The sequence below is a fragment of the Leptopilina boulardi genome, unplaced genomic scaffold (genome assembly GCF_019393585.1).
Source record: "Leptopilina boulardi isolate dan_hultmark-lab unplaced genomic scaffold, ZJU_Lbou_2.1 LbouV2_188, whole genome shotgun sequence".
NCBI classification, from domain to species: domain Eukaryota; kingdom Metazoa; phylum Arthropoda; class Insecta; order Hymenoptera; family Figitidae; genus Leptopilina; species Leptopilina boulardi.
Genome location: NW_026137738.1, coordinates 250,146 through 322,234, shown reverse-complemented (window position 1 = coordinate 322,234; position 72,089 = coordinate 250,146). Strand labels below are relative to the sequence as shown.

General features: G+C 27.4%; 4 protein-coding genes across 4 annotated transcripts; 2 read left to right on the top strand and 2 right to left on the bottom strand.

The window, feature by feature from the left end:
- Positions 1-22,733: 22,733 nt before the first annotated feature.
- On the bottom strand, positions 22,734-24,083 carry LOC127277870 (GATA zinc finger domain-containing protein 14-like). The gene has a single exon (XM_051299266.1). The coding sequence runs from the start codon at positions 24,081-24,083 to the stop codon at positions 22,734-22,736; it is 1,350 nt and encodes a 449-aa protein (XP_051155223.1).
- A 902-nt stretch (positions 24,084-24,985) lies between these two features.
- On the top strand, positions 24,986-33,446 carry LOC127277869 (uncharacterized). Its single transcript, XM_051299265.1, has 5 exons — positions 24,986-25,122; positions 30,744-30,905; positions 31,018-31,192; positions 31,580-31,766; positions 33,010-33,446. Exons 1-5 carry the CDS (start codon positions 24,986-24,988, stop codon positions 33,444-33,446), a joined length of 1,098 nt encoding a protein of 365 aa, XP_051155222.1.
- An 11,122-nt stretch (positions 33,447-44,568) lies between these two features.
- LOC127277871 (uncharacterized) lies at positions 44,569-52,799 on the bottom strand. Its single transcript, XM_051299267.1, has 8 exons — positions 52,580-52,799; positions 51,551-51,663; positions 49,274-49,399; positions 48,760-48,885; positions 47,930-48,055; positions 47,396-47,596; positions 46,569-46,779; positions 44,569-45,073 (listed from the first exon to the last, which is right to left on the bottom strand). Exons 1-8 carry the CDS (start codon positions 52,755-52,757, stop codon positions 44,898-44,900), a joined length of 1,257 nt encoding a protein of 418 aa, XP_051155224.1. The 5' UTR covers positions 52,758-52,799; the 3' UTR covers positions 44,569-44,897.
- Positions 52,800-54,016: 1,217 nt separating this feature from the next.
- On the top strand, positions 54,017-67,452 carry LOC127277859 (uncharacterized). The gene is made up of 6 exons (XM_051299253.1): positions 54,017-54,530; positions 57,658-57,697; positions 60,933-60,996; positions 62,100-62,333; positions 62,416-62,548; positions 64,543-67,452. The coding sequence occupies exons 2-6, from the start codon at positions 57,672-57,674 to the stop codon at positions 66,726-66,728; spliced, it is 2,643 nt and encodes an 880-aa protein (XP_051155210.1). The 5' UTR covers positions 54,017-54,530; positions 57,658-57,671; the 3' UTR covers positions 66,729-67,452.
- Positions 67,453-72,089: the final 4,637 nt, after the last annotated feature.

Sequence of the window (72,089 nt, the reverse complement as noted above, 5' to 3'; positions counted from 1 at the left end):
GTTTTTACTACTCGAAGGGATTCTAATTCGATTTTTCCAAACTTCCCAACTTGGTGCCCTTAATTATTTCTTTGTTTCGTGATTGATTTCGTTTCTTAGAACGACCACCACGAGGTCTAACCTTTTTTGACATGTCTAGAAAAATACATGACTTGAATAGTGAAAAGAAGAAATCAAACCTTTCAACCCGGACAAATTCTCCTTATTCAATACAAAATAATTTTCCGGAGCCAATGTTATGAATTCGGATTATGTCATCATCGACGACCAAGGTCGGAGAGCCAAAATCAAATTAGGATTATGTCATCATCAACGACCTGAGTCGGAGAGCCAAAATCCGTAATTTTATTTATTCAAACAATGTCATCACGTACTAATCATTTAATATTGAAATTTTTAGAACGTTTGCCGCGTATCCCTGGTTTATTAGGCATAACAGAAAGAATTCATGATCTTGAGAAAACCAGTAGTATTTCTAATTGATTTGATTTTATTTCTGATCAATTGACTGAAATCAACTCTCTATTGTGATCAAGTCGTCATCAACAACCGTGGTTGGAGAGCCAAGATCACGATCGGAAATAAGTCGTCATCAACGATAAATATCGGAGAGCCGAATTTCCGATTTACTAGAAAAGATATTCCGTTTTATGATCGTCAATAAATCTATGAAATAATAAACTTTATAGAAATCGGTTCCTTTATTGATCTAGTCATCATCAACAACCGTAGTTGGAGAGCCAAAATCAAACTGAGAATAAGTCGTCATCAACAACTGAAGTTGGAGAGCCAAATTCCAGTTTTAAAGTCAGGATTTTCTATAAATTTATTTTAATTTTCTCAAAACATAAAATGATGTAGAATAAGAAAAGAAGTTTTATGATTTAAAAAAATTGGTGCCACTGGTAACAACGTTACCAGGTAACGTAGCAGGGCGGCAACGCGTAAGAAAATCCCACCGCTGCCACCATCAGCTTGTTACAAACCAAAAATTTATTTATTTAAATTTTATTATTTAAATCGAGCTTTGAGATGGCCCTAAATTTTAGTTTGGGGAGGCACCAAGCTGCCAAGGTCTGAAGGACCTTGTTTAATTTTGTGGGGACGTTATCTTACTTTTAAAAGTTGCGCTCTGCTTCGTTGTTTTTCCATAACTAATTGATTTTCAACCAATCATTCAAAGAAAAACAACGAAGCAGAGCGCAACTTTTAAAAGTAAGATAACGTCCCCACAAAATTAAACAAGGTCCTTCAGACCTTGGCAGCTTGGTGCCTCCCCAAACTAAAATTTAGGGCCATCTCAAAAGCTCGATTTAAATAATAAAATTTAAATAAATAAATTTTTGGTTTGTAACAAAAATGATAAAAAGATAAATGGAGCAATTAAAGAGAAGGGAAGAAAAAGGAAGGCAAGGCGCGAAGTTACATATGAGCAGAAAATAATAAGACAGGAGATTGAGAGATTGAGAAAACGTAATCGTAATAAAACAGAAATAAAAAAGAAAGAGCGCAAAAAAAAAGAAATTATCTATAAAAACTGAAGATGGAAAGAAAATACGCAAGGATAAAAGTTTGGCATGTAGGAAAAGAAAAATATCAATGGAAACTCAAGATGAAAAGAAAGTGCGTCAAGAAAATAATTTGTCATGTAAGAAGAAAAAATTTTCTATGGCAACGGAAAATGAAAAGAATTTGTGAAAAAAAGAATTTGACATGTAAAAACAATAATCGGAATAAAAAAAGTGCAGGAGTTGCAATAATGTCTTTTGAAGATTGCGATGAAAGTAAAGTTCCACAGAATAATTTAGGTTTAATAAATGTAGAATGTAAGTATTGTAATTTGTTACATTTTTTGTGTGAAAGACCATCACATAGATCATATAGATACATCACCGAGGAATGTCCCCGTGAAGAGGACATTATGATATCGCCTGAATGTCACAAAAATGTATAGATATAAATATATAGAATTTTTTTTTACATTTCTAATATTAAATTTTTTTGAAAAAAATGAATAAAAAATATGGTTAATGCACACTAGCAACGTAGTCGGCCGCTTGCGAACGACAAAGTTGCTAGTAAACTATAATAATCTTGGTATTCATTCATTCATTCACTTATTCCGTCCGGACCCTTGATGGGTTTTCGGTGACAGAGAGAAGAACAAGTTATGGAGAGAGAAAGATATATCTTTATTTTGAAAATGAGGGTTCGCTTGACCTGCAATCTGTTAAAGAGGATTAATTAATAACTCTGAGGACCCAGATAATTATTTCTTTCTCCCTTTATCACGTGAAAAAGCTATAACGAAAGTCTAAAACTGAATAGGTAACGCATACCTTTCTTTCTTACACCAAGGAATATAAAATAAGTACTTCTTTGTTTAACATTGCGTTTCTCTATCTAGACGATTGAAAATGGCATAAGAACATCATCGTCTAAAATCTTAATCTTCTTCCTTTTTGTTTTAAAAATAAAAAAAAATATTCATATATCTGTATATATGTATATAGGGGAGAGTGACAAACAGTGGGACACTTTTTTTCAAAGACATATTATACACTGGAACTCCCGAAGGTGAGTTCTCTGAAGGTGAGAACGCGACGGGGGGTTAAGTGAATAGGCGGGATGGACAGCAGCACTCTGAAAACAGGAGCGTTTGACTTTAGTGTTCCATAGGTCCCCGTTTCAGTAGTCACAATAATGAGTGGTAAGAAGAAGAATAATTTCTTGAACACAGAAGTCAAAGCTCAGATTTAAAAAATTTTTTATAATCAAAACACAAAATTTATCATTTTTTGTGTATATAAGTACCACGAATTCCAATGACACATTATATTCATCTATACTATACTACGTACGGCTTGCTTGTTTGAAAATCCCCATGGTGAAGTTGTAGAGAATCATTTTCTGAAGAAAATAAGCCATATTACATTGAAATCCAATCATTTTTAAAAAATTCTGTAGAAGCGATGTGAGTGAATATTTTTATCCTATGCAAATTGTATAAACAAATAAATTTTTGAAGTTTTAAATTTTTTTCTTGAAAATTGATATTTCCTCTTTCAGAAAGTACAATTAATAATATTATTTTAATTATTTAAATGTTAATTAATTATTTTTTTCAGGAGGTCTGCATTTCCGTGGATGAACGTCTTTAAATTCGAAGGTCTTCATGGTATTGGTAAGTTAAAAAAAAAAGAAGTCAAAACCATTTTAACAGTAACATACGAAGGTGTAGAGGTAGTTGGCCATTTTAAAAGTCACATATGTAATGGTACGGTCACAGCTTGCCTGCCTGCCTGCCGAGCTGTGACCGTACCTTTAAGTTATCTTTGCATATGTGAGTGTTCAAATAGTTGACCATTTTAACATTTGTAACCATTTTAACATATATAACCATTTTAACAGTCGAAATATATATATATATTTTTTAAACATTTTACAGTTCTTAAAAAAAACCCCACTAAGTACATCAACAGAGGTTTAAGCGTTCTAAATGCGTTAAAATACAACTATAATTTGTATCAAGTTTCCGATACTGCTTTGGAATTGGGCTTTTACGAATTTGGGCAAAATGTCGGTGCACTAAATCCTTACCAAGTGAAAGTGTTAGAATTGACATTAAACGTAATGAGGCCAGAAATCAGAAAGCCTGTTGGTCGGCCAAACAATTTTGAGTGGGGAACGTTGGAATCGCTGAATTTAATAAGGAAGGAAACGAATGCCGATTTGGAGCCATTTGTAAGTCCGATCCCCCCCCGAAGTATTTTATGCTAAAAAAGAAACACAACGATATGAGTACATGTACTGTCATCGGCATTTAAATCTTGCCAAAGACTTTAAATACTTCTTTAAGGAATGTTTTCATTCTTATGAATTAGATTTATTAGGCAAATGTAGAAGCAATTTTTTTCATTCTCGGATCAAAACCAATATTTAAAAATTCACAGGCACTCTAATGCAAATCTTTAAAGGTTAGTTAATGTTTATGGTACGGATTTAATGTACCGAGATTTTCCGGAGACCAAAACACCCGGTACATCTAAGTACAAAGATTGGATCGATGTTTTGTTATGTAATTATTATTAATAATTATTTAAATTTGAACCAGTTAAACAGTAGACTATTTTTAAAGTAGACCAGTTTGACAATAGATCAATTGTAAAGTAGACAATTTTTAAAGTAGACCAGTTTAACAGTAGTTCTTTTTTATATCCAATTACCGGACAGCAGTAGTAAAGGATGTAACTGTACCATGTCGCAATTAGGATGTAATATTTCAATACTGCTTGGCAGCCAAAACGCTCACATCACAAGATTTCGCTGATGAAATCTTGGAAAAGTTTTTCAAAACTCGTTGACAATTTATACAAACCACTATTGTACCGAGCCCTGGATTTAATTGAAAATTATTTACATTGTCATCGTGATTCTGAGATTGAAGAAAAATGTCGAGAAGAAGGTTACGACGGCAAAGATTTCCCAAATTTTCTCTGTTTGGTTGACAAACTAACTTCGAGATTCGCAGAGAAACGTGGTGTTTCTTTGCCGCCATTCTCAATTTTAAACAGTACAGATGTGTACTGCTGATGCACGAAACAACTGAAGCTCGACTGGCACGCCAGTCTGGCATTTTAGTTGCTCCGCAGCAGTCAAGGAGTAAAGATGTCGGGCCTGAATACAAAGCATTACTTTGAAAGGAATTTTCCTGAATTGTGCAGATTGCACCTGTACCTCAGTAGGACGGCGTACGGATTTGATTTTAATGACATCGAAGACGTTAAAATATTGAGGATGTCGCGCTTTAAATTTCGAGGAAATGTAAATTTAGTTTGCTACGAAAATTTACAAAAGTTTTTGCTGGAAAATAGGGGGATGGACATCATCGAGCGGCCGATTTGGAGTTATTCTCCCTTATTATGTGCGAGATACGTGCTGCAAGTGTAAGTAATTTTTAACTATTGTTAATTGTTTTCAAAAAATGATATCAAATGCTTGCTCATTATATTATTATCAGTTTCATAAATAAATCTTTTAATTTACACTGATAACCAATACAGATGTTGCAAATGCTATTGCATTATACTTCACACTTAACTGTAACAATCGGTTGTTGATCAACACCTACAAAAAATTCTGTTGGTTTAAAAGGGAACAATCTAATTAAATATTCTTTTTGATGAATATTCAAACACCCTGCATTAAGGCTATCAAAAATATAAAGTCTTACTCCATCGTAATAAACACAAATCCAATGACCAGATTTGTTATTACCGCTAAAAACTATTTGAATATGTTTATCTCTTTCTCTAATGGGAACAATTAAATCAAGCATTTGTAAATACAAAGTACATTCCATAATGAAAAAAGAATTTGAATCATTTTTTAATAATTTATTCTAGAAATTTATACATATGCTTAACATTTCATTTACATTTTCAATAATTTTAAAATCTTCATTACTTAAAATAAAATACTCTTCTATGTTCGTCAAGGTATCCTTCTTCAACTTTTAAACTGTTGATAAAGCTAATTTTCAAAACAAATCGTTTATTTTAGTTTCTTGCTTTAAAAAATTTACTTACATGTGTTTCATCTATAAAATATTTCATTAACTATAATTCAGCTACCCAGTAAAAAAAAGAATTAGGAGTAAGCGAAAAGAATTGGTGGTAACTTAAGCTGAATGCGGTTTGGCGAAAAAACCGAATTGGAACGTTGCGGTGAATTATTTTTTCTTACCGTGAATTCTTTTCTCTTAAACATTTGAATTGACGTTTGTTTATTCGAGTTTGCATTATAAATGAATAAGAATAAATGTTCCGAAGTCTAAAAAAGCCGATTTGGAATAAGAAATATATAATTTTTTAAAAAGAAATAAAAGTGAAATGTGATAGATTTACCGACAATTTTACCATGTGAGTACTACTCATATGGTAAATTTATCATATGAACACTACTCACTTGATAAAATCGTCGGTGAATCTGTCACACTTCGCTTTCATTTATTTTTTTTAAATTATATATTTCTTATTCCAAATCGGCTTTTTTAGACTTCGAAGCATTTATTTTATTCATTTGTAATGCAAACTCGAATAAACAAACGTCAACTGAAATGTTTAAGAAAAAAGAATTCACGGTAAGAAAAAAATAATTCACCGTAACGTTCCAATTCGGTTTTTTCGCCAAACCGAATTCAGCTTAAGTTACCACCAATTCTTATCTTTTACTCCCAATTCTTTTTTTTACTGGGTAACTAATGCAACAATGATAGTCTTACATGATCGTGAATTAGCGTTGTTTAATCTTTTTCCATATTATATTATTTTCGATAATGATTATTATTTAACTTATTTTCCTCTGCACTTTTTATTAATATTCAAATCAATATTCAACTCACAAACTATTATTTAACCCATAAAACAACTTCAAACCTTAAAACAATATTCAAACCTCTTTCTATCTATTTAAATACTTTTCCAAAAGCCAGCATCCTCTATTATCAAACAGTCAATATATTTTTTTCAATATCGAAATATATTCAATACCAATGTTATACAATATCATATTTTATTATCCTCAAAATCCAAATATCTTTAATGCCAATCTTATCCAATACCAAAAATTTTTTCCAAAAACCAACTTCCACTGTGGTCAAATAATCAATATTTTTTTCCAATATCAAAATATATTCAATATTAATGTTCTGCAATATCATTTTTTATCCTTAAAATCAAAATATCTTTAATGCCAAAATTATCCAATACCAAAAATTTTTTCCAAAAGCCAGCTTCCACTATTATCAAGCAATCAATATTTTTGTTGCATTATCAAAATATATTCAATACTAATGTTATCTAATATCTTTCTTTATCCTCAAAATCGTAATATCTTTAATGCCAATGTTATCAAATACCAAAAAAACTAAATGGATTGAAGTATTTTTTATATGAAACATTTAAGATATCCAAAAGAAACAAATATCTTCTATACCAATATTATGCAATATCCATATTTTATGCTTAAAAAAATTATTCAATAATCAATGTTTTATATTCAAAATACATATATAATTATTAATACTATACAAAAATAGGAATATATTTTTTGGGCCCAATACAAAAATGAAAAAGACAAATATAATATAAGAAGATTCAACACATGCAGTAAGTTATTGATCGACAAATTGCAGAAAAATATTATAAACTATATAATAATCAAGTTAAGTTAACTGAGACTATTAGAAGCTTTTTTAGCGACACTACTACAATGTTGTTGCAACGGTAGACTTACATCAGCATCTTAAATCAGCAGTAGCCGTTTCACTCCATTGAGGAGAAGTGTTATACCCCCACTCTAACAATCCGGGCCTATGTTAAGTTCTCGCGTGAGGCAGATATTACGGTAGGCCTGAGTGGCGTCCTCGCGGATAGATGTTGGTAAGTTAAGTATGGATACACTACTTCCACTCACGGGGATTAAACGGTTATCATCTATATCGCATATACAATAATAAAAAAAATTTCCCTCAACCCAAGGCTGTTAGGACGAATCGAGCGATCACGGATTGGGTCCTGAAAAGGGAAGTGGTATACCCTCACTCTATCGGCCTGTCCCGGGCTCAGACCTCGAGTAAGTCAATTACAGCGGGGGCCTGTGGCGTTCTCGGGCTTAATGACAATATTATTTTATGACGCTTAATGAGTTTTTCAAAAAAATTATAAAATTTTTAAATATAAACATTGTTTAATTTATTTTGACATATTCGTTTTCCTTAGAAGTTCACGATTACGAGCATATATTATTCCAATAATAATAAACGTTAATATTGAAAAAATTTATAATTTTATTTCAATTAAATAAACCTACATCATGTGTTTTAAACCGATTTAACACAAAGGTGCGGGCACCAAAAATTTTCTTCTTGCTTTTTATTCTCTAGTACATATAACCACATGGTGATTGTTCGGGCCGGGTTGGTACAGAGGGGGACACAACTTCGCCTTACAGGACAGTATTTAAAAGGTCATCGAGCATCTTATGAACACTCAACCGAAAGCTGTTTTGACAAAACAAATTTCAGGTAGAAACCTTCGAGAACCCTAATTATCAAAGTAAAGATATATATGTATATATAATCTAATAATAATGAGAAAATTCAAGTACTAAGAAAATGTGAATGAATGAAGGAATGAATACAAAGATTATTATTCTATAATAAAATTTTACTAATTGTTAAGTATACCTCGAAGTATACTATAGTTTAGCAAAATAAATGCTGTAATTTATACGAGAAGATTGTGAAATACGTTTTTCTCAATTACATTTTAACTCAAATTTTAGATCAACGTATATAATTCGTAAATTTATATATGAGGCATTTCATATGAGAATACTGGATCATGTCTCGGATTTTTCTCAAAATTCAGTAAATTGTAGTGATAGTGGTGCTAAATAAGTGTACAAATTTTGAATTTGAAATTTTTTTTATTTTTCGAGATATTTACAATAACAAATATGGGCAATATTTTTTTGCTTTACTTATAACTTTTTTCCTATTAAAAATAAAGAAAAATATTGTAAATGTTTTTTACGCAAAAAATTTTAAACTTTTAGAAAAAAATTATTTTTTTAAAAAAATATTAATTTTTAAACAATTTGTTTAAAAAATAAATTTTGTTTATAACTTTTAAACATGTTCTCCCTCATTTAGAAGCGCGAAAAAAATCATGAATATTGTTTAAGTCATAATAAATCGATAGTCTCGTTCATATAAAAATAGTTCATATAGGTCTCATTGGATGCGGATTTTTATAAGCATTCTAATGGTGTTTTTAAAATTACTCTAATTTTATTTGTTCGTAAAATATTTCATTTTTTATTAAATTTAGTTAGTTAATTAATTAATATCTCGAAAACAAAAAATAATGCCATCTCAAATGGTATGGTATGGTATACCCCGTATTCTCATATGAAATGCCTCATATGTTCGTTGTATAATTATTTAAACGCAAAAATAATGTTAAAATTGATTTAAAACTATATGCCTGTAACCTTGTGGTTTTTAAATTAGATTAAAGTTAAAATTGATTATTAGCATTAAAAAAAATTTTTTTATAGAGGCAACAACTTTTTATAAACAGAATTGTCATTTGTCAATCTCAAATTTCCAAATGTAGTATCCTTGCTGATTTTTTTTTGTCTACCTAATAATGGTTTGAAAAAAAATCTTGATTTCTAAAATGCGATTATCTAGAAAAATGTCTTAACCCTTCATCATTACAGTTACATATAACATTTTCATGCATATATTCTGTTTTACTCTTTGCGGTGTAGTACTTGGATATATTTAATCCTTTAAGCGCAGATTCTGACTAGTCACTTTTGTTTAGTCCTATTCGCAGTCGATCTTCTATTAATTTTATTTAATCTTTTCTGCGTTTTACCCCATGGCACCTCACTAAATAAAATTTCCATCCATTTAGAGTTATTTTTTGTCTTATCAGTGTCTTTTAATTTTTTCTTTGCATTTCCCTTTGTTTTCTTCTCGATTACTTTCAATTTGTTTCCTGTTGTATTGTAACCAATGATTTTTAATGATGCTGAATGTTAAAAAAATCAATTAATTAAATCAAAGTTACAAAGGGAAGACTCGAATAAATTGTTTGTTGCGCGACATTCCTTCCTTGGGACAAAATTAAAAATAAATAAATAATTAAGGGACAAAAGAATTAAATTGATTAAATAAATTTTTCTTTAATCGTTGAATTAGTCTGGAAAAATACACAAGGCCACCAGGCAAATTATTTTTGGAGACTGTTAAATTCGACAATTAAATCAAAATTATTCTTGATTGTCAAATTAGTATGAAGAGTACACACGGCCACCAGGCTTTTACTCAAAGACTGTCAAATTCAATAATCAAGGGAAACTCAAAGCAAAGAAATGATTCAAAATTCAGATTAAATTAAAATAGTCTTCCTTTTACTCGGCCTGCCGCAGTCCCAATTCTTGGTTTAAGTCAAGACTCGATATAATGCAAAAAAATAGGAAATAATTACTTATTCTTCTTAAAAGAATGAGGATTCTTTAATTAGAGGAATGGAAAATGGAAAATTGAAATGGATACAATAATAATTAAAATAATTAAATGAATCAGATTTCAATCAATTTTAAATAAATTAAATTTAGAAAATTAAATTCATTCTTGAATAATAGTCAATAAAAAAAGTCAAATAAATTCAGAAGAAATCATTCCTTTAAATTAGATTAAATTGAAATTAGAAACTAAATTAAATTCATATTTAAAGAAAACTAAATTTAGATCTAAAGAAAATTAAAATCATTATTGAGAAATTTAAACAAATAAATAATTTTGAGATATCATTCATAAATGTGAAAATAAAATTTTACCAGAGAATTCCAAAAATCGATATGTTTCAAAATGGCTGACGGTAACGAATCTTTTATGATTCTCAAACAATTCCTTTTTATTATTTTTGAATCTTTATATATTTCCTTTATCCTTTTTATATTTCCTTTTTATATTTCCTTTTTATTCTTAAATGATTTATATATATTTTTTCCGATTGAGATCCCAAAAATCAAATTAAATTAAATGATAAAATAAAGCGTCTAACTTACACGAAATCACATTAAAGAATGATAAAAAAGACGTTGTTTGTTTTCTCCTAGAAGATTTTCGTTACCAACCAAAAAAAATGAATATCTAAAAAGAATAAAAAGATCGGAACAAAAAAGAAAGTTCGACGGTGGGTAAAAAGATTTTCATCTATATCTTGACGCTGATTGGTCCAAACTGATTAAGAGCGAAATTCAAATTCGATAATAAATGTTGTTGACAAAAATTGTTTTCTTGAATAATAATAATACTTCTTCTGTATTAACGATTTTAATACGTTAATCCGACGCAAGATGGTAAATCCTTAATTCTTCTCCAATATAAATATTAATGAATTCGGAATTAATATTGAAATTTACAAAGATAATGCCACACTCAAGTAAAAATCTTCAAACTTCAAAATGACATAAATCCAAAACATCAAATATTTCATATGGGCTTTGGCTAACCGCAGCAATAGAAGTTTTAAATAGTAATTAAAAAATGTAAAGAATCATACCAAAAATCATAATAATTTTGAGTGTTTCGCCAGGAAACGAAGTCAATGATATTCTCAGGGTGACATTTGCATAAAACGTGAAAATACTTGGCATCTCTTAATTATCCAATTAATGGGTACATCGGAAGTGAATATTCAAGAATCCAAATTTTAATAATAAAAATATATCCAAATATTCGATAATAAACTTCAAAAATATGCAATTATTGATGACATCAAAATTGAGGTTAGGTTGACCAATACAAAATATTCAATATAATCAATTTTTCTCAAAGTTTTTCTTAAAGCTTGATATTTTTCTTAATTTCTTGTTTCAGTTGAACATTGGCTCGAAAGTACATAAATAAAAAGGGATTACAAACATTAATTCTTAATATTAAATTATTATTAAATAAGATTTTTCCATTTCTCGAATCTATAATGTGATTTCGTCTAGTGAATTTTTGATATTGAAATATCTTTTTCGGGAATAATAAACAAAGTTATTTAATATATTGAAAAATAAATAAACCTTTGTGATTTGTAAAACTGTAAATTTTACAACGTCACAGTATATAAATCCTCCCAACAAACTTTTTTAATACACGTTACATCTTTTATATTTACTGGCGCATCAGGTAACACTGAATAGAAATCTAAATCTGTCCTATCTCTATACAGTTCTGCTACATTTGTTGCATTTAAATTTTCACGTCTATTGGCCGCGAAAGGGTTATCAGCGTGTCCATGGTTGTCGCAACCATTACCGGATTGACGGCGTTCCCCGTTTCGTTTCTGGTCCGTCATGGTCTTTCGCAAAATAAAACGCAAAAGTCAAAAATAAACAAAAAAATTTCTTTTAAAAATTATTCATCTTCTTGATAATCGCAAAAACAAATAATCGTATTTTCTCGATTTATTATTTCTAATAAATGCCCTTTTTTAATACTCGTGTAACTCTGTAACACGACACGGTTTCTTATTTCGTATTCTCTATACTCTTTATCACAATTGACCGAAAATCCCACTCAAACGTCTCTTGATGTTTCATTAAAAAACACTGTATATCATTTCTTCTAATTCTCGAATCTAAACGCACAATAAAATTTCAATAATTCACTTCTATTGACGCAAAAAAATTCCTTATTGGCAGTTTAAATTTACAAAACGCCCCTATCGGACACTATAGGAACTATCCAATATGGCCGACATAAGATTGAAAATTGACGATGTTTGTAGTAATGCGAATGAGAAGTTTATTGAAAAACTATATTGTAAAGTGTTTTTAGCTGCTAAATTTAATTTTATAATAGAGACATTTATTAATTTTCTACATAAAGCAATGGAATTTGAACAAACATTTCGAAATTGTGCGAGCAATGCGATTTGTTGCGTGAGTGGCTGCGACTTCAAAAAGTCTTGGAATTCGAGATTAAGTTTTTATAAATTACCCAAAGTAGGACAGATGAAAATTAAGAGAAAAAACATATTTGGAAATATTGAAGAGGTAGATAAAGGTAGAGAATGGCTGAAAAGTTTAAAAAATGTGAAGAACAATAAATATATGTTCGTCTGTTCGTTGCACTTCACAGCTGGTGAGTACTGTTTTTCTGGTGAGTTTGTTAATGAATTAAAAGTATTATATTATGAAATAAAAAATGTCAAAAAAGGATTCATTTAACAAATATGAATTAATGTGAACAAATAATCATCAATTTTTTTAACAATTTTTAATATTTATTTGTAAATATTTTGTCTAAAGACAACAAAACATTCTTTTTGTGTACAATTATTTATTAAATGTTATTAAAAGCACATTTTATTTTAAATTATAGTAACTCAACAAAGAAAATAAATTGTTCGTAATATGAAATTTTCAGTACTTTTGTCTGTTTCATAAGATTTTTTGATTGAAATAGATGTTGAAGGTTATGTTTTTACGAAGTTAAATATTAAGCGAAACGTAACTTAATAATACATATGTTAATTACCTCTTACTTGTAAATAAACCTGCGATAAGAAGAAAGTTAAAGGCAAATGCTGTTCCAATGCAAACAAATGTTTCTACTGAGAAAGTACAAAATGATATTGACAGGAAAAGTATAATAGTAAGAGACCTATTTGTTCAAAATCTCCTCTGCCTTGTAACAATTTTTTATTGATAAATTATTATTGTTATTGTTTCATTTTTGTAAGTAATTTTTAATTGCAGGATCGGAGGCGTTTATCAAAAAAATTTAACAATGATGAAAAAATAAGGAAAAATAAAAATAAGACCACAGAGTTCAGGATTAGCGGAACTGCTTCGACAATATCGGATGGAGTTGAAGGGAATCTGTCGAATGAAAATAAAAGTAACAATATTCTTAAGGAGGAGAATACTTTGGAGAAGAATGTAGATTGTGCAGAGGTTTGTGATGAACCCTTCAATATTTCTCATAATTATGAAACGAACATGGATGACAAATGTCTAGACGTCTTAACTAGAAATGATAATACTTTTTAGGATGAAAGTACTTTAGAGCATTACGACTTAGAATGTGCAGCAGATTGTGAAGCAGTCTTTAACATTTTACATGATGACGAAGCGTATGCCAATGAAAATTTTGAAAATATCGTGACTGGAAATGACATATCGATCAAAAATCAACATGACGTAAGGGCAGAAAATGAGAATTTAGAAAATCGGGCGTTTCAGGAGATAAGTGTTCAAGTAAGCAGTGGTGATTTTATAATATCCCTAGCTTCATTAATAAAAACAGAGAAGGAACTGATAACTATGTGTGGAATCTCAAGTTTTAGTATATTAAATGAGTTGTCAAAACTACTGGATGAACTATACCCTGCAAAACGAAAACGTTCCCTCAGGACGTGTGATTTTATTATTTTGACGTCAGCAAAGTTAAAATTAGATATTTCATTTAAAGCGCTTGCAATCCTATTCAATCAGGTTTCTGATGTTACTGTCAGAAATATATTTTATGACACAGTGAAGAAACTGTCAACAATTTTACAAGCAACTGTTAAAAGAGTTTCAAAGGATGAAATTTTACGAAATATGCCAAAGTGTTTCAATAACTTCCGTTAAACAACTTCTGTTTTAGATTGTACTGAAATTAATATTCAGCAGCCGAAATGTTTGAAATGTCGAATAAAATTTTATTCGCACTACAAAGGTGGCCTGACTGTAAAATTTTTAACAGAAGTAACATCAGCAGGAATCCTTGTTTCTGTAAGCGAAGCATTTGGAGGACGAGCATCTGCCAAAGCCATATTCAATCACAGCGACATTCTTGAAAATTTAGAAAGCACAAGAGATGCAATAATGGTCGACAAAGGTTTCCTGATAGATGATGAATGTTCTCAAAGAAGAATAAAATTAATTCGGCCTCCTTTTTTAAAGAAAAATAAACAATTATCGCAAGAGGAAGCATTAAACAATCGGGAAATCGCATGTGCAAGAGTGCACATCGAAAGAATGTATCAACGCATTAAGCAGTTTCAAATTTTGAAAAATAGATTGCCTTGGTTTTTTATAAACTACGTTGATGATATCTTTCTGATATGTTGTGGATTGGCAAATCTAGGTACTCTTATTTTAGGAGAAGATAAATTTTAGTTTTTAATTTGTATTTTATTATTTGAAAAATTTAAGTGTATCTCTTTTATTAACAGTATACAATATAATTTAAGAAAAAATAAAATATTTCTTCACATATAGTCAACAATACATTTCTTTTCAAATTTTGGAACTATATTATCGATAGTATCTACTTTTTTATAACATACTTAAAGGTAATAAATACATCTTTAGCATAACTTTGGAACACATATTCTTTGGAACATTGTTCTTGATACTTCTTAATTCTGAATAGTATAAATAACGATTTTTTAAAAACTTTGGTACATATTTTCTTAACAAATCAACGTTACGTTAATGAAACATGCGTTTTCTTGGTCTTTAAGTGACGCTTTCACTTGCTTGTTCGCGAATTACAACAAATCTCGTGTAACATCTTCTCAAAATATCTTGTTTTTAAAGTTCTCAAGAAGTTTCGTGCATAATTTACGTCTAATTTAACGCTTAAAATTCTTATTGAATTAGAAACGCTAGAGTAAATGACGAAATCACAAACTTTTAAATTTAAGAGAGCCATTCCTAACTGAACTTGCTCCATAAGCGTCTTGTCGCTTGTATCGCTAAGCTCATAAGGGCACTTAATTTCTAAAAGCTTGACATTCGAATTTTTAAACACAATTCCATCAGGCGAGTATGCTGCCCAAGCTTCACTTTCAGAGACAATCAATCCGCACTCTTCAACATGAGAAAGTGTTTCTTGTTTGTACACTTCTCTTGCAATACTTTTGTATTTATTTCCGTGCTTAGAATACTTATTTGTAAATTCTCTTGGCCAAAAGTACTTACGACTTTTCTCTGACAAGTTTTCTTTTGAATAAGTGTATAAGCTATAGCATCTGTAAGAATTAATTATTAATTGAAACTAAAGTTTATTTTGATGCCTTTTTAAATTCCAAACATACATTTAGATGTATAAACGTTTTTACATTTATGTAAATTTTACCTGCTGCCGGTGACTCTAAATTTCCTTTCCCTTTTCCAATTTGAAATAGTTTCTTTGGTCTTCATAGCCGTATTGAACACATTTTCACAAGCGACTTCATTATTATATACGTTTCTGCAACAATCTTTCATAATAATAGCTTCTTTACTTAGCTAGAAATTGTTCTAAAACAGGAGCTCTGTCCAGAGACATTTTTTATCCGTCGAAGAGATTAATTCCAATGCATTCAAGTTCACTCTGCATTTTAAATATTATAAATTTTTTTAAAAATATGTCCTATTTAAAATAGAATTTTAATTATTATATAGCAACATAAGTAATAAGAATAAATTATTTGTTTTCGGAATTTTGGTAATTATTTTTACTTTAAGGGGGGCGCCTACTTTATCGGGTCAAAAAAATCGATTTTTTAAAAGTTGTCTTAACTGAAAGTACAACTATCAGAGAATATGCTCTTAAAATATTACGTCAAAATACAAAGTATTTTTCGAGTTACAGCTTGTAGAACGCAATAAAGCGCGTGGCCTGACGCGACTCCACTCGCGGTCTCTAATACTTTTCATAATTTGTTGCGCTTATCTATTATTACACCTACCATTAAAATTACCATTTATCAGTAAAATGTCGCCTTATCCAAGAGCTACCCATAAAAAAATTGTCGTTCATCGAGGCCTGTGACTGCCGTAAGTTTTTAATAAACAGTTTTTCAATCTTTAAACTCGTTTTTCTCAAAACACTGTTTTTGTAGTTTGCGTACACGATAGACAAAAATCTATTCAACCGATTAAGGTCTACCTGGGCTTGTTTTAAAGATAAAAAGTGTCTCTTCTGTATGAACTAAATTTGTTTTTGATAGAGTTAAATTTAGTGCTTTCTTTTAAAGAAAAAATGAGATTTTTTTTGTCGAAAATTAAATTTTTTTTAAAAAAGTCATGTAAAAATGTCAGTTTTTACTTTCTATTGAAATCTTTTAATTCATACAGAAGGCAATAATGTATATTTAAAGAAAAAATTTTGTTTTTTTGTTTTAGATAAGAATTGTGGACCCTAGGTTGTACGCAATGGGAAAATTTCAGCAGCGAGGCGTTATATATATGGCGTTTATTTTATTATTAAATTCTATTTTCATTTAATCAAAAAATTATATTTCAAAGATTTAAATATATAAGAAAACATACACTAAATCGCGCATCGATTTATTTAAATGTGTTTGAGAAAAAAATTCATGAAATATACGCAGTTTTTTAACTTCTAAAGTAGGCGCCCCCCTTAATGTTTTATATATATATTTTAAATTTCCACTGAACTTTTTTACAAAAAATTCTCTAATACATAACAAAAATAAAATTTCACTTACCGACTACAAAATAATAATACAGCTACAATGTGTTTGCATGAGAGGCTCTCTCCCGCTTTACAGGTACAAGTCATATTTCCTATAGAAACGTCGTTTTGCACATCATCAATTAAAAAAACACCCGTAATTGTGTCAGGTTCTGAGCATATTGCACTAGTTTGCAGGCACAGAGAATAAATATCGAGTTTTTCTCTAGTTCTGTTACTCGTTCCGCATAATATTATCATGCCTGAATTAACGACATTCTGACCTTCTATCATATTCCTAGAAGACGGAGTAGCTTTGGCGAAAGAAAATAAACTATTTAAGCTTAAAAATAACATACTTTTAATCTAAAACACTTCGAAAACAATTTTGTACTGCAAAAGTACACTTCAAACACAACCGGCTTACAACGCACTGATTTGAATTAACAATCTAATATCGACCATAATTATTTGATATAGGTGGCGTCCTCAGTGCCCGCTGTGGTAGTTTTCTTTCCCAATAAAGACTCATTGTAACTTGTATCTTATTATTTTAATATTATTTTAATATTATTATTTATTCAATAAACCCGGATAGACGGTATTTTAGTGAAAATGATCAAAAAGCGAGATATAATATAGACATCAAAAAGGTGATTGAGTAAATAGAAACGTAATTATCACAACAAAAGAAATCTGTTTATTCATTCAACTACCAAAGTGTTTACATTCTATTCCCCAATTGATTTTTAATAAAAATGATTACAATTAAAACGGCTATTACGTTATAAGCTACTTGAATTAGCAATTCAGGTCTCACAAAAAAATCATTTATTGCAAGCACAATTAAGAGATCAATAATAAAAGAAAGGTTTTAACAACAAGAAAATAATTCGTGTATTTGAAGTAAGTGTGATAGTGTTTGTTTTATGAAACTAGCGCCGCCGACGGCCGCAAGCGGCCGTCTTCGTTGCTTCTGTTCCTTTCTCAATTTCCATTTTATTCATTTCATTTTAAAAAATGATTTATTTTCATCTTGTGTTTTTTATTTCATATCGATTCAAAATGTAAAAAAAATTATGAATGTGAAATAAGAGAGATTGATTTACGCTATAATCTCTCTTGCACTAATCATTTTCTGCTTTTTTTATTTATTTTAAATTATAGTCTGTTGATTAAATACTTTATTAATGGATTTTATTTAAGGGTTCAATTTTATAAACTTTTTGGATAAATAATTTAAATTTCTGATAAATTGTAAAGTATAATGTAAATATAGAGAAAAGAAACTTTTCAGTCTCATAAAGTAGTCACAGAAATGGTTAATTTAAAAAATTACATTCTGTAAATCATAAATTCAAAAAAAATTTCTTTAAAAACAATATTTTTCACTACCTGTAGTTATAATTATGTTTATTTTTCTTTTTTATAAATTATTTATTCATAGCAAATGAAAATAATATATTATAATATTTAAGTGTTATGAAGTTAAATTACATATTTTAAAATTATCGTGCGCTAATTATTTCGACCAATCAAGTGGCTTTATCTGAATAAGTTGTTCTTTTTTTCTCTCCACGTAACACCTGTTCTAATCTAAAACCATCATAAAAAACTTAAAGCACATCTGGAATTAATTTCCACTTTGTGTAATAGTGTTGTAGTGATTAATTTTTTTTGTATAATACAGTTGAACTTTTTTAATGTTTGTGTACTTTGACAAATAAGATTTATATATAATTTAAATATTAGCGCTCATTTTTGCCGAAATCAACTGCAGCTCCACCTGTACTTATAATCTTGAAATATGTTGTCCCCTTCTATTTTTCTTATTATATTTCTTATTTCGATAGTTTTTAGAGTTCGATTAAGTTTCTATTCGACCTTTTATCGGAATTTTTTTTAAGAAAGGAAAAGGAAAAATCTTGATGATTTTTAAAATTGCATTCTTTCATTCAAAAATTTCTTTAAATACTATATTTTTTACTACATTAGATTCCCTTTGATCTCCTATATATATTTTAAGCGAATCCCAAGAACGAACACGTGATAATGCAACATAAAGTTGACCATGATTAAAAACGTCTCGTCTGAGATGTATTCCTATTTTATCAAATGTTTGTCCTTGAGATTTGTTGATAGTCATTGCAAACGCTATTTTAATTGGAAATTGTCTACGTGCAAATTGAAAAGGATATTGCTCATCACTGTACAGAGTTATTCTGTTGATGAACACAATTTGACCACATTTGTCTCCAGTTAAAATCTTACATTTCAATAAATGATTTTTTAATTCTAAAACTTGCAGTCGTATTCCATTGCACAGCCCTTCATTTATAGAAAGATTTCTTATTAACATGACCACTGTATTAACTCTTAATCTTAATTCATGTGGTGGTAAATTTGGAGGATTCAACGTCTCTAGATATTCTGGTAAAAGTGCTTCACCCATCTCACAGTTATCACAATTTTTTACAGTATTAATACTTGTATAAATTTTTTCAGTTGAGACTTCTAATAATTCAACAACTGTTCTATTAATATCATCCACGTCAACATTTCGAGCTGATAATATTGCCATTGTAGTTAATTTATTAAATTCTTTGTTTCTAATAACATTTTCATAGATATCTTTAGCAATATCTGTCCCTGAAGGAGCGATACAATGTACTGGTAATTGTAAATCATTTCCATTGTGATTAGCTGTTCCATTTCCAACTTGTAATAAAAATAATGAAAATTCTTTTTCATGAGGTAATGCGCGCATATTTTCTGTAAGGGAAAATTGGAAAAAAGCTGACCACACATTGCTATACTTAATACAGAGATTTACTAATTCACTGCGAACAGCATTTCGTTTAACTGGAAGCAGTTGTCGAAAATCGCCTCCAAGTATCATCATTTTGCCTCCAAATGGTTCATCAATGTTCATTATGTCTCGCAAAGTGCGATCTACTAATTGTAATGCATGCCTTGGTAATGTGTTTATATGAATATAAGCTTTTTTTGAGCTATGTCTTCAGACATCGTTCTTAAATAGTCTTGAGATAATGCATTTTTAAATTCTTCCCACAATTCTTCTGGATGTATGGGTTGACAGTGAATCAAAATTCTTACGAATAACTGTCTTAATTGCCTTGGCATCATCCAAACTTCTGCTTCATGCATGGCATTTTTCCACTCATCATCATCTTCAATTAGTCCTAACGCTAAACACGTAGAAACAAACGTATCATGTATTATACCGTCAACAGTTCTTACTTTTTCAAAACTTGTAGCTCCTTTCTGTGTTATTAATAATAATCTCAAGTGGAATAATTCGATTTGTGATGGACTTACAGAATACATTCGTCCTAAAGTATTGAAATGTTGTTTTCGTTTTTTCCAAGTAAAGGAAGTAGCTGAACCTTTTTTTTTTGTCAAATGCATAATGCGATGGTATTTCTGAATATGTATAATTTTTAGCAATTGAATCATGTTCATTTAATGCAAAATATTCAGTAAGTTCTGTGGATCTGTTTAAAGCAGATCTGACTGAATTTTCATCATCCATATTGTCTACTATTACCGTTTGTTGATTAGGCATGTGAATAGGAAGTCGATAAATTGAATGACTTTTACCTTGCAAATTATGGCTGAATATACGACTACATGCTTCTGGTGGACTAACGTAGCGACTTTCAACATGATTTTTAATTTCATCGTGTTCAAGAATACCGACTTCTTGATTTTCATTGTTTTGTGGTTCTTGAATCACAACAGAAGCAGCATCATGTCCTTTGTAAATGTATTTATATAGGTATTTTACCGCTTTAATGCTAGTAGCAACTTCAACGTTAATATGACAATTTAATCGTAACAAAAGCTCTTTATTATGGGGTACAACATGTCGATTATCATATTGAAAGCCATCACGACGGACATTTGTTTCTGTATATCGACGTTTATAATGGGGATAACCATCTTCATCCATCTTCGTTTCATCGTTAAATTCTTTTGGGTAATTTTTTGAACATTTTCCGTCCTTATCCAAGCACCAATCTCCACAAGAGCCATGAATCATATTAGCATCAATGATATCATGCAACCGTTGATTTTCTGTTCGAGGAGGAATTTCAGCTGAAATTCAGTTGTTATTTTTGAATTTGGTTTTAAATTAAGCAGTAAGTGAACATGTGGTAGTCCACGTTTTTGGTATTCTACTACATAGACGTAAGCTTGTACTTCGCCAAATATTTTTTCTTTAACGATTATATTAATGAGCTCTTCTTTCTTTAATTCAAAAACACGAGCCACTAAATCGGGCCTATCAGAAGCAGTTTGTCCATTTAAAAGATTTTCTGTAATTTCTCTCCATTTTGGATTGCAAGTCATAGTAATAAATAATTCTGGTCTACCAAATTTTCTTACTATGGCCATTGTATCTTGATAATTTTGTTGCATATTTCGTGGTGAACCAGAATGAGTAGACGGAAGAATAACTACTTTTCCAACACGATTGTTTTCATTTTCTGCAGTTTTTTCTAAATGTTGCAAGAGTTTTCATAAGTGTCGGCTCTTAATTGTTTTTGATTTCCTCTTAAATAATTTAATTTGTCTTTTTCAACTTTAACGTAATTGTCAACGGTCCATTGTTGAAACAAACGTCGTCCCGTTAAAATATAATTTGGCTCATCTCGAATAGCCATGCGATATTTAATATAAGCGTTTCTTGTTACTCTACGTCTACTACCAACCATTTCCATACCGTCATACCAACCTCTACTTTCATATGGATAAAATAATGGATAAGTCCATGGTTCAACATTAGCATCCATTGAGCTAACGTATTGTAATTCTTTCGTAATTTGGTTGCGTATTGTGACATATGATTCCGGAATTTCTTCATCTGCAGTGGTTGAAAAAATAGCAGCAACTTCATTTACTCTTTGAAAATTGTAACGTCTTCTATCTTGTCCCTTCTTTAATGTGAACAATAATTGTAATTCAGGTTCTGTTCCATTTTCTTCTGTCATTTTAACCAATTCATCTTTCATCATTTTATATGATTTTGCGAAAGCGTTATGTTCTCTCATTGCTTTATCAATAGTATTTGAAACTTCTGATTTAATGTGGAATTCATATCAATTCTGTAGTCTGTTGCTTCATTGCTATCAATAATAAAAAGTTGACCGAAGCTTGGCAATTCATTATTAGCTGGATATAGTGATGTATTAATTTGATAATAAATTTGTCCTTGTATTTTAAAGCAGAAAGGTCCGGGTCGTCTGTTATTAAATTGCACTAAATTAGCATTAAAAGAAGCAAACGAAAAAGAATTATTGTATTTGCGTATATTATTATAAAAGTGATTTGATTCCGGATGAGTACCTTCGAAAAATTCTTTAAGAATTTGCGGTGGTTCTGGTAATTCATACAAATATACTTTGCCGTGGCTACAGCAATCATTAAATGAGTTTCCTTTGTTACTTACTTTTTCAGCGCAAAAATGTTTAGCTTTACAATGGACACATAAAACATTCATACTACCAAGGTAATGTTCAGAAATGTTATTCAAGTTTATTTCATGTACATTGACGGGACAATCGTTTGCTTCCATCACATGTTCTTTATTTTTAGGTTCTTTCCTATTACGTAAACCTGTCACATTTATGTTTGAAGAATTGTTTGGTAAAGACTGACTTGTTTGTGAATATGCGTACACTTAATGTAAATTTACGGGACGATCGTTTGCTTCAATCACATGTTCTTTATTTTTAGGTACTTTTCTCTTACGTGAACCTGTCACATTTATGTTTGAAGAATTGTTTGGTAAAGACGGACTTGCTTGTGAATATGCGTTCACTTCGTGTATATCTAAGGAACGATCGTTTGATTCATTCACACGTTTTACATTTTTAGTTACCATTCTCTTACGTGAACCTGGTACATTTATGTTTGGAGAATTGTTTGGTAAAGACTGAATTGTTTGTGAATATGCGTTCACTTCATGTAAATTTACGGGATGATCGTTTGCTTCAATCACATGTTCTTTATTTTTAGGTACTTTTCTCTTAAGTGAACCTGGCACATTTATGCTTGAAGAATTGTTTGGTAAAGACGGACTTGCTTGTGAATATGCGTTCACTTCATGTATATCTAAGGAACGATCGTTTGATTCATTCACACGTTTTACATTTTTAGTTACCATTCTTTTACGTAAACCTGGTACATTTATGTTTGGAGAATTGTTTGGTAAAGACTGACTTGTTTGTGAATATGCGTTCACTTCATGTAAATTTACGGGACAATCGTTTGCTTCCATCACATGTTCTTTATTTTTAGGTTCTTTCCTATTACGTAAACCTGTGACATTTATGTTTGAAGAATTGTTTGGTAAAGACTTTTCGTTTGCTTCAATAACATGTTCTTTATTTTTAGGTACTTTTCTGTTACGGGAACCTGGCACATTTATGTTCGAAAAATTTTTTGGTAAAGACTGAGTTGTTTGTGAATTTGCGTTAATTTCATGCACATTTACAGGACGATCGTTTGCTCTAATCACATGTTCTAAATTTTTAGGTATTTTTTTCTTTCGTGAACCTGTTACATTAGAATTTGAAGAATTGTTTGGTAAAAATTGATTGTGAGTTGTTTGTGAATTTATGTTCACTTCATGTACATTCACGGGACGATCATTTGCTTCAATTACATGTTCAATAACTGGAGGTTTTTTTCGTTTTCGAGAACGTGAGACATTCATATTTAATGAATTGTTTGTAAAAGATTGTGATGATTGTGAATCTGTATAAACTTCACATATATCTACAGGATAATCGTTTGCTATCATCTTGTGTTCAATATTTGGTGGTTCTTTTCTCTTACGTGAACATGGCACATTCATGTATAATTTACTGTTTGAAAATACTTTAGATGTTTGTGAATTTGTATTTAATTCGTGTACATTTGATGGACCATCTTGTACTTCAATCACATATTCTGTACTTGGAGGTTCTTTTTTCTTACTTGAAATTGGCACATTTATGTTTAAAGAGATGTTTGGTACAGGTTGCATTGTTTGAGATTTTTTATTCACTTTATTTGAATTTACGGGAATTTACCTATAGGCCACTTCACTCGCGTCACTTATTTCCGACATTGTAAAAAAATAGAGCAAAACTCGCGTGATACACAATTAATTATTCACGGCGGCCACCTCCGAACTGGCCTGCGGGGACCTGCGTCTATACCGCGAAGGTAAGGGTGACGTGACGTACGGCTCCAAGACAGATGCTGTTATCAATGTTACTTGACACTCCATACATGGTTGCCATAAAGCCAGCTATGCCAGTTACAACCAATAGAAATAATGCTACATGAATTTTATTTTACAGGGATGTTTAAATATTCCATCATTTGTAGGGTAATTTTAATGTTAAAATAATACTAAATTAATTAAAATGTACAACCCCTGTCGAGTTCAAGAGCCCTAAGTTTATCGGGGACGACAAACGGAATTTCCATGGTGGTTTGTAAGGTCAAAAACTTTTACATTATTTTTATTTAATTATGAAATATTTTCTCAATAATTTAATTGCAATTTCTTTTGGACTCGCTTTAATTTTTCCTAAGCAAGTCCAAGGTACGCGCAATTACCAGGAATTCCATGCGTCAGCATCCCTGGTATATTCACCTATAGCTTCGCATGAGACAATTGCTAAACGCTCGAAATTAAAATTGTATTTCGAAATTAAAATTCTTCTATTTTAGCTCTTGAAGCCGACACGGGTTATTAACCTTTCCCTAAATTATAATTAATTATTTTTATACTTATGGGATAATTAATGGTCTATAATATTGAGAAGGAGCATAGATACGAGCTCCTCGTATATTGTAGTACCAACGGAACCTTGCGGCGAGCCTCCTGGCGTTTTTCGTGAATAACTCAGGAACTACTCAAAGTAAAATTATAAAAATATGATATTCGGACTCGGAACGACGCCGCAAGCTTTAAAAACCTTGGTGCAAAACTTCCCAATCCATAAACAACGAAGTTACCAATTGGGAAGGTTGCGAGTAGAAAAACGAAGCTTGCGAGGTCTTTCCGAGCTCAGGTAATCTTTTCTCAAAGTTCCCAGATTGTAAACAACGTAACTAGAGAACGGAATTTTTGGGAAAAATGCGGTTTTGAAATTATTATTCTATTTAATTTTCTAAATCCAATAAACCTTCCGCAACGTTCCCGAATGATAAACACCGATGTTAATCCAGATAACCTGTAAAGCATCGCGGACCATTGGTTATCAATGCGCGTACCTATGAGAATGTTATGGGATGGATATTTACGCATATATCCTTATGTTCATACCTATATATTATTATTATCAATATTATTGTGTAAGATATATAATTAGTTGGATCAAATTAAACCAACCGCAAAATTTGGAATTAATTGAACCAAATTTAGGAAATTATAATTTTTGTCATCGACATTAAAATAATATTTCCGCGCTGACTAGTGGGGATCATCAATGAACGCGTTCAGTGGAAGCTCCCCTCGCATCCCTCGGCAAAGCGCGAGAGAGAAAGAAGATACAATGTACCAGCAAATCTTTCTCTCTCAGATACATTAGAGCGTGCGTCTCTTTCCACCTAGCAGCCGTCCTAAGAGAAAAAGGAGATACATTGTACCAGCGAACCTTTCTCTCTTAGACTAACGTTTCTTTCAGCTGTATCGCTTCTCTCTTACTCCACAGACCGTTGAATGCATGGCAGTCGTTGGTCTCACATACTCATTTGGACTATACGCTACAGGCACCTAAACATATGAGTTCGGGTTATAGGCGCTTACATGGTACGCTATATTCCACAGTACCATTACACTCTTATTCTCCTCACCTATTCTTTCTCCTTACCTCTCTTCTTCTGTCCAAGCCTACAAGCTATGCCATACAGTGCTGTCAGATTAAAAGCACGTGTATTTATTTTGAATTATGCTATTGCTCAATTCCAGATCAAAATTGGGTATGAAATTAAAATATTTCACCCAATACTGGAATTCAAATCAAATTAAAAGATGTATTTTAAAAATTAAATATTTTTAAAGATACATATACAGTGAATGTACCAAGGATTTTCCTATAAGGAAAATTCCTATTTTCCAATTAATAATCCTTTAAGGATAACATATTAATTTTATTAATTATTGTTATTGGAAATAATTTTAATTCCAATTCTCGAAATTATTTGCTAACTTCCGTCAAATGTGAAGTCAGCTAAAAATCGCATGGCAACAGGCCCCTGTGTTCCACCTCTATCTTTACCAATTTTCCTTATTTAGCAAAAACCGGCTTAGGAACAAAACTCAATACCTTTGTTACCATTTCCACTTGTTTTCCAAAATTACGATTCAGCATTAATTTCCCACTTTACATCCCTAAGCGTACCTACGAGGCGTCTCTGGCCCATAATTCAATGTTCAGTACGGTCTTGGTGAAAGACGGAATAACACCCGTACCTCCACCAATTAAAAAGCCAACGCGCTCCCGTCCGGTACCAAGGACCCGCTTAATTGTATGCTTATACGATTACTGCGGCCGGACGTAAAATAAAATCCAACTTACTCCGAAGTCCACGGAGGCCGGTTGAAATCAATTCGGGGAGAAGTTTTAAGGGAACGTCGCTTTCCTTATCTTTGTCGCGAGACCAGCCGGGTTCGTGTAGGACCCGCGCCTGCCCTTGCAATTGACGGGTCAACAAATTAGGGTAAGAGGGTGGAGTTGTCTGTCCCTGTCTAGTTAACGCGAAAACGACATACGGCAAACCGCTAATGCGCCACCTGAGTGAGTGTGAGAGGACACATAATTATAATAGTTTTTTTTTATTAAATGTTTTGCCCGTCGGAAAGTGTTTGAAAGAGGCGAGAAGGTGTTCAGCTCTCGACTATCCGACGGTAGAATAAGGAACGCGGAACGGTAAGTACTCAACGTATCGTTCCGAACTAAACACAATTTTTGTTAAAATTAAACTATTTCTTTCAATGTTTTGACAATCTCTTGATAAATAAATTTGTGATTCTTTCCTAATATATTTGACATCAAAATGCAAATAAAAAATCTCTCAATTGTCACCAAAAACACAAAATAAACATTTTTAACGATAAATCCCTTTTCTTTTGGCGCGTTACTTAGCCTATTATATATTTATTTAAATGTACAGTATTATAATTTAAACAATTTAAGTTAACATGAAAGATGTATAATTAAAATTTTCTTAAAAATTTAAATTGGTCTCGTCATATAATTTTTCATTCAAGCAGCTCATCCCCTTAACATTACCTCAAACTAAAATCTACTTTTTGACAGAAACTAAAAATATATAGAAAATTTATTTCAACCAATTTGAAAATATTTATGGGTGAAATTTGAATATTTAAGAAAAATTTTTAAATAAAATTTAAATATTTATTAATATACATTTTAATTATCATTTACACGTATTTAAAAATTTTAATTCTTACTTAAATGATAATGAAAATTATAATTTAAAATAAATACCTGTAGTACAATTACCTTTAATAATTAAGAAAATTTCATACAATGATTTGCAGATGATCCAAGAGTATATATAATACTAAAAATTAAATTTCTCCAGTATCACAGATTCCTGTGATTTGAAAATAACCTAAAAATAATAAAAATATGTTAAAGTTTGATGAATGATTAATTTATTTTTTTTTACTACACTAAAAACCTAATAAAAGGAATTTTACATGATTGTGTATGCGAGTAAACAATTTCTTCTGAGTTTAACGTTTTTATACAATTATTTAACGCTGTGTCTATTTCGCCAGACGTCTGGCGGAATAATCAGCTGAAATTATTTCGCCAGATAGCTGTCTGGTGGAATAAGAAAAATTAATTATTTCGCCAGTAAAGATTAAATAGACATCAGGAGACTGGCGAAATAAGAAAAATACTTTATTTCGCCAGTAAATAAATATGAAGTGTCTGAAATCAAGAAAATAGACATTTTAAATAACCTGAACTTTTTAAAACTGTATTTTCCAACTAAATGAAGGGAGCGAGTTTTAAATGTAGCCTCTGGAAATTAGTTATAAAATATTTTTATTAATTTAATTAAATATTTTTAGTTTTAATTGACTTTTTTAAAATAAATGAATCATCTATTCTTTGACAGCTGTGTATTTGACAGCGATTTAAATATTATTCCTACTCAAATATTTTACTATGTTGTTTTTTAGAAATATTTTTCAGGGACGAGTTCAAAATTTGTTTTATAATAATTATTCAATTATTTTCTGTAGTTTTTTTAATTTTATATTATTGGTATACACACATATTTTTCCATTCATTTCTTGCACATATTTATTCATTCTTTGCAAGTTTAAATTATTCTTGTTTGCAATTCTTTTATGCATCTTATGAATTATTTACTTAATTATAAATTTAAAGATGAAATGTCTTATTAAGTTTTGGTTACTCATTAAGTTTTTATTGATAAATTGAAGTTTTTAGTATATTTATTTTAGAAGTTTTAATTACTTTGTAAGAATTTAAACTATAATTATATTAATATATTATATTTAATAATATACATATTTTATTATTATATTATATAATTTAAATTATTGTAAATTATGAATTCTATGAAAAATAATGTTATAATAATAATTTAATAAAATAATAATTATTATAGTACTATATTAATAATAATATAATTATATAATCAAATTTTATCAAAAATTAAAAAAATAATTTTAATTTATAATAATTATAATTAATAATTTATAATATAATATTATAATAATTATTAATTAATTATATTATTATAATATAATAATATTATGAATATTATTCTTCATTTTTAATTAAATAATATTAAATAATTAATTATAATTATTGCATAAAACAGTTATTATTTAAATATATTCAATCAATCATAATACTTATAAAAAATATAAATAATTATTATAAAACAAATTTTGAACTCGTCCCTGAAAAATATTTCTAAAAAACAACATAGTAAAATATTTGAGTAGGAATAATATTTAAATCGCTGTCAAATACACAGCTGTCAAAGAATAGATGATTCATTTATTTTAAAAAAGTCAATTAAAACTAAAAATATTTAATTAAATAAATAAAAATATTTTATAACTAATTTCCAGAGGCTACATTTAAAACTCGCTCCCTTCATTTAGTTGGAAAATACAGTTTTAAAAAGTTCAGGTTATTTAAAACGTCTATTTTCTTGATTTCAGACACTTAATATTTATTTACTGGCGAAATAAAGTATTTTTCTTATTTCGCCAGTCTCCTGACGAAATAGACACAGCGATTATTTAATTTAACATTAACAATAAAATATATCCAGAATAGTGAAATTAAAGAAACATGTGTCAAATTTTTCACATAAAACTATATTTTTTTACGTAAATAAAAAAATGATAATTACCTTGATTATTAGACACTTTAGAGACCGTGAAAAACAAAAAAGTTTTTTCTCTCATTTGTGTCTCTCGCGATTATAATACACGTTCACCTCACGTTTTTTAAATTGTAAAATAAACAATTATAAACAATGACGCAAAAAGTCTTTATGAATACTTTTAGTCGGTCATGGTGTAGTTATTTAAGTGATGCAGAAGTGTCGTATACCAAAAGAAAATTAATTCTTCAGTTGGTCACCAATGGCGCAACAATCTGCACTTTCAGACGTGATCGTACAATAAGGGTGCAGTCCCATGAAGGCGGTTCCACAACACCTTGTGTTTGTGCTTGCTTTGCATCTGCTCTGCATTTGATATTGTGAATTGTTTGTTGCGCGCGCAACTTTCTAATCGTTTTCCGTTCTGTTCCGCATTTTCATAAATAAAATATATTTATATTTAAATAATAAATTACTTTAAATTTTAAGTTTTAAATTTATTTATTTTATTTATATAAAGGAAAATGAAAAAAAATAGTTTGAATTATTTTATTAAAGTTTAAGTAAGTATATAAACTTTAAGTATGAAGATAATATATAAATATTATTCATATTATTACATTATTTGAAGGTTAGGTATATGTTTTATGATTTCAATCAAGTTCAAAAGATCCAGTTGTACAATTTTCAGAAACGATTATAATTGTTTACCTAACTAAAAATAATTATTTTTAGTTAAAACTTGTTATTAATTAATAATTAATTAACATTTGGTTTTTTTTCTTAAAAGTTAGTGAACAATTGTAATTTTTATCCAATTTTTATAAATAATAGCTCATTTTGTTCTCTAAAAGATTCTCTACATTTTTGGTTGTTGAATTTTGTTTAAAAAATTTTGTATCAAAGTTGATAAATAATTAAAATTTGAATTGAAGATTTGAATTTAAATAAAATTAAATATTTGCTTTGAATAGAATTAATGTAAAAATAAATAAAAGATAATAGAATTACAGCATTACTGTTATTTTTAAGTGAAATGGGAATGAATATTTTATTTATCACAATTCATCCATATTTCACTTAAAAAAAATAATAACGTTGTTTTTTATCATCTTTTATTTACTTTTATTAATAATTTACATTAAAAAGCAAATATTTAATTTTATTCAAATTCAAATCTTCCGCGGGAACGATCGGCGTGTTGGCGAAAAGAGGTGTGCAAGTACCTTTATTGTGGCGCATGCACAGTAGCGTTTGATAAGAGTAATTGACAATTCTGATCTAGTATCAATTCACTTCGTCTTTGGCCTTTGAAGTTCATGGTTGATTGCGTTCAAAACAAGTTTTTTTATTTAAAAATGGAATCGAATAATATCTCGGCAATCACAAAAGATTGCTTCTCTACTACTGAAGAATTGGAAAATCTTCAACCAGGAGATACCTCGTAGTAAGTATTTTGTATCAATTTAATTATATTTACTCCAAAAAAATTAATTTAATTTATATGCACGTACTGTTAGCACGTGTTAGCATGTTTTAATTTTTTTTCATTTTTCTAGTGAATTAACAGGAGTCATCATCAAAATCGAGACACCCTTAAGGCGTAAATCCGGACTGCAGGTATCATCGGAAAATGCACCAATGCGCTGCATTTTTTCTAATTTAGAGAGGAAAATTCGGGTACTCTTTTGGCCGCCTAAGAGAGACGAATTTAAGGAGCGTTTGCTTAACAAAGTAAGTTTATATTTACTTATTTTTAATGTAAATTGAAAGAATTGCGTTAGTTCTTATTAATTAATTTATTTTTTATATTTAAAAAAATTATTTATTTATTTTTTGAATTTTTTTTTAAGTAAAATTTAAATATTTGTGATGATTCTCGAGAAAACGTGCCTTGGTTTGCTTAGCTCCAAAAAATGTTAGGTTATGCTTAGTGTTATTTTTTTATCTCTTCATATAAAAAGTTTTTTTTTAATTCAGTAAACTAAAAATTAAGTTTTTTTAAATTTTCGTTAACACATAATAGATATTTAAACGTTTTCTCGTGAATCGTCACATATAATAACCTCAAAAGAGGTTTTATTCAACCGTTTTTTTAAAATTATGTTTCAGGTCGTTCAGATTATGAAGCCTCAAATCATCGAGAGCAATCCACAATACTTCAAAACGGAAGAAGGCTTGCTACTCGTTGAAATTTCCATACAAAAGTTCACTGAAGTGGAAATTCTAAACCCCTGGATACCAGAGGAGGATTCATGTTCACCAGTGGAATTAAAGAATTGTGCCGAGTTCATCGGTCGCCGAATATGTAAGTTATTTTCAGTTAATTAAGACAATATTAATATTTAACAGTGCAAATTTGTATGCTTTTTTAATTTTCAATTTATATATATTTTATTTTTATTTATTAATTATTTTTATTATTATATTTATTTTTTTTAATTGTTATTCATTTCATTTTAAATTTTTATAATTTAATTTTAAAAAATTAAATTCTAAATTTTTTATTTTAATGACAAATAATTATTAGTTTTCAATTACTTTATTGGTAATTTTCATTTCATTTATTTTTATTATTTTCATTATTATTTTGTAATATTTTATTTTTTCATTTTTATTTTAAAAAATGATTATATTATATCTTTATTCTCTAAATTTGTTTTTTTAATTTTAATTTTTTTTAATTGTTTTTCGTTTTATTTTTTAAATTTTTCATATTTTATAAATAATAAATACTAATTATTAGTTAGTTTTCAAATATCTTTATTTGTAATTTTCATTTTATTTATTTATTTTTACTTTTCATTATTATTTTGTAGTATTTTATTATTTCATTTAATATTTTAAAAAATTTTATATTATTTTTTATTTGCTAGTTTTGTTTTTTAATTTTTACTTTGTTCATTTTCTTATTATTATTTGATTTTTTTGTTGTAATCTCTAATTTTTTTTTAATTTAAAAATTTTTTTTAATTGTTTTACGTTTTATTTTTAAAATTTTTATAACTTAATTTTTAAAAATTAAATTCTAAATTTTTATATTTTATAAATAATATATAAATACTAATTATTAGTTAGTTTTCAAATATCTCTATTTGTAATTTTAATTTTATTTATTTTTATTTTTCATTATTATATTTTGTATTATTTTATTATTTCATTTATTATTTTAAAAAATTTTATATTATTTTTTATTCTCTAGTTTTGTTTTTTTAATTTTTACTTTGTTCATTTTCTTATTATGTTCATTTTCTGATTATTATTTGAGTCATTTGTTTTAATTATTTTTTCAATTTTTATATTATCTCATTTTCTAGTTTTCACTTTTAAATTTAAAAAATTTTAAGTATTATTTTTTTAAATAAATTAACAAATTTAATAAAATTTTAATCAATTAACAATTTTAATAAAAAATAGTTTCATAAAAATGTAATTAATTAGTTTGATTGTAATTTATATTGTTTTTTTTTAATAAAAAAATAATTAATATACTGCAAATTTTATTTACAAACTTGTAATTCTTTAAATATATTTTTTTGCGTGTTTTATAGCTGTTGTAGGATATTTGAAAACACCCTTTCAGTCTATCGTTCAAGGGAACAGCTCGTATGGCAGTGGAGCAATCACTGATTTAACGTTCAGACTGCCAATCAACATAACGTCGTTTGACGGCATTTCATCTCCGTGTAGAGGAGCCTGTGTTGAAATTAAAGGACAATTGAGGACTAACAATTATAAAACAATTATTCTTCAAGTAGATTCGATGAGCGATATAAGTAAGGCGAACGACGAAGTGATGACCGTAATTGAAATGAGGAAAGGGGTTTTCGTACTAATTCCAGAGGAAAATAAAGTGCCTGATGCTCGTAAAAAATCCCTTCCGGAAGAGAAAAAATCGTGTGAATCAAAGAAAATGAAGAAAAATTCATCCCAAGAAATAATGGAAGAAAATGAGGAAAATTTAAACATGGAAGATCTTTTAATATAAACTTTATATTGCATTAGTTTACATTTATTTTTATAATTTTTATTATATAACGTATTTTATATATATAAAGATATTTTCTATTTTTTCAAAATGAAATATATAATAATTAGCTTTTAAAATGTAAAATGAAAGAAAGTATTATTAATTATAATGAATAAAATTAAAAATTTCTTAAACCAATGCAATTGTTAAAACAAATAAAAGAATTTTATTTGGTTTTATTAAACATAATTTTTATGAATTTAATTTTTAATATGAAAATATATAATATTTCATGCATACATATTATATATATATTACAAAAATTATTTTTCATTAAAAATTATGTTTAAAAAATTGTTAAATTATTTTATTGTTATAGAAATTTTTAAATTTTAAAACTAAGTTAATATTAAAAATATATATTTATTTAAATAAAAAAAATAGAAAATAATCTTAAGAAAAAGAAATATTAATATTATATTTTTGTACAGATTCCAACGATTTATGTTGAAAGAAAATTTTATAAATAAAAAGTAAAATTTTTAGAAAGAGATAAATTTCTATTTTTTACAGTCCCCATGTGTTTTATTATTCTTATAATATTATTCTTTTATTTTTATTAAAAACAAATTTTTAAAACTAAAATTGAAAATAGAAAAACTGATAAATAATAATAACGATATTATTAAATTTAAATAAAAAAAACTAAAAAATATTTTTCTAACAAAATAATATGATTATTTTATTTTTATAACATTAAAATATATTAACTGTTTCATGTTTAATTTTATTTATATATCATGTTTTAATTTTGATTAAATAGGAATATTATTTGAAATTATTAACATCATTAAAAAATTGTAATTTTACTACTTAAATAAATAAATTTTTTTTATATATTCAATGTCTTTTTTCTTGTAGGAAAATATATTAAGGGGGGAACACCAGTTGTAACTTTCGAAAAATCGATTTTTTTTTGCATTTTCTTAAAGTATACATATTTAGAAATGTGTCTGTAAATTTTAAACTTGATCCGGTGAAAAATAAATGAGATATACAGAACACTGCAGCGGCGCGTCCCGTGGCTTCAGACAAGGTGGCCAGCCATACCTGACCCTAACGACAGATGGCCTTTTCCTATGATTTAGAAACGGCAACCACTGCGGAAGAGTTATTATATGGTCCAGGAATCGATGACTCTTTGTAAATTGGAAACAAAATTTCTTCTGAACAAAAAAAAGTAAGTTGAAACTTTGAATGCGTTTTTCTCAAAATGACATTTTCCAAGTCGGTGACCACGATTACTCGAATACCATGAAACCGATTTATTTAAAATTTAATGTGCTTCATTTACACATATAAGTCTAGTTCGTGATCGAAGGATTTTTTTTTTTATGCAAAACTTTTTTTTATATAGCTGAAAATCGACCGTATTTTTTTAACGAAAATTATACTTTTGACTTTGACAGGTCGCCATTTTGTCAAATTTTTTTTTTTTTTAAATCCTTCGATCACGAACTAGATAATCTTATAATAAATGTAAATCAATTTCATTTTTGTATTTCAGACGAAGTATACTTGCAGAATGCTGGTCACCGCAATTCGCCTTTTTTCTTAAGGCGCCACTTCAATGGCTCATATCTCTAAAAGTTTTTGTTAAAAAAATTTTTTTTTCTTTTAAATTACAGCTTTTAACATGTACTTTTAACTAATAAATAGTATTCTTTAAAAAGATTCATTGTTCTTTTGGAAAATATTCTTGTAAAAAGCATTATTTCTTGAGTTACAACTGGTGTTCCCCCCTTAAGTTGAATTACACATTTCAAAATAAACGCGCGCAATTTTTTGCAGCCAATCGAGTGATTTCAATTTAGTAGGTTATGTTTCTTTACGTCATTAGAATCACAGAAACTTCTTTCAGTCAGATTTTAATAATTCTCATTATTAGTGAAATAGTAATATTTATATTTACGTTTTTAATAAAGTGTAATTAAGTGTTAACAAAAAACGAAAGTCGCCTTTTTTATTTATGTATTTTACTCTCTCAATGTTTATCCTTATTTCAATTCCTTATTTCGATATCTTATTTCAATATCTTATTTCGATTTCTTATTTTGAGCGAATGCTTTCATGTTTTTCTTATGGGAAAGAAAAATCTTATTTCGATTGCTTATTTCGATTCCTTATTTCGAGCGCATGCCTCAATGTCTCTTTTAAGAAAGGATTCTGTAATTTTCAGATAGTGTATTTAAATCCAGAGAAACTCACCTAAATCATAATAATTAAAATGATACAGAAAACTATCAAATTACTTTTCTAACTCTTAGGAGTTTAAAAACTCTTATCTGTCATACGACTCTGAGGTATGCCTATCACCTATCACATCGCCTGTATATGCCTTCAATTTTTTGTCCTTTTGAATCACATGCTGTCATGGCAACACGTGCACTAGAAAAGGAGAAAAAAGTGTAGACATATCTGCCACGAGTGTGCATTTTCTTGAAAATTCAAATATTTTAAAATATTACAATTTTTTTTATTATCTTTTAAAAACAAATAAAGTCGGCAGACCTAGAAGCAAATTGTGAGAAGAATTAGGTTATCTTTTTAAAAAATCATAAATTGATAAATGTAGCGTTATGTGTTAAGTGCAATTCACTTCACATTTATTTTTTTGTATTGAAAAAATCTAAATATTGTAACTAAAACGGCAAAATTATTTGCAAGTTTTATAAAAAGAAAATATTAATAAAATAAATTTTTTGCTTAACTATAATTTTCAAGACGTTCTACAATTGTATTTTTAATAATTTTAATACCAATTTTGCACAACTTTTATCACCTATCTTTTTTCTCCAAAACTTAAACCATTCCACGAAATTTTAGTATGTTTTTGTAAATATTTTAGTTTTCCTGTCATTTTTAAACGTTTCAAACGATCTTTTATAACGGAAAGAAATTATAATCTACAAATCTCTAATAAAAATGGACAAAATATAAAGGTCTGAACAGAATAGAAACGTAACCGGAATTGCAATCGCAACCGGAAGAATGAGTAAGAGAAGGACAAACAATATATGACTTTCCTTTTTTAACTCATTCTTTCGGTTACGATTCTGGTTACGTTACTATTCTGCTCAAGCCTTTATATACTTGAGTTTTATACGGTTATTGATGTATATTACGTAGAAAATGTAATATACGTCGAAATCCTCCAGTTAAGCGTAACTACACTACTCTGAGTCTGAGCAAATAATAGCCCTCTTCAGTCATAAAATATATAACTAAGCCAATTTAATATTAAAGTCAAACACATTACACGTATATTGTTGCAGTCATTTAATTGTTAGTTTTTATTTTAATTATTGCAATTTATAATAGTGTTCATTATGAAGCAAATGCCAAATACCTTTAATATGTACACCCACGACTGGGACACATTGTTTAACTTGTGTTAAGGGCTTTAGATAGTTCCCACTATTCAGGATATACCTCAAATTTCCAGCCGTCTATCAGTCACATGCGTTTTAACATTCTTAACTACGATATCGCTTCTTCTTATTTTATTTTACCTCCAGTGGATTTTAAACAAATTGTTTTTTTGAGATGGAAATAAATGTCTGAAACAAGAAACCCAACTTTTCTAAGGGTAAGTATAATTTTTTTTATCATTGTATATTGATTAAAAAAATATGTTTTTGTAATTTTTTTAATTTATTTAAATAATAAATTAAATTATTTATTTATTTTACAATTAAATGGGCAATGCCCTTTATTACAATTTATTTATAATTAAATAAATAAATGTGTGACCTGGATAGTGCAAAGTATGCATATGTGCGGAAAAATCGATTTTTTATTGATTGGTGATTCTTATAGAGGAAACTTTTTTCCTTCAGAATCACCAATCAATGAAAAGTTTATTTTCATAACACAGTCATAAAAATGACAGATGAGTTTAGAAACAAACTTTGTTTGTGCTTGTTCCCGTATTTTCTTAACGCAAGAGTAATTGCAATTTCGTTCGGTAGAGGCGTGTTAATGTAGTAAAACTTTTTTGCAGTCTTACCGTCACCTGTGTCTGTAACACAACGTCGCCTAACCTAATCTCATTTTTTTGTAAATTCGACAAAAATTACTATTTACTTTTCAGCAATTTTAAAGGATGTCGACGAATCGATCGACAATAATTTTGATAACGTCGACATCATTTTAGCATATTCATACCCGCCTCAAGACGACGTTCACTACGAGCCCACCGAGGAAGCCACAATGCATGCTGTGGCTTCCACAGGGGACTCTAGACCGAGAAACCCTTTTAAAAGGAAGATGAGTGAACCCTCCGGACATACGGGGTTGGCGGCCCTCGACAAATGTTTTGCTGAAGAATTAGCAAAAAGGGGACCGCCTATCAAAAGACTAAAAATCAAAGATGATACCCCGGAAGAAAGGCGGGATAAAAAAAATATTTTAAAGCCGAAGAGTTGGAAGAAAATCAAACAAATTAAAGGACAAATAAAATTGGAGGGTTTTAATTTTAAAAAGAAGAAGAAGTGATTGATTTTATTTTTAAATAATTTTTAAGTAAGTAAAACACTTTTATAACAATTATAATTACTTTTTTATTTTTTATATGTATAGAATTGTGCATGTAACAATAATTTATCATTATTTTCCAGATACATTTATTTATTGACGCATGTTTTTAACGAGGTACAAGAAACCAATTGGACGGCACGCACGATATCCTGTGCATTTTATTTTATTATATTTTTTATATTAATTATTATAATTTTTAAGAATATATTTATTCAATTGGATTTTAAATAAACAAGATTTTTAAATTACCAACCACTTCCAAATAAATAAATATACATATGAAATTAAATGCAGAAATTTTCAATATTATGTAATTAAATAATAATAAAATTATATATTTTATAAATAATTTTAAGAATTTTTGCAATGTTTAAAATTCGTTTAAAAAAAATAAACCTTGGCTCCATATTTTAGAAATAGTTTGAACCTTTAACCCTCAACTTTTTCAAAAAACACCTTGTCTTAAGATACGCCTACGCAAAAGGGGCTGGGCCTAAAAGAACCAATGACATATTTCTTTAGATAAGTACTTCTATATTATCAGACACACCATATCATCATAATAATCATACACTATAAAAAAATAAATACATTAAATATAAAATAAAAATGTATTAAAAACTTTTAACAAAAATAAAAAGAATAAATTAATTAATTTTAAATAAAATTGATACCGGTCACTTATGCGGTGCGTGACGAGCTCAAAGGAGGCGTGGGAGAGGTGATTTTAAGAAAGCAAAAAATTTTTTTCCCTCGTTAAACAAAACGTGTTGGCCCTGAGAAGGGCCGATGTGAGAAAGGTTCGGAAGGACCGAACGAAAGGCGAACCTAGTAAGGTTCGAAACGAAGGCATCGACGTGAGGCAAGCGACAGTTTCGGACTCGGCGAACACTTGCCCGGAGAGAAGGCTTCGGGTGACACGCCTACGGGGATGTAGAGTGTGTCCGGAGAACTGGGAAGCAGCTGGTTCCTGGAGTGGACTGGTCGAGAGCTAATCTTGACAGGGGTTGGTCCGAAGAGTTCCAGGAAGATTGTCTGGGGCGGTGGCGACCCCGATGGCGTAAGGAGGTTAGTCGGGGACGGAATATATCCACGTTGCTCTTCGTCGGTTGAGTTTCGAGAGACCTCCTCTAGGTCCGATATCGGTGGTCCGACAGGCGGCGGTACTGCTGAGTAAACGGGCACGGGTAGGCACAGTTCAACGCGTGGCGGCCGCAGGATCCGGCGGCGGGGATCCTGGGTTGATGAGTGCCCTCGTACTAACTCCACAAAGAAACGGGATGAAGGAGACACTGGGCAGGACTGACCCGGGTCGTAGTATTGCGCGGAGTGTAGGGCAGCGTTTCGTTCCCGAGCCGAACGACGTTGAGCGCGCTGACGTGCGGCCTTTCCTGGACGGCGACGTTGGCCGCATGCAGCAGGCACCGGCATGTGCGAGGTACTGGTGGTGGTGTTGGTCAGGGCGGTGACGTCGGGCAGAACCCAAGCAGGGTTCGTGCTCCAAGATCCCGGTAGTCGCTCTAGGTATCGGGTGCCGAACCTCAGCAAGGTTCTGGCACTGTCCCCTAGAGGATGTTGTACCACTTTAACCAAGTTGGCTGTAAGCCAACCAAAAGAATTTCCTACGTAGATGCCCTGAAAAGGGCAGATGTGTCAAGAACCAAAAATAATTCCAAGCGCCCTGAAAAGGGCGGATTGTGTCCGGTGATGAGGAATTCTCTCGTTCGGTGAGAGTAAAAATAAGGCACGGCTTTTTTACGTCTATCCTCTTTTATTTTGTAATTTCCCTAAGGAGAGTGGTACTCGGCTGGTCGTGCTGTCGTCAGGCAAAGTTGGCTTCGTAGAAATCCAAGGTGTTGAGTGCGTCCGGCAGAGATCCTTCCTCTAGCGAAAACAGGTGAGAACTGAGAGCGAGTCTGGAAAACCCGCAGTATTTAAGTGCTACACCCACGACTTGCCCTCTCCCCGCCGCCTGTCCGTAGGTGGGGGAAAGACGGTGAGAGCGCGCACCAATCAGAGTGCAGGCTCGGCGCATGCGCAGGCTGCTCGATTCCAGGAGAGCGAGTGTCAGTCGAGCGGGAGCAGCGCGGCAGTCAGGATGCATCTCCTCCGATAATAATTTTGATTTCTGACGAGCACGGACCCATGCCATCTACCACTACTCCGGTACAAATTGCTGGTTAATTAAAATACAGACCTAACAGTAACAAAATTCATATAAACACCAAGGAAACCCACATATACATACATACCCATAGAAATAATATATATAATAAAATAATATAATAATAATATATATAATAAATACTCCTGTATTTATAAACATAATCGAAGGAAAAAAATTAATTCCTATAAACAAAAAAAAGAAAATAATATACATTTATATATAATTATATATATATATATATATATAAAAACTATAGATATAATTATAAGAAGAAATGAATGTATCTAAACGAAAGAATAATCAATATTTATATAGAAAATATGGAACTTATTTAAACCCTACTGAAAATTCTCATATAGGATCTTATATAGGATCTTACATAAATTCATATATTAAAATCCACATAAAATCCTATATGTCATGTAAGAAACTATATAGGATCCTATCAAAAATCATATAGGAAATTGAGACATGATTTAAAGTAGGATTTGATATGAATTTTTATGAACTTATTCTTAGGTAATAAATTATGTAAATTCCTATGTGAAATCCTACAATTTTTCTCGTCATATTTTTTCCTTCAATTTCCTATGTCAATTTCCAATGTCAATTTCCTTCATCGTTTCTCATAAAAAAACCTATAAAAATTCATAGCTAAATCCTTAATTAAACACTTTCCTATATCAAATCATACATAAAATCTTTTTTCAATTCATGAATAAAAAATTCTGACATAAAATCTGACATGAAATTTTATGTAAAATCATTTCATCTCTGAATATGATTTTCCTATATAAAATCATATACAAAATCTGATGTAATATTTTACATAAAATCCATTTTCAATTCATGAAAAAAAAATTCTGACATAAAATCTGACATGAAATCTTATGCAAAATCATTTCATCCTTGAATAAGATTTTCCTATATAAAATCATATGCAAAATCTGATGTAAGATATTACATAAAATCCTTTTTCAATTCATGAATAAAAAATTCTGACATAAAATCTGACATGAAATTTTATGTAAAATCTTTTCATCCCTGAATATGATTTTCCTATATAAAATCATATACAAAATCTGATGTAAGATTTTACATAAACTACTTTTTCGATTCATAAATAAAAAATTCTGACATAAAATCTGACATGAAATCTTATGTAAAATCATTTCATCTCTGAATATGATTTTCCTATATAAAATCATATACAAAATCTGATGTAATATTTTACATAAAATCCTTTTTCAATTCATGAAAAAAAAATTCTGACATAAAATCTGACATGAAATCTTATGTAAAATCATTTCATCTCTGAATATGATTTTCCTATATAAAATCATATACAAAATCTGATGTAATATTTTACATAAAATCCTTTTTCAATTCATGAAAAAAAAATTCTGACATAAAATCTGACATGAAATCTTATGTAAAATCATTTCATCTCTGAATATGATTTTCCTATATAAAATCATATACAAAATCTGATGTAATATTTTACATAAAATCCTTTTTCAATTCATGAAAAAAAAATTCTGACATAAAATCTGACATAAAATCTTATGTAAAATATTTTCATCCCTGAATATGATTTTCCTATATAAAATCATATACAAAATCTGATGTAATATTTTACATAAAATCCTTTTTCGATTCTTAAATAAAAAATTCTTACATAAAATCTGACATGAAATTTTATGTAAAATCATTTCATCTCTGAATATGATTTTCCTATATAAAATCAAGTTCAAAATCTGATGTAAGATTTTACATAAAATCCTTTTTTAATTTTTAAAACAAAAAATTCTTACATAAAATCTGACATGAAATCTTATGTAAAATCTTTTCATCCCTGAATATGATATTCCTATATAAAATCATATAAAAAATTTGATGTAACATTTTACATAAAATCCTTTTTCGATTCCTAAATAAAAAATTCTGGCATAAAATCTGACATGAAATCTTATGTAAAATCATTTTATCTCTGAATATGATTTTTCTATATAAAATCATATACAAAATTAGATGTAACATTTTACATAAAATCCTTTTTCGATTCCTAAATAAAAAATTCTGACATAAAATCTGACATGAAATCTTATGTAAAATCATTTTATCTCTGAATATGATTTTTCTATATAAAATCATATACAAAATCTGATGTAATATTTTACATAAAATCCTATTTCAATTCTTGAATAAAAAATTCTGACATAAAATCTGACATGAAATCTTATGTAAAATCATTTTATCTCTGAATATGATTTTTCTATATAAAATCATATACAAAATCTGATGTAATATTTTACATAAAATCCTATTTCAATTCTTGAATAAAAAATTCTGACATAAAATCTGACATGAAATCTTATGTAAAATCTTTTCATCCCTGAATATGATTTTCCTATATAAAATCATATACAAAATCTGATGTAATATTTTACATAAAATCCTTTTTCAATTCATGAAAAAAAAATTCTGACATAAAATCTGACATGAAATCTTATGTAAAATCTTTTCATCCCTGAATATGATTTTCCTATATAAAATCATATACAAAATCTGATGTAATATTTTACATAAAATCCTATTTCAATTCTTGAATAAAAAATTCTGACATAAAATCTGACATGAAATCTTATGTAAAATCTTTTCATCCCTGAATATGATTTTCCTATATAAAATCATATACAAAATCTGATGTAATATTTTACATAAAATCCTTTTTCAATTCATGAAAAAAAAATTCTGACATAAAATCTGACATGAAATCTTATGTAAAATCATTTCATCTCTGAAAATAATTTTCCTATTTAAAATCATATACAAAATCTCCTTTAAGAATTTACATAAAATCCTTTTTCGATTCTTAAATAAAAAATTCTGACATAAAATCTGACATAAAATCTTATGTAAAATCTTTTCATCCCTGAATATGATTTTCCTATATAAAATCATATACAAAATCTGATGTAATATTTTACATAAAATCCTTTTTCGATTCTTAAATAAAAAATTCTTACATAAAATCTGACATGAAATCTTATGTAAAATCATTTCATCCTTGAATAAGATTTTCCTATATAAAATCATATGCAAAATCTGATGTAAGATTTTACATAAAATCCTTTTTCAATTCATGAATAAAAAATTCTGACATAAAATCTGACATGAAATCTTATGTAAAATCATTTCATCTCTGAATATAATTTTCCTATTTAAAATCATATACAAAATCTGATTTAAGATTTTACATAAAATCCTTTTTCGATTCTTAAATAAAAAATTCTTACATAAAATCTGACATGAAATTTTATGTAAAATCTTTTCATCCCTGAATATGACTTTCCTATATAAAATCATATACAAAATCTGATGTATTTTTTTACATAAAATCCTTTTTCAAATCATGAAAAAAAAATTCTTACATAAAATCTGACATGAAATCTTATGTAAAATCATTTCATCCCTGAATAAGATTTTCCTATATAAAATCATATGCAAAATCTGATGTAATATTTTACATAAAATCCTTTTTCGATTCCTAAATAAAAAATTCTGACATAAAATCTGACATGAAATCTTATGTAAAATCATTTTATCTCTGAATATAATTTTCCTATATAAAATCATATACAAAATCTGATGTAATATTTTACATAAAATCCTTTTTCGATTCTTAAATAAAAAATTTTTACAAAAAATCTGACATGAAATCTTATGTAATATCATTTCATCTCTGAATATGATTTTCCTATATAAAATCATATACAAAATCTGGTTTAAGATTTTACATAAAATCCTTTTTCGATTTTTAAATAAAAAATTCTGACATATATTCTGACATGAAATCTTATATAAATTTTTTTATTTATATATGATATACAACAAATTTTTTGTCGGTTTTAAGCTGGTTTTGGAAATAATATTTTTAAATTTTATACATTCTTACAGGTTAATACATGTAATTATTTCACACTTGAAGTTGGTACGAAATAATTAAGTATGATGAATTATTAAATATTACATTAATATATAATAATATATTATAATATATTATTACAATATTATAATATATTATTATAATATTATATTATAATATATTATTATAATATTATATTATAATATATTATTATAATATTATATTATATTAATATTATTAATAATAAATAATTATGTCTGTAAACCTGAAAAAGTTATACAATTTTCATTAATGTTTTTTAGAAAATTGATTGAATACCCAACTGAAAATGTCTTGTGTTAGTAGATTAGGGTTTGATTTAAATATTCCGATGGTACTGTAATTTTTATTCTTTAACCTTAACTGAACCTGTTCTTAATTTTAATTATAATAATCTTTAATGTAAATTATTATGACAATAGAATTTTATTAAATAATTATTACAAAATATTATTTTGTTTCATTAACTCCTTAATAAAGAGAATTTTAGTTTTTTTACAACTAAAGTTTTTGGTTACATTATACCTGATATTACAGTAATCTTTTTTTTTGTTTAAAATACACTTTAAATACACTTAAAAAAACTTGGGTTCGTTAGATGTATTGTGTATACAAGATTATTTAAATAAATAATATTAATAAAAGTAGTAGAAGATACAAAACAAACTATAATTAAACCGGACAATTAAAATGTTTCTTCATTTTTAATGTAAAATTTCCAAAAAAAGTAATATTTTTATTCTAAATCAGAAGAATCATCAGACATATCTGGATTTGTTTCTGAGGGCTGTTCTTTTATTTTCTTAAAATCGTTAATTTGTTGGGTTAGTTTTCGCCTAACGTCTTTTAACTTTTCCCGAACTTCTAACTTCCCAGTGATGTTTTGTCCTTTTAGGCGATCGCGGTAAAGTTCTGGAAAAGAAAATTAACTTGATTGAGAGGGTATCATTTTACCTAATTTTCACTTCATTTCAAGAACTTAAATTTTTTATTATTTTTATTATTATTATTATTCTTATTATTTACATTTCAACTATGAAATTACTTTTCAACTATCAATATTAGATACTAAATAGAAATTAATTTTTTAATAATTTCAATAATAAAAAACTGATCAAAGTTTTAAATATTTTTATAAAAAAAATGTTTCTTTTTTCTTTTTCTTTAAAATCTTTAAAAGTTTTATTAAGTCAATTATTTTAATACAGATATCAGTAAAATTAGCACGTCAAAATCTTTGAATGTCTATTTAAAGAAAACTTATTTTAGTTTAATTCAATTTAAAATAATTATTAAGTTGAAAACATTCTGAATGTTTGAATAAAAGTAAATTTTAAAATATGTTAAAGTCAATAATAAATTTTCAAAAATTATTTATAACTATTAAATGATTAAAATTTGGAATAATTGAAATTTTTATTGATAAAATTTTTAATTAATTATAATTTTAATTGTCTAAATTTTGGAATAATTAAACTGTTAATGGATTTGGATGCAGATTGACAGTTATTTTAACTGACTAACGTTCGGAATAATTAGAATTTTAACTGATTATAAAATGTGTAATAAAAAAATTTTCAATAAAAATAAAAATTTATGAAACATTTTTAACTTTGAAAAATTTAAAGAGTTTCTTAACTGATTACTTTCCTTTGACTAAAAAAATTCCCTAACTTTTCCCTGAGCTCTGGGCTTTCCGTTACAGTAATTGAAAAAAACGCATAAATAATGCCTGAAATAAATTTATTGTAATTTTTATTGAATAGAATTCCATTAATTGAAATATATTACAACATATTCATTTAACTGAACATTTAATTCATAAATTCCTACTTGATAATACTTTTCTTTGACAGAACTTTAATTTGTTTGAATAAATATTCGACTGAAACGTATCAAAAACTAACGTTTTTAACGTTTAAAATTTACTAATGAAAGATTTATATGTAATTATTGATTGGTTAATTTTAAAATTCGCGGCAAAAGTTTTTGACAAAAATTAATTTGAACAAACGACAATCTGTTAAATGAATTCTTTAGTACAGGTTAATTGTAATTCAAAGAAATAAAAATTCTGTACAATATTCTGACAAATACAAATTAATTTTACTGGATATTAAGTTAAATTAAAATTTGAAGAATTCAAAATTTTGACAAACAGAAATTCTGTTAAATTAATTTTTGGTTATTTAGAAATTCTGTAACATAAAGAATTGGTTTAATAAAAATTCCGACTTACAATAATGTGAATAAACATAAATCAGTCTCCAACAAATTCTATCTAATGAAATTCTATCAAACAAAAATGATCAGAAATTAATTTCAGATAATTATGTGTTAAAAAAGATATATTACTCATTTAATAAATATAGGAAATGATTACATTATAAGTATATTTGTTACTCACTTTGAATTGTTTTGATTTTTCTCGGAGATAAAGGTTTAAGAGTTTCACCATCCTTTCCAACTCGTAATCTTTTCGAATCGACACATCTGTTTTCGAATCCTTTAGGCCAAAAAATTCGTATAACTCCTAATAGCCAAAGAGAATTTTTAGATTTTTTTTTTAAAACCTCCCAATCATTTTTGTGAAAAAGAACACCTCCTCCTAGGTAAATCTACCAAAACCAAAAAAATTAAAATTAATTAATAATAATTATAATTAATTAAAATTAACAAAAAATATAACTAAACAAGGTTAAAAATACATAATTTTAAAAACAATAATACTCGTATTTTTTTAAATTGTTATAAGTACCCCGATTAGTGAGTTATGAATTTTTAAAAATGTAAGGAATTGCAATTTTACACCCTAAATTAATTTAATATGAGGTATGTTAAAAACATTATTTAACAATTAAATTTTTAACAATATTCTTAACTTTAATCAACTTTTGAATATTGAAAGTTAAACTGATTTTTTAAATATATTATATTGAAGTTTGAATCACAACATGTAATGTGTGTATTATTTTCTTTTGATAAAAAACTAATGACGTTAGAGAATTTAAAATACAAAAGATACTTTTGGACAACTTTTTTGAGATATTAAAGAAATATTGTCTGAAACAAAAGGAAATTATAATAGTAATTCGGTAAAATAGAGAATAATTGTTTTTTTATATGAGATTTTAAATGTGGACATTCTGATAAATTTATATTGGGGCATTGAAGATAAAATAATTTAAACTTTAATTAAATTGTACTTCAGGAATTATTCATGTCTTCAATTACCTGATTATTTACAATGGAGTACCTCTCCAGTTTTACTCGATTATTACTCTGAGTCGTATTTTGAGAATTATTGTTGACTTCCCTATCTTTAGGTACCGAATTTGGAACTTGTACTTCCTTTTCTGCATAGTGATCTTGCGATTCATTGGTTGCTAAAATTTTGTCTACCATTTCTGGTTCAGTAAAATGTTCGCTCACACTCTATAATTTAATTATAATTATTTACAGTTAGAGAAAATAATATATTTTCAGTGATAAAATATTATTATTTAAATAAAAAGTAATTTTGAATGCGAGTATCTCCGTTTCTTCTAGGAAGTCAAAAAGATTACAATTTTTTTAAATTTAAAAACACCATTGAGATGCCAAATCAATGTATTTTACATTGAGTTGATTTTTATCCGGAAATGAAAATAAAATTAGATTTAATTCGACAATGTTATTTTTATTATAGTTAATGATACTTTTTGTAGGAGAACTCTTGTTTCGTTTATTATTATTCTTTAAATTAGTTACTACTTTCAATATACTTGCCTTTGATTTTTCAGCTCGTCTGTTTATATTATTCATTTCAGTCTCATCATTTTCACTTAAATCTAATTTTTCTGTTTTGATTACAGCAAGCATATCATTTTCTTCTCCTACTTTTTTTAAAATAGGCTGAAATTTTAAAGTAATGAATTATAGTTAAATGAAAGAAATAATTTAAAGTGTCTAACGACTGGTTACAATTAGAAAAAAATAGTTATCAAGAAACTTTTTAATAAATTATTAAAAAACTAAACATATTCTATGTAAAAAAATTAAATAAACTTTCATTTATTATTATTCTTAAAATTGGTTATTTCTTAAAATATATGTACTTGCCTTTGATTTTTCAGGTCCTCCATTTATATTATCCATTTCAGTCTCATCATTTTCACTAATTGTAAGATCTAATTTTTCTCTATTGATTGAAACAAGCGTATGATTTTTTCCTATTTCTTTTCTGCTAGACTGCAATTTAAAAGTAATGAATAAAAGTGAAATGAAAGAAATAATTTAGAGTGTCTAACGATAGGTAACAATTAGAAAAAAATGGTTAAGAAACTTTCTAATAAACTATTAAAAAACTAAACATATTCTATATGAAAAAATTAAATAAACTTTAAGGGAATCCAAAAAAATAAGTTTCAAGAAGAAACTAAATAAACACTAATAAAAAAAATAAAAGCAATAATAAACAATGAATAAACCAACACTAGAATTTTTGGAAGCGAAGAGAAAATAGAAAATATTAAGAATAATATTTTCAAGTGGAAAAACTCTTGTTTCATTTATTATTATTGTTGAAATTAGTTATTTCTTAAAATAAATGTACTTGCCTTTGATTTTTCAGGTCCTCCATTTATATTATCCATTTCAGTCTCATCATTTTCACTAAGATCTAATTTTTCTCTATTGATTGAAACAAGCTTATGATTTTTTCCTTCTATTTCTTTTCTGGTAGACTGCAATTTTAAAGTAATGAATTATAGTGAAATGAAAGAAATAATTTAGGGTGTTTTAACGATATGTTACAATTAGAAAAAAAAATTGTTAAGAAACTTTCTAATAAACTATTAAAAAAAGTTTAGAAATCAGTTTTTATTTAACACCGAAAATTATACAATTGTTTATCTAAACAAATTTTTTTTATTTGTTGATTAATAAAAACTATTAGAAATATTATTTAGGCAAAAAATTATAGAATTTTTCAGTTTAACAAATTAATTCTTTAAAAATCGTTTATCATAAACGTGCGTACTTCAGCTTCGTTCTCAGTAGTATGAAAATTCTTTATTTATTCTCAGACTTACTTCACCGTTATACACCATTAAATTTGTCTGTAATTAATACCTTATTTATATTGATACTCTTCTTATCTTTATTCTTGTTTGGCTCCTGTTTTGATATGTCTAATTTAGCTCTTTTAGCTAAAATATCTTTCCCTTTAAGCTCCTTAGCTAAACGTTGCTTCACAGTCTATAATTTAATTATAATTAATTAGACCGAATTCATTTCAAATCATGTAAGCTGGACATTGTCGAATCTACAAAACAATTTGATCCCTAAATTATTGCTTTTAAAGATTTTTGAAGACACATATTTTTTTTGTTAATCGTCGCTCATCTCAAAATTATCAAAAAAATCTTTTAAATGTAACAACAAATTGAGATATTTAATTCTATTTTTATGGACCTGAGAAAGCTTTCTTTCTTCTTTCAAAATAATTTAAACTCTTTCAAAAAAAATCTTACTACTCTACCAACATAGGGCAAACTCAAATTCATTTGGAAAATACTCTTTACTATGAAAACCATTGACAACAAAAATTATAACAAAAAAATTGGACATGTGCGAGTTAAATTTTTTTAAAATCAAATTTAACTTAAATGTAATATATAAGTAAGTACAATTATAAAAATAGAAAATGTTTTTCCAAAAAGAAGTAAAATTACTGTAGTACTGTTTTTTAAACAGTAAACATTCAGTAGTTTACTAAATTTTAGCATTGTAGATCAATTAATGTAAAATTAAAGAAAAAAAATTGTTTCATAATTTGTTGTACTTAACGAGTGAGAATGCACTAATATACCAAACTTTATCTTTTTAGGTCAAATAATTTGAGTTAAGTAAAAAAAAATTTTAAACAATTTTTTAACTATATTTTCTGAAATCAGACAATAACAATACACTAGTATATAAATTTTTAGTGTTCTGGGTAACATTTAAAACATTTTATTCTTTAATCATATGATATACGACGATTGCGAATAAAAATTAAATTTAATATAATTTCAAGGATCAAATTGAATTCCAGCTCAGTACATGTCTATCCTCTCTGAATTATAATGTATTTGGTCGTTATAATTGAAAAAATATAATCATTTATCTGTGATTTAATAAAAAAAATCTGAAAAAATGGATAATGTTTATAAAACTTTCAGTTGTCAATAAAAAAAAGAAGTTTAATATCGTTTCCAGGGTGTCTAACTACTATACGAAAGAAGATTCCTTGACTTTTTTCTGACCTTTCCCTGACTCTGAGTAGAATTATTTGAAATTCAAAACCTTAAGAATAAAATAATTAATTAATAAGGTAAGGTGGGTGGAGTGTCTCAGACAAATGATTTCTTCATTTTAAGTCAATCTTTAGAATAGGTCTTAGAAAAAATGTTCTGAAAGTTTTTAGGATATTATACTAGAAGTAAGGACTGAATTTTTATCAATTTTATGGGCAAAAATAATAACGTGAGCCACTCCACCCCACATAAATTTTATGAAATCAAAAAATAAGTAGAAAGTTGAAGAAAAAATGTAAAACACGAATAAATTAGAAGGTTTCGTATGAAAAAAACGATTACATTCGGACCATTGTTGTTTTAATAAAAGTTTACTCCTTACTTTACTATACTTCTCGGACGTTAAACATTTTTAATAAAGACGATTAGTTTAAGGAAAATATTGATAAATATATTTTTATGTCTTCTCTCTATTTGGTACAAATACGTACAAAATTTAAGTAAAATAAAACGTCAAAAACAAGAAAATGTAAGGAAATACAATGTTGAAGAGAAATTTTGAACGAAAAATTGAGAATTTTAAAGATTCTTGGAATCAGAGGAGAAAATGTTGGTAAAGCTGAGAACTATTTTATTCAGTTTTTAACACTAAGTAATTTATAATTATAATTAATTTTAAAAGAAAAAACGCTATATATTCGTTGTAAAAAATAAGCATCTTTTTATAAAATATTTTGGTAATCACTTTTAAAATATTTCGAAACGTTATCAAAAACATCTTAAAATACATTAGGTAAAGATAGAATGTTTTAGAATATATAAAATTGAGTGAAAAATAGAAAAAAGTTAGAAATTATAAAATAATTAGAATTTAAGATACAAAATAAGAAAGTTTGATCTGTTTGTAAAAATTAACAAACAATATATATTTTTACAAAGTTTTTGTTTAATTGACTAAAATTTACAGAAAATTGAATAAATTTCCTGCTATTATCTAACTATTTAAATTATCTGAATACTATGACCATTAGACACCCTACTTTTACTGTTGAAAGGTTTTAAATAGAATATAACTATTTAATTTTTTTTTATTTATAATTATTATTTATACCTTATTATTTTGATGGGTCTCTTTTAAATCCGAATTTTCTTTTCGAAGACTGATCGTTGCGAATTTGGGACGCGGACCGTTTAGCAATTTGTCTTCTACATCCTTCTTTGATTCTAAAAAATTCAAATATTTAATTAATTTGTCTTTTATTTAAAAAAGACCGGATTTCTAGAAATAAAAAAATATTTTAAATATTGTCAAGGTTTACAACCAATAAATTTCTAATTTCTAAGCATAACCTTCATCCTAGTAATTCAAGAAAGTTTTATTATTAATATAATAAATATTAATAATAATTATTAACTAATAAGAGAAAATATGAAATATTAATTAAAATTATAAAATAATTAATTTTTATTATTAAAAAAAAAATTTCTGATAATATTGGATTCTTAAACATTAATTCAAATTATACTGAAATTATTCTGTTGCGGTGTGCACACCAACCAAAAGACTTTCAAGTTCTTAAGGTCATGCGATTGTTTTGGTTTTACATATAAATATTCTCCGCAAGTTTTTTCAAAAGATTCTTTATATATTGAGACAAAATTATGTGAATATCACATAAATACTGTAAGGATTCATTATTATGTCTATTTCGTTATTAAAATATAAGAAACTATGACTTTTTTATTAATATTTAATTTCAATATTACAGTAAACTATGATTAGAAAATACGAATCACGACAAAAAAATATATGTTTATCACACCACCTACTTTGATTTTACTTTTTTTTGTACACTAAAAAGTAATTGTGCACAAATTGATACATGTTTAGAAATTAGGACATTTACGTTATGAAAAGATTAGAAGTAATAATTAAAAAATTAACAGAGAATGAAAAAATGAATTTAAAAATATGATGTTCAACATCTTAACCACATGGAAGAAAGTTCCAGATTGATATGAAATTTAAAAGTATATTTCATGGAGTTCTCTAATTAAAGTTTTAAGTGACATTTTTATATTATCAATAAAATAAAAACTATAATAAGAAAAACATTTTAATGCAATAATCTATACTTACCGCCTACTAATCCTATTAAACCTAAGCCCAATTTTTCTCCGCATTTAATTCGGAACTCTCGACAATTATTTTTTTCATATTTTTGAAAATTTATAATATCTTCAACTGGCACAATTTGTTTATCTTTATGCTTCACTTTGTTTGGACAGGAGTCCAAATATTTTACATACGCGAACATTTTTAATTTGAGGAAAACCACGAGGCATGAAACTAATGGACATTAACACTGTAGACTGATTACGCAGACGCAGAATAAAATTCAAATTTTAATCAAGCGTATGCATATTCGTAAAGGCCGACGCACAGTTGCTTCTTAAAAAGTTGCTATAAGGCAGTCCAACTTGTGACGTCACGCTACGTCACAAGATGGACTGCCTTATGTCCGGTGGAAAATGTCTAGCTTTGTCCACAATATAATAAATATGTACAGATATGCCTACACTTTTTTGCCCTTTTTTAACACACGTGTTGTCATGGAAATATGTGCGTTAGATAAAGACAAAAAAATGTAGGCATTTCTAATCACAAGTGTATCACTTTTTTTTATTAGGCTTTGTCGTTCATCGAGATATTTTGAGTTCGAATATGACGTCAGATTGCTGAAGGGAAATAAACAGACGACACAATGTTATTCTTAGAGGAGAAAATTTGTTTCAAATTTTATCAATTTTACTCATATTTTAAACGTGGAAAACGGTTGTTGACATGAAAATAAAGTGTGTGATGATAATTATTTTATTCAATTGCATTGGTGGATTCTCTGAATTCGTGATTAAATATAAATTTTGAGGTTCTGGGATTTTAAAGTGGGAATTATATCGCAGCAGTCAAAAATTTCAAGTTAGTAAACAAATTTTCCTAACTTACAAAGTTATTTTTAATTAAAAATTCTGAGATTTCGACAATCCTATTTGATCAAATACCTCTCACAATTAGCATAACTCTATTTACTTTTTACTACATGTCAAGAAGTATTTTCCATGTTTAAAATATGAATAAAAGTAATAAAACTGGAAACCTTTTTTTCCCCATAAAGAATAACATAGTCTCATCTATTTGTTTTCCCTCCAGCTACCTGATGTCACACGTAATGGTACGGTCACAGCTCACGGATGCCTGCGCAGGCAGCCTCCCACCACGCAGGAAACGTACAAGAATAAGAAAGACAGAAAATTCAAATTTAAATCTATTGACTCTCTGATTGGATCTTACAAGTTGCCTGTGCAAGCCCCTTCACTGCTACCTGTACAGGCAACCGAGGTGTGCAAGTGCCTCTAGAGGGGGTTCTACAATAGGTGCAAAAGGCAAGTGCAAGTCTAAGAAAACCATCTTCGTCTCCGAAATGAGGCTTTTACCGCATTTTTTATATACTGTATACTCGGGATGTATGCGCTAAAAATCTCAATTCGGAAACGGCCCAAGAGTGCAAGAGAGATAAATAGCGCTTATAGTTTTTTGGACTAGCACATGTCTTTTCACCTATTCTGGAACCGCCTTTAGAATCGGCTCTGACGTCACAAATAAGACAGCCTAATTTACATGGTTTATGCATTTTGCAGACGCTTTTACGCAGACTTGGAATTTTTTGGTCAAAATTAGTTTCTTAATTTTTATGTTATTTGTTGATTATACACGCAATGTAAATATTCTCATTACGATATATATGTGTCTGATAAGTTTTTAAATTTAACACATTAGAATTCCGCGCTGCCTTCAGTGTAGTGTCGTTTTAATTTTGCGCATTACTATATTACGGAAATTATTTCCGGTCTATCGATATAAAGTTCTTCCTGTCCATTTCCATATATACTGACATTTTTCTGCCTCGTGGTTATTCACTCATTTTCGGATTTTGCTTTTTTCTGTGTGTATTCTATAGTGATTTGAGTTTAATTAATATATTAATTATTATTCAATTTTTATCCTGCTAATTTGATCTCAGTTTAAAAAGGTAAGTTTTTTTAAAAATATTAAATGTATTAGTAAAACGGACAGCAAACTTATAAAACATTTTATTGCGACTATGGCTAACTTAATTTTGTAATTGTATTAATTACTTTCATTGTGTCAATTAAATAGTTCTATTTATTAAAAATTAATTTTCTAGTCATTTTTTTTATTTTACGTTACATTTTAAAGACTTTGAGATGATCTTTAATTTACTGTAAACTTTCTTAGGCAAGAATTTTCGATGTGTCTATTTCGCCAGATAAATAATCTGAATAAATTAATTTGAAAAATTTCTAATTTACGAAATAATATAAATAAAATATTATTTCACTAACAGAAAATAAATAAAGTAAGAGAAAGAGATGAAATAAGATGAGTTCTGAAAATTCAAAAAAAAATTTGTGATTTACCTAATGTAATATTTTAAACATTTTTAGTACATATTTTACGATACTGAAGTACGCAACGTTTATGATAAATGATTTTTTAAACATAATTTTTTAGAATGAGAAATTCTATAATTTTTTGTAGGTATACAATTTAATATTTTTTCGTGTTAAATAGAAATTGATTTCCAATCGTTGATCATAAACGTTGCGTACTTCAGAATCGTAATATTTATCTAATTTTAATATCTTTGGTTTTATATATAATTAAAATGATTCTTTTCATTTAATCATTAGAAAGACTTCTAATTACATTTTTATAACTTTGTAAGAATTGTCTGCAAACTTTTTATGACAAAAGGATATACCTACTCTCAAAATTTAAACCAGTGAAAAAGTCACTGATATAAATATTCAAGATTCTTTGTCAAACTCATAAATCGGTTTAATTTCGTTATCTTTAAAATTTGTGTACAATCTTAAAATAAAATACAATATAAATATGATATAATGTTTTAATATATAATCCTGTATAGAATCTAACATAAATCGAATCCTTCATAATTTTTCTCGCAAGATACTTGATAAATTAACGCTCACAAGTGATTTTCATGTACTTCCATTTAGAAAAATGTTATTATGAAATCGTAAGCAAATTAAATTTGATTTTCTTATTAATTTTATATTAATTCTAAGTATAAAATATAACACTTAGATATATATTATTTTCTAGCCAAGAGAATAAAATGAAAATTCTCTTACAGTTACTTTCATCTTAATAACTTCACTGGCAGATCATTCCAATTGGCGTTCCTATTTAGACTAATTTTTTTAGTTAATTTTAATTACCAAAAATTAATATTTTTATATTTTAGACATTAGGGAATAAGAATATGACAATAAAAATTAATAATTAAAATTATTCAACAAATGGTGTTCCACATTTACTTAATTCTTATTCAATAAAACTCTAAATTTTTCATTGAAAAATGATATTAATATACATACTTTCTTTCTAACTTGTACAATGTAATAAAAATAATAATATAAATATAATATTACATATTTTATATATAGTAATGGGGTAAAATTCCTCTTTACGATCAGCAAAACAATTTGCTTCCTCGTGGAGAAAGCATTAACATTGAAATAAACATACAAAAATAATATAATAATATAAACATTTGAGTACCTATACATTTGAGTTAAATTAAAAGAATTAATGGAAGTTAAAAAACCAAAAAATTCACATTATAGCTGAAATTTCTAAAGATTAATTAAAAATAATATATAATTTATAATTATTTACAATTATATCTATTCGTTTCAATGCAAGGAACACAATTATTATATATTTAAACTTGAATTTAAATAAATACAAAATTTTTTAGCTAAAATGTGAATTTTTTATTTTTTAACTTTCATTAATTTATTAAATTTACCTTAAATGTAAACTTTATATATACCAATCGATTCGTTTTCATGCAAGGAATACAATTATTTCATCTATAAACTTAAATTTAAATAATCACAAAATTTTATAGCCAAAATGTGAATTTTTTATTTTTTAACTTTCATTAATTCTTTAAATTTAAATTAAAGCTATACTTTATATATACCGATCGATTTGTCTTGACGTAAGGAATACGATTTTATTATATATAACCTTAAATTTTTCTATTTAAAAATTTTTTTGATTAAAAAAAAATTTGGAAAAAAGACGATAAATTTTTTTTGGGGTATTTTTTAAAATCCTTTGGTCAGTTTTGAGATATTAATATGATAAATAAGCCTACCAAATTTTATCTAAATCCATTAAAACCTGTTAAAGTTATCTTCTAAACAAAAAAGGGATCCACACACACATACATGCATCCGGACAATTGATCAGGATCTCATATAACATGTTTCTTTATAAAGAAAAATTTGTTTCCGCCACTTTGAAAAGTTTTATAAACGAAAGGACTACAAAGCTTCTTCCACGAGGAAGCAAAAAGGACCGAACTTAAAATAAAGTCAAAAAAAAATTTAATTCTCAAAAAAGGGTCAAAATTTGAATTTTTTGAAGTTTTGTTTGCAACATTCGAAAGAGCAGGAAAAAACCTTTCGAAATCATACTGGTCAAATTGTTTTTCTTCATTCTGTGTAAAAGTTACTAGTCTTCAAAAATTCACTGTTTAAATTTTTCAAAAAAATTCAACTCCCTCCCTCTCTGACAGTTTTTGAAAAAACGTAACAATACTTCGTGGTTAAAGTACTCACTCCTAGGGCTAAAGTATGTGCAAGTTACAGCCCGATCCGATCAACTTTTGTTTCACTTAGTACGCAACAGGCATTTTACCCCTAATATATAATCATTTTTATATATTAATAATTCATAATAATAATTATTATTATTGTTATTATTACATTTTACAAGTGAGGAAGTATTATTAATATCATTTTTCAATGAAAAATCTGAGTGTTATTGAATAAGAATTGAGTAAAAGTGGAATGACATTTGTTGAAAAGTATTAAAAATTGCTGATTTTAACGTCCAAAAAAATATTGATAACCTCAAAAAACCGAATTTTTATTGTCATATTCTTGTTCCCTGATATGTAAAATATAGAAATTTTAATTTGTGGTAATTAAAACTAACGTATACTTTTAAAAAATGTAGTCTGAATGGGAACACTCTGCCAGTAAATATGTATTTCATTTGTGAAATCACTATATTCATAACTTTAATTTCACTTACAGGTGTTTCGCACAATATGAGTGGAAGACATAAGTATAAAAGGTATATTTTATTGCTTACATGTATATTTTTAACAATTAAAATACATTTTCTATAATATTGTATTTAACATTAGAGAGACAGGGACATAAACTGATTCCCTAAGGAAAAAGTTAGAAATATTTTTAAGAAAATAAAAACACTAATAACTGTTATGGTTATTACAAGCTTTATATACCGTACTTCTATTTTATATAAAGACATTTTAAATAGAAACTAAATAAAAATCTTTCAAGTAGAATATCAATTTACGAAAGTATAAGGCAGTGGAATAACTTAAAATTTTCTGTGGATTTACTAGAGAATGCTTTAGATATTACTTGCTTATAGAAAACAATGATTAAAAATTAAATACTGGAAAGTAACTTATACACATAAAGATAAAAAAATTAAATTAGTAGACACTTTAACTACTTTCCACTTAACTATTTAATAGTACTTGAAATGGAAAGGTTTTTTTTTACTTTTTCGAATGGTGAATAAAATTTTTTAAACAAATTTATCCTTTTCTGAAAATCAAAAATAATTAAAAATTTTATTTTTAAACGAATCTTTATTATTTTTTTATCACTTAAAGTGAAGCTTAAGATGTATACTTTTAATAAAGAAACAAAACAAAATGTCTTATTATGAGTAATTAGGGTCAGTTTGGGTAAATGGGAACAGGGGGTAAATGGGGACAAAAGGTTTTGGAGCTTAATTTAGAGTTTTAAAATTAAGTTCAACATCAATATTTTAACCTCAGATCACCTGCAAGAGATTTTGAGTATTGCCAAGCTTTTATCTTGACAATTGGCAGCAAGATAAAAAAAGTTATCGCACAATGCATAAAAACTTTAAAATCAAAGTCAAACTGTTTCAGTATTTTGTCGAGCATTTCGAAGAAAACAGACTTAAAAATTATACCAAATTTTTTTCTTATTCCTTATGACTCCCATAACAGAAATTCACTTGAATTTTTGATTTTTGTCAATTTGGTTAATAATGACAAGCTGTCCACATTTACCCTAAGTTTTCAAATTTTTGGGGTAAATGGAGACAGCTTGTCATTATTAATCAAATTAACAAAAATCAAAAATTCAAGTGAATTTCTGTTATGGGAGTCGAAAGGAATTAGAAAAAAATTTGGTATGATTTTTAAAAGTCTGTGTTTTTTCAAATGCGAAACAAAATACTAAAAGAAAATAAAAAAATTTCAATTGGTTCAACTATCATATATCTACTACAAATTTTTTAAAAGTTTTTTCATCCTTTAATACAGTAATATACTTAAGGAAATTTTTTTAGTAAAACTTTCTTAGAAACTATGCTGTCCCCATTTCCCCCAAATTTTATGAAATTTTCTAAATTTTGGGGTAAATGGGGACAGTCAGTTTCATGCGTTTAAAGCTTATCTAAAATTTTTTCTGCTGCATAAAATTAATCCTGGGAATGTAAATAACAACTTAAAAAAATAAACCAGCAAATATTACCTTTTAAAGGAAGAAACTTACGAAATTTGTGAAAAATAGCGATTTTGTCCCCATTTACCCCAACTAACCCTAATTAACTAATTAATGTTAAAAATAAAATATTTTACATTCGAATAAAATTAGTGTGACTTTGAATTAACTAATGGAAGCTTATGTAATTTTGCATGCAACGAGAACCCTACATGAAATATTTTCGACAAGTAGATTTTTAATAAACAATTAATCAACATTGAAATGGTTTATGAACATACAAACATTCCTAATTAGAGTAGAGTAGGGCAAGAACTCCACATTTTCAGTTTTCGAACTGTGTCAAAGGTCCCCGAGTCGATAATGACAAAAACCAAAGAAGGTTTGAAAGATAGACTCTTTGGCTACATTTTACTCCATTGACGCAAGTTCCGATCTCTTCATTATTTCGAGCTACAGCCATTTTACGCTACCCTTGCAAGTGAGCCGCCGGAAAGTAAAAGGGCGCATAAAATTTGTACGGCCGGCCAACTCGAACGGCCGTACAAATTTCATGCGCCCTTTTACTTTCCGGCGGCTCAAGTGCTGATCTCGACCCAATACTTGGGGCGAGATCACCAGTTATCTTTTTTTTGAAGTAAAAATTAAAAAATTAATTAAAAATCATTGGAAAACATTAAATAAATACGAATTATCACTATTTTATAACACTAAATTTATTTTAGAAAATAAAATCTTTTATAATTAACAATTAAATTTTTTTTGGAAATCGCAAAATAAACCACACCATCACATTCAGAAGACTCAAATTAATAAAAAATAATTGCGTTAAATCTTTTTTCGTGAAATTTTTTTCAAAATAAAATCGCGAAAATTAAAAAATAGTTGTAAAATGAGTTTTGATTTCAGTAATCACTCTGTCATTCGATTGTCATTAATCGGATCGAAACTCAGGGCATATATGCACACTGCTATAAGTGACATTTACGTGAAACGACAAATTTCTAAGTCATAGAATACGAAAATAAAAGCCAAATAGTGATCTCGCCCCACTCTACTCTACCCATTGTGAACTTATAACAAAGTTTTACAATAAAATATTAATTATTTCATTTTAAAGCTTTTACCTTGACATCAAACTCTATATCTAAAAATGAAATTAAAAAATATTAATTGTTTAATAAATATGTTTAAACTAAAAATATTCAATTCTGTTGGAAATTTCAAACTGATGTAATTTTGAACAAAAAAGCTTAATAGTGTGACAAAGTGCATTTGAGAGCATATATTTGTTTAAAATCAATCTATATTTTAAAAAGTGTCAATAACTTGAGAACGGTTAGTTTAAAAAAATGTAAAAAGAAAAATTGTTACATTTTGTTTGTAAAATTATAAATTAGTAAATAGTTTAAAAAGTAAATGATAATAAATTAAATTAATAAATGATTTATTATTATTATTCTATAAATAATATCGTCGTCAATAATTGAACTGCCAACGACCAAAAGGGCTTACGCGAAGTTTTCATTGGCTCCTGGAATATCTGGAAACTCGCTGAACGCGGGACCAACGAAAGTCACGCGTAAGACCTTTTGGTCGGTTCAATTGTTGTAGACCAATTTTCATATTATCTTATAGGTGATAAAATATGCGTTCAGAAGTAAGTCTAAGTCAATTAATTTTTATACGCTTATTTCTTAAAAAATGTCAACAGTTAGAAATTTGCTAATAAATGTTAAGCGAGAATGTATAAAGGTAAAATTTAATTAATATATATATATATTTATTTCTTAAAGGGGAACAAAGGTGCCCAGAAGTACTGAGTACAGAGAAAGAAGGTTACGTGAGGCTGTTAGGGAGGTAATGGAACTTACAGAACGTATTAGTTTTAAGACATATTGTTGCGTATCACACACAAAAATGAAAGTTTTTAACTTCATGGTAAAGAACTACTATTTATTTGCATATTGTCATGAAAAAAGAATAGTTTTAATCAGATATACAGAATAGTAAACATCTATTCCTAATGAACCTAAATTAATTTGAAAATTATAATTTTACGAAATTTATTGAAAACAATGCGAAATCAAGTAAAATATTAACGAAGCTGAAGTACGCAACGTTTATGATAAACGATTTTTAAAGAAATAATTTTTTAAAATGAAAAATTCTATAATGTTTTGCCTAAAAAATATTTTTTTACGATTTGTTAATTAATGAAAATTACAAGAAATATTTTTTAGGCGAAAAATTATAGAATTTTTCATTTTAAAAAATTAATTCTTTAAAATCGTTTATCATAAACGTTGCGTACTTCAGCTTCGTAAATATTATGAATCATTATTTAGATTTTTTAACTCTCAGGGTACTAACTGGGTTAGCATAACCCAGGTGAAAATTGAGGTCAAAAATTTTGAAACTTAAAGAATTATCTCTGTTTTGAAAGTTTCATAAGATTTCCAAATTTGTATTTGAAATTTTTGTATCATTATTTTTGACTAAGTTCTCCAAGTATAAAGGCACTGTACATGTCTAAAAATCTTCGAAATACAACATTTCAGAGATCAAATTGATTTTCAACTTCGTGTATGTCCAGTCTGTCTGATTTAAAGTAGTATTATAGTTTGCAAACAGTAAAATAAAGTTCAAACAAAAAAATTTTTCTCGTTATTTTTTATCAAAGTTTGACGCTGTATTTTCACAATTAAACAATGAAAAAAAAGTCAGGAATAGATATTTCTCATGTGCCAAAATGCGCTTTTTCGAATAGTATAAGAAAATTTTGTAAATTTTCAAATAATTAAATTATACTTGTTTTTTAAATAAAAATGGCGCAGTGTGCATAATTACACTGCGCTGCATTTTGTTCTGTAACAATTGTTATAGTTCAGTAAACCTAAAGTGGATAAAGCGTCCATAAATTAATTTTTAAGAAAATATTTCTAAATATAAATACTTTACAGATATCTACAGACGAATCAGATTCTAGTATAGAATTGTATTTGAATGAGGGAAATTCTTCCAGCCTGCAAGAAGAAATGGTACTAAAAGAATCTAGTAGCGAATCTGAATCAAGTACAGAATCGGATGGAGAAATTACTGGATACCCCATAGGTATTGAAGACGTCATACAGCAAGATGCTGATGAACAATTTTCAACAAATAACTTAAACAGCAGTGAATGTGAAATGGACAAAGTATGTAAAATATTTAATACTCTCCAATTTTATTTTACTTTATTGATGAGTTTTTGATTTTGAAATAAATTTTATTATTTAGATGGTCATGGAAGTATGCAGTAAAGAAAGTAGTGTAACAGAAATGAATACTTCAGTTAATTGGGACGATTCCAGAATGGCAAGCTTTATAAAAGTTGTTCAAGAAAATATTGATGAAGATGTTGAAGAAGAAGGTATTTCAGGTTTTCTTCATGATGTAACCTATATCAATTTAGACCTGAATAATCTATTGTTAATATTGTATATAGAGATAACTAAATAGAAGTTAAATCACATCTCAGATATATGATCTTAACTTTCTTTCAGAAGAAGCATTTAGGGTTATAAATAAATGTAATAATTATGATTAAACTTTTTATTTTTCAAGATAATTGCATTGAAAAATTCTTATACTATTTTCAATCATAAATTTTTATAAATTAATTTATAAAATAATGTTAATTTGAAGATTTAATCAAAATTGATATCTTATGTAAAAAAAATTTGATTATTAATTTTGATTTGTTATTTAATAACATACCTAGGGAAAGGTAAATTATGCTATCGCCTCCACAGCACCTGAACTTGAAGCAATATTTCTAACATTGACTCAATATTACCATTATTTCTGCAATGTTGCTGCAATATTAGAATACATTTTCAACTTCACGTTATAAATTGAACTTTTTCGACTTTTTTTTACAAAATTAAAAAAGTAATTAATTATTTAAATGAAAATCAATTTTTTTGAAATTCAAATATTTATCTGTCAATTTTGTAGAACAACTCACCAGCCGGAGAGAACCGCTCACCCAAAAACTTTTCCGTGTAGAAATAAAAAACGATCATCTTTTAAAAATAAGATGGACGTGTAAAGTATTTTATAACATTTGATGTATTCCACTCCAAAGTGAAAATCCATCCGTAATTGCATCTCCGATTTATTTGAGATTTTTTTTCTTTTAGTACTAATTGAGACTAGCTTTCATAAATTTTTTCAAATTTTTTCAGCTAGCCGTTTTCGAGTTATATAATTTTGAAAATTGGAGAATTTTCATGACTTTTAATTTTTGAATGCTCATAACTTTCTTAAACATGCATCAATTTTAAAAGTTATTTTTCTTTAAAATGTGAGTTTTTAAACGTACTTTAAAAAAAAAGAAATTTTCTTTAAATGATATTACTATTAAATTTTGAAGTTTTAATGATAAAAAGTCATTTTTCTCATTTGACGTATTGATCGATTTTTTTCAAAAAAACTACTTTTTACGAAACTTTTAAGCCTAGGCCGGTAATGGGTAATTTTGAATTCTTTAAAATATTTTTGGTTTTTTCTGTACTCCGTACTTTAATGTATTTTGATGCGCTGATTACGAAAATCATAGTCATAATATAATATCATAGTCATCATAATCATCACAATACCCGAAAATTTGATTTTTATGTTGAAAACCATGAAAAAGTCCAAAAATTTATGGTGTTTACCATAGAAATTAAATTTTTTAATATTGTCACTATGATTTTCGTAATTAGCGCATTAAAATACATTGAAGTACGTAGTATACAAAAAAACCAAAAATATTTTTAAAAATTCAAAAATTTTTGAATAATTCCGAAAATGTTGTAAAAATTGTTTACCTATTACCGGCCTAGGCTTCCAATTTTTTTGAAAAGAAGTAGTTTTTTGAAATAATTTTGAAAAAAATCTATCAGTATGTCAAAAGAGAAAAATGACTATTTATCATTAAAACTTCAAAATTTAATAGTAATAACATTTGAAAAAAAATTTCGATTTTTTTTAAACAACGTTTAAAAACTGACATTTTGAAAAAAATAACTTTTAAAATTAAAGTATTTTTAAGGAAGTTATGAGCATTTAAAAATTAAATGTCATGAAAATTCTCCAATTTTAAAAATTCCATAACTCGAAAACGAATTGCTAAAAAAATTTGAAAAATCAGAGAGGCAATTGCAGATGTACTTTCACTTTGGCGTGGAATACATCATATATAATTATTAATATCCAATTGAAATTTTTTCAAAGTCTGACAATTCCACTTGGAAGGAAGAAAGTTAAGTTAATTAAAATGAGTTTGTAGATTTTTGTACTTTATATACCGTAGATTCATTCTATTTTTGTGTAAATTTACCTATTGAAATGATTTTTCATGTTTATATTTTATTAAAGGTGCGCAATACGATTTTACTACATTTCAAACTGATGAGGAGATTTCGGATACAGATGACGAAGTTAAATCTGTAGAAGAAAAAGGACAGTTTGAATACCTTAACACATTTTTGGATGATGCAAATTTTAGTAATTCAATCGAAGTACCAGTTAATAAAAATATTGGTGAAGTTTTGATGATGTTATTGCAATACGCTTCAGCCAATTCACTTTCCTTAACTGCGATTGAAAACCTATTTAAGTTAGTTAACTGTATTTTCTTAAAACCAATAATTCCAGAAACGAGATACCTAATCGATAAATTATTTAATCCAAAACATTCTAACACTTATCATGCACTATGTGATAATTGTGGGAAAAGCTTAGGTACATTTACTTCTTCTGACACATTTAAAAAATGTGATCTGTGTAATATCGAGGTAAATGTAAAAGATTCTAGTTATAATAATTTTTTTGTTACTTTAGACCCTTCAAACCAAATTGCTGACTTATTAGAAGCGAATGGCGATTATTATGATGATGTAATGCATAGTAGCGTATCTAAAAATAAAATCATTAAAAACATTTATGACGGAAAATTGTATCGGCGTTTTGTAAAAAGTTTAAACAGTGATGATCATAATCGATATGTAACTGCCGTGTTTAATACGGATGGAGCTCCTTTATTTGAGAGTTCCACATTTAGTATATGGCCTATTTATATAATGCTGAATGAACTACCTATCCATGTAAGAACAAATAATTTAATTGTTGTAGGCCTATGGTTTGGTAAAACAAAACCAGATATGAATGTTTTTCTGGATCCCTTTGTAGAAAAAATGAATATACTAGGAGACGAAGGTATAACATGCACTGTAAAAAACAAAAAACAAATAATCAAATTGTTTTGCTTAGTATGTTGTGTGGATTCCGTCGCCCGAGCACCAATACAAGGCCTAACACAATTCAACGGGAAATTTGGATGCAACTGGTGTAAACATCCAGGTGAATGGGTTGTTAATGAAAAGAAACCTAACTCGGGCTGTTCAAAGTATCCATGGATAGATCAAACAGGGTTGCTCAGAACGGAAAAAGAAAGCATTCGTCAAATGAAAGATTGTACGCCTAAGAAACCAATCTGCGGTTTCAAAAATCCATCAGTATTGATAAATTTAAATAAATTTAATATAATTAATGGGTTGGTTCCTGACAATATGCATATTATAAGTGGAGTGGTCAAACAATTTACAACCATTTGGTTAGGAAAAAAAGGTTCTTCTTCCAAGATATTAACGAAATTAGAAGTAGATGAAATTAATACCATTCTCGAGTCAACGAAAGTCCCGCATCATGTTGGCAGACTCACGCGATCTTTAGCAGATAAAGAGCACTGGAAAGCTCGAGAATGGGAAAATTTTCTTCTTTACTACAGTGCACCAATTATGTGTAAATTCCTTGATAAAAGGTTAATGGAACATTGGTTGAAGCTTGTTGAAGCTATACATATTCTGTTACAATCGGAAATTTCTATTGATGAACTTAATCGGGCTGATCAATTATTACATGAGTTTGTATATGATACTGAACGCTTGTATACAAAAGTTGCTATGACATTTAACGTACATATTTTATTACATCTGGCACGTAGTGTCTTAAATTGGGGACCTTTGTATGAGCACTCTGCATTTGCATTTGAAGCAGGCAATGCAAAGTTGCTCAATGTAGTTCATACTTCTAAAGGAGTTCATAAACAAATCTGTCGACACATAAACTTTAACTCTAGTTATGCATTCTTGAAGAAAAAAGTTGAGCCTTTTGCAACATTTGAAACAAAAAACTTTTGCTCCGAAATAAGTACATCGATGGTCCAAAAAACTGTAAAACATTCCACAGCGCGATATTTTGGAAAGTCTTCATACATATCTTCCGCTTTGGTTGATAGTCTAAATCTTTCTGATATGTCTGGTTCTTTTAAAAAAATGATAAAGGACGGTTGCCTTTATATGTCATCTTTAATTCAAAATAAAAGGTCAGACAATTCTTTTGCAAAACTAAAGGATGGTACTTACGTACAAATAATATATTTTATTGCAGATCACCAAAATGACAAGGAGTACACTGTATGTCGTAAATTAATTACTCAGAATGCTTTTCCAAATCAATGCGCATTTTTGAAAAAAATTAATTCAGTAAAGAAAAAAAAATAGTTGTAAATACAAGTGAAATCATTAAAATATGTGTACATGTATTAGTTCGCAAAAAACAATATATATGCGCTTTACCAAATTTATGTTCCTATTAAGTAGCATTAAAAAATAGTACATTATAAATTTTACAGAAAAAACTTTGCGATTCCTTAAACAGAGAATTATCAAAAATCTGAAGCGTTATAAGTATATATTTTATCAATAATATTTATTGTATTTTTTACATATTTTATAAATTGATAATAATTTATTGTAAGACATATTTCAATTGCAAAAATTGTATTCCTTAACCTTACTTTTTATTGTGATAGCATCAATTGTTAATTTAATATTTTAAGGATACAGAAATATATTTTAAGAACAAAAAATTAATTACAATCATACTGTCCTTTACATAAACAACTTTTTTATAAAAATGTATTTATTACTTCAATAGTTCTAAAAATTGTTTATATTAACAATTAATTTTTATACTCTCATATCACAAAAATTTACGTCAAATTAATCTGAAGCTTAGACTGTAACTTTTAAATATTGCATTCCAAGGCTTAGATTGGTTAAGAGCAATGAAAAGAAATAAATAATTATTAATTTTTAAATAAAAAATATATTTTTATATGTTCACGATGTAAATAATATTATAATTTTGTAAAAAAGAATTCTATTTTATATTTTCGTTTGTTCAGATGAAACTTAATAGGAACGAATAAATATTAGAAAATAATGGAAATTGTTCATTATCCTCTTAAACATTACAGATTTGTCAACAAATAATTTGTTTTTATATGGTTTCATATCAGAATTTTTTATTCAAGAATCGAAAAAGGATTTTATGTAAAATCTTACATCAGATTTTGTATATGATTTTATATAGGAAAATCATATTCAGGGATGAAAAGATTTTACATAAGATTTCATGTCAGATTTTATGTCAGAATTTTTTATTCAAGAATTGAAATAGGATTTTATGTAAAATATTACATCAGATTTTGTATATGATTTTATATAGAAAAATCATATTCAGAGATAAAATGATTTTACATAAGATTTCATGTCAGATTTTATGTCAGAATTTTTTATTTAGGAATCGAAAAAGGATTTTATGTAAAATATTAAATCAGATTTTGTATATGATTTTATATAGAAAAATCATATTTAGAGATGAAATGATTTTACATAAGATTTCATGTCAGATTTTATGTCAGAATTTTTTATTTAGGAATCGAAAAATGATTTTATGTAAAATATTACATCAAATTTTGTATATGATTTTATATAGGAATATCATATTCAGAGATGAAAAGATTTTACATAAGATTTCATGTCAGATTTTATGTCAGAATTTTTTATGTTTTAAAAATTAAAAAAGGATTTTATGTAAAATCTTACATCAGATTTTGTATATGATTTTAAATAGGAAAATTATATTCAGAGATAAAATGATTTTACATAAGATTTCATGTCAGATTTTATGTCAGAATTTTTTATTCATGAATTGAAAAAGGATTTTATGTAAAATCTTACATCAGATTTTGCATATGATTTTATATAGGAAAATCTTATTCAAGGATGAAATGATTTTACATAAGATTTCATGTCAGATTTTATGTCAGAATTTTTTTTTCATGAATTGAAAATGGATTTTATGTAAAATATTACATCAGATTTTGTATATGATTTTAAATAGGAAAATTATATTCAGAGATGAAATGATTTTACATAAGATTTCATGTCAGATTTTATGTCAGAATTTTTTTTTCATGAATTGAAAAAAGATTTTATGTAAAATATTACATCAGATTTTGTATATGATTTTATATAGGAAAATCATATTCAGGGATGAAAAGATTTTACATAAAATTTCATGTCAGATTTTATGTAAGAATTTTTTATTCAAGAATTGAAATAGGATTTTATGTAAAATATTACATCAGATTTTGTATATGATTTTATATAGGAAAATCATATTCAGGGATGAAAAGATTTTACATAAGATTTCATGTCAGATTTTATGTCAGAATTTTTTATTCAAGAATTGAAATAGGATTTTATGTAAAATATTACATCAGATTTTGTATATGATTTTATATAGGAAAATCATATTCAGGGATGAAAAGATTTTACATAAGATTTCATGTCAGATTTTATGTCAGAATTTTTTTTTCATGAATTGAAAAAGGATTTTATGTAAAATATTACATCAGATTTTGCATATGATTTTATATAGGAAAATCTTATTCAAGGATGAAATGATTTTACTTAAGATTTCATGTCAGATTTTATGTCAGAATTTTTTTTTCATGAATTGAAAATGGATTTTATGTAAAATATTACATCAGATTTTGTATATGATTTTATATAGGAAAATCATATTCAGAGATGAAATGATTTTACATAAGATTTCATGTCAGATTTTATGTCAGAATTTTTTATTTATGAATCGAAAAAGTATTTTATGTAAAATCTTACATCAGATTTTGTATATGATTTTATATAGGAAAATCATATTCAGGGATGAAAAGATTTTACATAAAATTTCATGTCAGATTTTATGTCAGAATTTTTTATTCATGAATTGAAAAAAGATTTTATGTATGATTTGATATAGGAAAGTTTTTAATTAAGGATTTAGCTATGAATTTTTATAGGTTTTTTTATGAGAAATGATGAAGGAAATTGACATTGGAAATTGACATAGGAAATTGAAGGAAAAAATATGACGAGAAAAATTGTAGGATTTCACATAGGAATTTACATAATTTATTACCTAAGAATAAGTTCATAAAAATTCATATCAAATCCTACTTTAAATCATGTCTCAATTTCCTATATGATTTTTGATAGGATCCTATATAGTTTCTTACATGACATATAGGATTTTATGTGGATTTTAATATATGAATTTATGTAAGATCCTATATAAGATCCTATATGAGAATTTTCAGTAGGGAATAGTATATATTTTTAAAACAAAATTGATTGTGCCGACAATGTAAGAAAAATAATAATATTTATTAAGAAAAGTTTAAAAATAAAAGGAAATTCTTAACTTCCATTAATTTTTTGTAACCAAATTCAACGCCGCGCGGCAGCCAGATGGGCCTTGGGTTTTTCCTCTACCTGCGCCAGCCTGTTTTGAGGATTTCAAATGGTCGGCGTCAACGTTTGGGAACAGTGGTTGGCTTAGGGCTTTCGAAATGTTTATTTTTCCAGTTTATGATGTTTGTGTTGCTCGACTTCCTTTTCAGGTAGTGTTTGCAAACACAAACACCCCGAACCGTCACCATGAATCAAAATAAATCATACTAAAGTAAACTAATACATAAATGAGGAAAATAAAATAGTTTTTTTTTCTTTTAAACGTGTTCTTACTTGGTAAAAATACGTCGGAAGGTGACCTTAAATGAATGCTCTATTCCAGACTAGAGCATCTTTTAACAAAATAAACTTCCAATTATAATTATACATAATTGCAACTATTATATTGATACCAATAGAATGATTAAAATATTTTTCTTCATCTTTTTCCTTAATATTAAAAAAAATTTCAAAAACATTTTTGTATAAAATTACGAAAAAAAATTTTAATAGTATTAATAAAATAAATTAATTTCAAAAGAAATTTGTATAGAGAAAATAATTAAAATTAAAATTATTATAAAAGTTTTAAGAATTAAATTTTCAAATAAATAAAAATACTATCGACTCCTTGCCAACGCCCCTCCCATCGCTTTGCAGTGCTCTCGCATGGAGAGAGGAACATCCTCCTAGCTTCATACTCAGCCAACCAACAAAATTTTTGAAATTTTTAAATTGTTCCAGCTCAAATGAGAATTATTCTTGCAAAATATTTAAACGTCAAAAAATTGGATAAAAAAAAGATCAAAATTTTAGTTCCAAATACAAGTTTATTATTATGCTTACCTCCATTTATAAGTTTTTATTAATTAACTCTTTTACTGAAACATTAGAAATCATATTTGAGTAAAAAACAAATGTTTAAAAATTTTGAAAAATTCGAAAAAAATATTAAAAATTGTTTTCCCAAGACCGGACTAGGCTTAAAATTTGTGTTATAAGAAGTAGTTTTTTTAAAAATTTTTTGGAAAAAATCAAAATATACAAACACTTTTAAAAATAAGATTTTTATCTTAAAATTACAAAAAATAAGGTTAATAACTTTTTTTAAAATTTTTGCATCAAAGTTTTGAAAAGTTCATTTTAAAACACACAATTTGAAAAAAAAGAATTAAAATTGGTGCATTTGTCAAAAAGTTATGAGCTATAAAAAAAAAATAATTTTTTTTTTCAAAAATTTTGAAAAATTTATATCTTGAAAACGGTTTTATAAAAAAATTTGAAGAAAATCAGGAAGCTCTTTTTCATTGAGTAAAAAAAGGTAAAAAAATTTGAGCGTAATCAAAAATGTCCAAGTCGATGATATGTTGGAATGGCGTGGACCGCCCCAAATACAATAATTAAATTAATATATAAATTTCTTTCTAAAAATATACACGGAAAGAAATTTTCTGTAGAATTTACAGAAACTCCTGCGCCATCTACTGATGGAAATTGTTGTTTCTCCAAATAGAGAAATTTGTAGAATCATTGGCATTAAAATCTGTTAATTCTACAAGTTTGAGCTACAGTGCTTAAAAACTGTTGAGTCACCAAATTATGTATACTATATGGAGATAATATATATTTGGTAGAGTATTTCTTGTAGGTTATATACATATATATAAAATATACATATATATAAAATATATATATATATAAAATATATATATATATATAATATATATATATATATGTATATATATATTAGGGTGGTCCTTAAAAAACAAATTTTCGAATTTTAAAGTTCGTAACCCCTCATTTTGTTAAGCATGGAAAAATAAGAGACACGTATTTTTTTTTTTTTAAATTAATATTTAATGGTGCCTCATCGCACTTGAATTTTTACATGCATTTTGCATGGGGAAAAAACGTTTTTTCGTAGATTTGCTATGAAATGATGAAAAATGAATATTTTTTTATCGGACCACTTTGTTTTTCTTCATTTATTTTCAAAGAATAAGATCCAATAATTTATTTATGAATTTTTAATAACAAATATTTTTTAAACAGCCCCTAAAAACCCTCAAAAAATGCAAAATCAGGGAAAAATCGTTAAAAAATGTTTATTAATATTTTTTATAGTCTTTTTTGCAAGATTTTTTATTTACAAATTGAACAAATACTATTAATCGTATTTTTCAATAATTTGCAATTTGTTTAAACAATATATTGTTCTTACTGTAAAATTGTTGTTAAAAATATCTGGAAAATGATGTTTTTTTTAATTTTATAACTTTTATT

Excerpts from the sequence above, each read along its gene's own strand:
- LOC127277869 (XM_051299265.1), top strand. The coding sequence starts at position 24,986 with ATGATATTCGGACTCGGAACGACGCCGCAAGCTTTAAAAACCTTGGTG. Across the intron at positions 25,123-30,743 it reads CGAGGTCTTTCCGAGCTCAG|TATCAATTCACTTCGTCTTT; the intron begins GTAATCTTTTCT and ends ATTCTGATCTAG. Across the intron at positions 30,906-31,017 it reads CAACCAGGAGATACCTCGTA|TGAATTAACAGGAGTCATCA; the intron begins GTAAGTATTTTG and ends TCATTTTTCTAG.
- LOC127277871 (XM_051299267.1), bottom strand. The coding sequence starts at position 52,757 with ATGTTCGCGTATGTAAAATATTTGGACTCCTGTCCAAACAAAGTGAAG. Across the intron at positions 51,664-52,579 it reads TTTAATAGGATTAGTAGGCG|AATCAAAGAAGGATGTAGAA; the intron begins GTAAGTATAGAT and ends TGAATTTTTTAG. Across the intron at positions 48,056-48,759 it reads GAGGACCTGAAAAATCAAAG|CCTATTTTAAAAAAAGTAGG; the intron begins GCAAGTACATTT and ends TTAAAATTTCAG.
- LOC127277859 (XM_051299253.1), top strand. The coding sequence starts at position 57,672 with ATGAGTGGAAGACATAAGTATAAAAG. Across the intron at positions 60,997-62,099 it reads TACGTGAGGCTGTTAGGGAG|ATATCTACAGACGAATCAGA; the intron begins GTAATGGAACTT and ends AATACTTTACAG. Across the intron at positions 62,334-62,415 it reads GTGAATGTGAAATGGACAAA|ATGGTCATGGAAGTATGCAG; the intron begins GTATGTAAAATA and ends TTTATTATTTAG.
- LOC127277870 (XM_051299266.1), bottom strand. The coding sequence starts at position 24,083 with ATGCAACCTGTACCAAACATCTCTTTAAACATAAATGTGCCAATTTCA.